The sequence below is a fragment of the Lampetra planeri genome, chromosome 44, assembly GCF_965212315.1.
Source record: "Lampetra planeri chromosome 44, kcLamPlan1.2.h2, whole genome shotgun sequence".
Taxonomy (NCBI): Eukaryota; Metazoa; Chordata; class Hyperoartia; order Petromyzontiformes; family Petromyzontidae; genus Lampetra; species Lampetra planeri.
The window spans coordinates 4,042,559-4,114,268 of record NC_136150.1 but is presented as its reverse complement, the minus strand read 5'-3'; the positions used below and the strand labels follow the sequence as shown (position 1 = coordinate 4,114,268).

General features: G+C 54.5%; 1 protein-coding gene across 2 annotated transcripts; it reads right to left on the bottom strand.

Moving 5' to 3' along the window:
- Window positions 1-17,466: 17,466 nt before the first annotated feature.
- IARS1 (isoleucyl-tRNA synthetase 1) lies at window positions 17,467-65,760 on the bottom strand. 2 transcript variants are annotated; one of them, XM_078614445.1, is made up of 34 exons: window positions 65,612-65,760; window positions 63,154-63,272; window positions 60,995-61,151; window positions 60,614-60,733; window positions 58,154-58,236; window positions 57,133-57,250; window positions 54,431-54,578; window positions 54,000-54,087; window positions 53,581-53,641; window positions 53,061-53,156; window positions 52,452-52,574; window positions 51,664-51,755; window positions 50,662-50,760; window positions 49,683-49,809; window positions 49,190-49,263; window positions 47,963-48,157; window positions 47,509-47,595; window positions 45,127-45,210; window positions 44,175-44,319; window positions 43,177-43,297; window positions 41,317-41,408; window positions 40,201-40,278; window positions 39,862-39,983; window positions 39,536-39,638; window positions 37,713-37,796; window positions 36,686-36,860; window positions 33,323-33,435; window positions 27,352-27,447; window positions 26,777-26,953; window positions 23,804-23,927; window positions 22,503-22,622; window positions 21,717-21,872; window positions 21,044-21,193; window positions 17,467-18,098 (listed from the first exon to the last, which is right to left on the bottom strand). In XM_078614445.1, the coding sequence occupies exons 2-34, from the start codon at window positions 63,270-63,272 to the stop codon at window positions 18,034-18,036; spliced, it is 3,792 nt and encodes a 1,263-aa protein (XP_078470571.1). In that variant the 5' UTR covers window positions 65,612-65,760; the 3' UTR covers window positions 17,467-18,033. The 2 variants fall into 2 exon arrangements, with proteins under 2 accessions (XP_078470571.1, XP_078470570.1); XM_078614444.1 differs by lacking the exon at window positions 65,612-65,760 and having other exon boundaries at window positions 63,154-63,284.
- Between the last annotated feature and the right edge of the window lie 5,950 nt (window positions 65,761-71,710).

Sequence of the window (71,710 nt, the reverse complement as noted above, 5' to 3'; positions counted from 1 at the left end):
GTCACCTTCGGCGGTGCTTCTAAACCGCGTGCGTTCTCTCGACCACGGGTCACCCCCTCTCTGTCTGTCTAATCCCAAGCGTGACATTATATACAATCATCATCATCAACACCAACATCACTGTCAGCATCATCAACACCACCACCATCACTATCATCACGATCAGCATCGTCATCAACCCCATCATCATCAAACGAGAAACTGAGTAAACATTGCGGCCGGGCGTGGTGCTGGCCACCGACCTGCCTAGTGTACCGTGCCGGCCTTCATAGCCGCTCGCTAACAGCACTTTCCCCAACAGTCTGTCGAGGGCTATACGGGGGATCTTTGTCTCTATTGTGTCCCAGCCCAAGTGCGATAACGACTCTCATCGCCACTCCACGTTGCACTTCGCTCTCTGACCTCGCTCCCTTAATGAGGCGACGGCCAAATACCCGAATAGCCCCCCCCCCATCCCCCAATTGCAGCAGCAGCAGTAGCAACAGCAGCAGTAGCAACAGCAGCAGCAGTAGCAGCAGCAGTAGCAACAGCAGCAGTAGCAACAGCAGCAGCAGAATTAACAGCAGCAGTAACACTAGGAGCAGCAGTGACAGCAGTAGAAGTAACAGCAGCAGCAGTAGCAACAGCGGCAGCAGCAGTAACAGCAGCAGCAGCAGTAACAGCAGCAGCAGCAGTAACAGCAGCAGCAACAGTAACAGCAGCAGCAGTAACAGCAGCAGTAACAGCAGCAGGAGCAGCAGTAACAGCAGCAGTAACAGCAGCAGCAGGAATAGCAGCAAAACACCAGCAGGAACAGCAGCAGCAGCAGTAACAGCAGAAGCAGGCGCAGTGTCGCTATCAGCAGCAGCAGGAGCATCAGTAACAGCAGTAACAGCAGCAGTGACAGCAGCAGTAACAGCAGTAACAGCAGTAACAGCAGCAGCAGTAACAGCAGCAGTAGCAGCAGCAGCAGGCGCAGTGTCGCTATCAGCAGCAGCAGTAACAGCAGCAGTAGCAGCAGCAGTAGCAGCAGGCGCAGTGTCGCTATCAGCAGCAGTAGCAGCAGCAGTAACAGCAGCAGTAGCAGCAGCAGTAGCAGCAGGCGCAGTGTCGCTATCAGCAGCAGTAGCAGCAGCAGTAACAGCAGCAGTAGCAGCAGCAGTAACAGCAGCAGTAGCAACAGCAGTAGCAGCAGCAGTAACAGCAGCAGTGACAGCAGCAGCAGTAGCAGCAGCAGCAGGCGCAGTGTCGCTATCAGCAGCAGTAACAGCAGTAGCAGCAGCAGTAACAGCAGTAGCAGCAGCAGTGGCAGCAGCAGTAACAGCAGCAGTGACAGCAGCAGCAGTAGCAGCAGCAGCAGGCGCAGTGTCGCTACCAGCAGCAGCAGGAGCAGCAGTAACAACAGCAGCAGTGACAGCAGCAGCAGTGACAGCAGCAGCAGTAGCAGCAGCAGCAGTAGCAGCAGGCGCAGTGTCGCTATCAGCAGCAGCAGGGAGCTGCGCGTGTTCACGCCCAACCCGCGGAGTCTGGAAGCCGGGGCGAGGTGGTTCGCCAAGCTCCGCGGAGGGCCTTCATCCAGAAGTGGATAAAGGCTGAACGATGGTGACGACCTCTGCTTGTTTGGGTGTGTGTCGTGTTGTGTGTGTGGGTGTGTGTCGTGTTGTGTGTGTGTGGGTGTCGTGTTGTGTGTGTGTGTCGTGTTGTGTGTGTGTGTGTGTCGTGTCGTGTGTGTGTCGTGTTGTGTGTGGGTGTGTGTCGTGTTGTGTGTGTTGGTGTGTGTCGTGTTCTGTGTGTGTGTGGGTGTGTGTCGTGTTGTGTGAGTAGGGAGCGGTGGTGTAGCGGTCAGCGCTACGCTGCGCTACGAACCTGGCGACCCGGGTTCGATTCCTGCTCACGGTCAATACCAGTGACGATTATCTGAACCGGTCCTGGGCCTCCCCTAGGTCGACTCAGCCTCAAATGAGTATCCGGTGCGATGTGTAAACATCGCCACTGGGGAGACAAAGGCGGCCGGGCGTGGTTCGTGGCCACCCCACCCCCTCGTGTGCCGTGCCGGCCTTCACAGGTGCTCGCTGACATCACTTGCCCCAACAGTCTGTGCAGGCTATACGGGGGATCTTTGTCTTTGTCATAGAGTGTAAGTGCTGCTCTTGCGAATCCCTCATTCTAACCTTAGATAGCCCGCACTGACCGGCGCGGTGAAGTATGGTCAATCAAATAACCCTCCCAAGTAATTCTACACGTCGTGGTGAAGCCCTCATACAGGAACGGATCGACAAAGGGCGTTGTTGTTGTTATTGTTGTTTTTAAAAATATATATTTTATTGGTGGAACGGTGGCGCGGTGGTTAGCGCACTGAGCTACAAACCGCGGCTCTCATCAGTGGCGAGTGAGTGATTTCTGAACCGATCACGTGGGGTCCTCAGCCACTGTCACCCTCACCAAACCACGCTAACCTGCGCGGCGAGGTCAAACAGCAACCCCCAACCCCCCCCCCCCCCCATGTCCGACACGGCGTGGGGAGGCCTTCATCCAGCAGTGGACTGAGCATGACAACGGATGCATCACAGGCGGGCTGAGTCTTTATAGAGTCAACGCCAAAACCACCTCCTGCCCACATGCGCATCGCGGTACACAGGTGTTTACCCGCTCTTTTAAAGCCCCGCAGGGGCAGTGGCGACAATTCCACATTCCTATGGCGGTGCGAGTCTCCCCACAGGGCGATAACTGCTGACCTCGCAACAAGTTGTTACTTCTTTATCGACCCTGGAAGGATGATGGGGTGAGTCAACCCCCCTATCACTGCCCCAGGCAGGTTTGGAGCTCGCTGTGCCGTTGATCCACCTGGCTCGAGGGGTCACGTGGCTCGAGGGGTCACGTGGTGCATAGATTCACCTGGCCTCATAAAGTCACGTGGCGCATCGAGTCACGAATGGTCGCTGATGTCGGCGGACGGACAGGAGATGATTGATGATTGCATTGTGGAGGGAGTTGTGAGAGCTAATTAGGACGACGCGGAGAGAGGAGGTGAGGCTGTCGGAGATCCACCACGCGTCCACCCCACTCCCATCAAGCACCACGCGGGCGAGTGATGATGCTGATGATCGTGGTGGTGACGACGACGAGAGTGGCGATGGAAATGGGGACGACGATAATGATGATGATGATGACGGTCATGTCCAGAAGATTTGTCCAATGATAATGGAACTCGCGATGATGATGATAATGATGATGATCATCATTATCACGTGAATGATCTCAATCAAGTAATCACACCGTCGGTGATGATATTAATGATTATGATCATGCATTGGATGGCAATTATAATCAAAGATAACGGAACGCTTGATGATGATGATTGCTATCGTCATTGTGATCTTAATAATCTCCAGCCAATGCTCACACCATGATGAGTGTAATGATCGTGATGATGACATTTTTTTTAAAATCATAATGGTCGTGACGATGATGATGGTGGTAAAAAAAAATGACGGTAGTGGAGGTGATTGAGACAATAGTCGTGGTGGTGATGATGATTGTGGTGGTGGTGATGACGATGACGGTGATAACAGAGGATGTCCCACGGCATTCACGGGGTCCGGGATCAAACTCGGTCGCCTCATCACTCGGGTGCAGCGGCGCGCTGTATCGCAGTGGGAGCGCTCTCCCCCCTCCCTCTCTCTCTCCCATCTCTCTCTCTCGTCTCTCCTGCAGTCTACAATGACATTAGCAACGTCGTTCTTTCTTCATCACCAATCGCCTCTTCTTCGTGTGAAACACCATCACCACCATCACCACCACCATCACCACCATCACCACCACCATCACCACCATCACCACCATCACCACAATAATCACCATCATCACCACCATCACCACCATCACCTCCATCACCACCATCACCACCATAATCACCATCACCACCACCATCACCTCCATCACCACCATCATCACCACCATCACCACCATCACCTCCATCTCCGAGTCTTCAATGACCTTAGTACGTGTACCCTCTCCTGCCACTCTCTCTCTCTCTTCATCATCATATCTCCTTCGCATAGAACACCATCATCACCATCTCTCTCTCCCATCACCATCATCACCTCTTTCTCATCATCACCTCTCTCCCATCACCACCACCACCATCACCACCTCTCTTTCTCTCATCACCACTACCTTCACTACCAATATCACCTCTCCCTCCCATCACCGCTACATCACCATCCCTCTCCTCTACTCTGCAATGACCTTAGCACGTCTCCCCCCCCTCTCTCTCGATCTCTCTCCCATCACAACTGCCACCTCCTCTCGATTGCGTAAAGCTCCATCACCACCATCATTACCATCACCATAATCACATCCGGACAAACTCACCTTCTGCGGGTGCTTCATGATGTCTCGCAGTGTCCCTTCCTCACTCTCCCCGTGTCTCTCTCGTCTCTCTCCCCGTGCGCGCTCTCTCCCCCTCTCCACTCTCCCCCCCCCTCTCCCCTCTCCCCCACGCTCCTCCCCCCACACCCCCCCCCCCCAATCTCCCGGTCGCTTTGCCCGGAGTTGATAGCACGGGTAGTGCGGACTCGACTATTATTACATGAGAGGGAGGTGAAGAAATATCTGGATACCAGTAGCAGAGAGAAATAGTGATATCAATGATAAATTTCGATATTTTTTTGGTTTAATATTTCAATTCATTTGTTTTAAATTTATATACAAATGTGAAGGTGTTTTATACCTAAGGTAGTTTCATTAAAGTTTGCCCGCCACTGCTCCTCCTCCCCGGGTAGAGTGGTATAGTCTTGGGTTCGGCTGAGCCAGTGATTTCGGATTTTTCCCCTCCCCTCTGTGAGAAGTGGACTCGTCCACGCGTGCGGAGCGAATGCCTTTGAAGGAGCTGTGTGGAGAGGTTGGGTGACACCACGCCACGCTGTGCCACACCATGGCACGCCACGGCACGCCGTGCCATGGCACGCCACGCTGTGCCGTGCCATGCCACGCTCCACCACTGTAAACATCCCAACGTGAAGAAGCGTTCTTTTTCATTATTCTTCCAATCTACCGCTGGACGGATCGAGAGGGTCGCTGCACCATACTTCACCACGCTGGTCATTGCGGGTGCGGTGCAAGAAGGGGGAGGGAGGGAGGGGGAGGGGGGGTGGTGGTGAATTAGGAGAAGCGGTTGACTGGTTCGGGTATCACTCGACATTGATACCGGCCTTGATCGGACGGTGTAATTCCTTCCCCGACCACCACCTCGGCTCTTCGGTGCAGAATCCAGAACGGTTGTAACGCCCCCGGGGTGCGAGACTCCGCGCAGGCAAAGACAAAGATCCCCCCCGCTCCCGTGTAGCCTTTGACGGGCTATTGGGGCAAGTGCCGAGTAGCGAGTGGCACCACCGAAGGCCGGCACGGCACACGAAGCGGGTTGGTGGGTTTGCTGGTACAGTACCACGCCGGGCCGCCTTTGTCTCTCCTCGTAGCGACGTTTACACATCCCGCATAGGTTACTCCTTTGAGGCCGAGTCGATCTGGGGGAGGCCCAGAACTGGTTCGGGTAATCACCGGTGCTGATGACCGTGGGGGTGGAGAGGGGGGGGGGTGATTGAACTCGGTTCGTAGCGCAGTGCGCTAACCGCTGCGCCACCGCTCCCCTCCGGCCAGAATGCATGAGTCGCTGCTGTTTGCAGCGCGGTGTACGCGGACCTCGCAGCACCACGGGACATCAGCTGTCAGGCTCCACTCATTCACACGCACGGTCAATTACAACGCTCGCACCTGCGCCTGTTACAGTCGGACTTACATAGGAGATGGACCGGCGGAGTCTCGGGATGCCTGTGCGCGTGCGTGTGTGTCTGTGCGTATGCGCAACGGTGTCGCTACCGAGGGAGACAAAGGCGGTCGGGCGTGGTGCTGGCCACCCCACCACCTCGTGTGCCGTGCCGGCCTTCATCAGTTTCAGTTATTAGGTAAAGCCCTGTGAGCCGTGCGGCTCTTGACTCGGGCGCAGCACCTTCAAAGGTGCTGCTCGCTAACAGCACTTACCCCAACAGTCGGTTAAGGCTATACGGGGGATCTTTGTCTTTGGAGCCGTGAGTGTAGCGGTTAGCGCGCTGCGCTATTAACCCGGCGACCCGAGTTCGATTCCCGCTCACGGCCACCACCGGTGACGATTATTTGAACCGGTCCTGGGCCTCCCCTAGGTCGACTCAGCCTCAAACGACTAACTGGTGGTGTGGTGTGTTAACATCGCCACTGGGGAGACAAAGGCGGCCGGGCGTGGTGCTGGCCACCCACCCCTTCGTGAGCCGTGCCTGCCCTCTTAGGTGCTACTCGCTCACAGCACTTGCCCCAACATGATTTTGAGGCTTTACGGGGGATCTTTGTCTGTTTGTGACATTGGTTTGTATAAATGCGTAGGTGTAGAGGTTATACATCGAGGATGGTTGTGTAGGCGTCTTCATGCGCTTGCTATGCGTGGGTGCGTGTCTGTGTATCTGTATTAAGGAGCGGTGACGCAGTGGTTAGCGCGATACGAAACGGGCGATTTCAAACCCGGCCGATCCAAGTTTGATTCCCACTTCAGGTGCCACCAACACTGGTGACGATTATCTGAACCGGTGCTGGGCCTCCCCTAGGTCGGCTCAGGCTCAAATGAGTCACCGCTGCGATGTGTAAACGTCGCCACTTGGGAGACAAAGGCGGCCGGGCGTGGTGCTGGCCACACCATCCCGGTCTTGATAGGTGCTGCTACTCGCTAACCGCACTTGCCCCAAAGGTCTGCTCGAGGCTACACGGGGGACCTTTGTCATTACGTGTTTGCTGGGCTCACCCAGACGTTCAGTCTCAGGGGATTGTCCAGGTGAACAATTTGATTCACGAATGAAATTAAGCCTCTCTCTCACTCTCACGCTCTCTCTCTCTCTCACACGCCGTCGCTCTCTCTCACGCTCTCCCCAACTCTCACGCCCTCGCTATCTCTCAAGCTCTCTCACTCTCTCACTCACACGCTCTCTCACTCTCTCACTCACACGCTCTCGCTATCTCTCACACTCTCCCCAACTCTCACGCCCTCACTCTCTAGCTCTCTCTCGCTCTCTCTCTCACGCTCTCACACTCTCTCTCTCGCTCTCTCTCTCTCACGCTCTCTCACACCCGAATCGGCGTGCCCACCTCAGACCTGGCGCTCATTGCCATTCAGCAGAAGTACTGTCGTAGTAGCAGCAGCAGCAGCAACAGCAGCAGCAACAAGCAGCAGTAACAGCAGCAGTAGTAGCAGCTGCAGCAACAGCAGTAGCAACAGAAGCAGCAGTAACAGTAGCAGTAGTAGCAGCAACGGTAGCAACAGCAGTAGCAACAGAAGCAGCAGTAACAGTAGCAGTAGTAGCAGCAACGGTAGCAACAGCAGTAGCAACAGAAGCAGCAGTAACAGTAGCAGTAGTAGCAGCAGCTGCAGCCACAGCAGCAGCAGCAACAGATGCAGTAGTAGCAGCAGCAGTAGCAACAGAAGCAGCAGTAACAGCAGTAACAGCAGCAGTAGTAGTACTATAGTAACAGCAGTAGTATTAGCAGCATCATCATCACTGCCGGCAAACTCGGCAGCCAACATCATCAACATCATGTTCACCATGGTGTGGTTGCCGATGGTTGAGAACATTGTAATGGTGATCGTGACGGTGATGATCGTGACGGTGATGATCGTGACGGTGATGATCGTGACGGTGATGATCGTGACGGTGATGATCGTGACGGTGATGATCGTGACGGTGATGATGGTGACGGTGATGATGGTTGTGGTGATTGGCCTCATGGTGATGTTAATGGCGGGTTTCCCCCAAGCCTCCCTCCCTCCCCAAACAGAAGACTCAGTAACGAACCACGACGCCCTCTTATCGCGTGCCCGACACCACCCCCCACAGCCCCTCCCCCCTAGCCCCCCCCCAACATCCCCTCCCCCCTAGCCCCCCCCCCTTCCCTCAAAACAGAATGGGACAGACCCGAGCCGGCACGGTGTCCCCCACATCCCCCACGGTAGATGAGGGGGGAGGGGGGCAGACGAGGCTACGGTTTGGGGGGGGGGGAGTAGGGGGGGGGGGTAGCGGAATTTGAGGTGGGGGAGGGAAGCAGCTGTTGGTGACGAGGCGAAGGGGAGCGACAGGTGTGGGGGGCTGAGGGGGGGGGGGCAGAGAAGGAAGGGGGTGGGGAGGGGGGGAGATCAGACGAAGGGAGATTGGGAGGAAGAGGAGAAGGAGTGAAGGGATGAGATGATTAGCAAGGGAGATGATTAAGAGAGATGATTAGGAAGGCAGATGATTAAGAAGGGAGATGATTAAGAAGGCAGATGATTAGCAAGGGAGATGATTAGCAAGAGAGATGATTAGCAAGGGAGATGATTAAGAAGGGAGATGATTAGCAAGTGAGATGCTTAGCAAGGCAGATGATTAGCAAGGGAGATTATTAAGAAAGCAGATGAGAAGGGGGCCTGGGCTCAAGGGGTTGGATTGAGAGGTGAGGGTCGGGAGTCAAGGTCGGGGTCATTGGTTGGGTCACGGGTCGGAGTCGAGATCGAGTTGCCGTGAGGAGGGTTGGGGTCAGGTCCAGGTGAAGGGTCGGGCTCGAGGTTGAGCAGAAGCGGTGGACATTTGCGAATAAATAAAAAATGTAGCCAATCGAAGACCTCTTCCCGTGCAGCCTCTGCAATGTATATAAGATTGTTCATCGCAAATTTAAACCGGTTATAGCAATCAGTTAACCGGAACCGGCCCATTTCGCAAACTATTGAACTGGAACCGGTTCATCCGGTTTATGGTGCGCGCCCGAACCGCACACGGATATCGAACCGATCCCGTTCCCAGGCGCTGTCCTCCTCAGCCTCGCGCGGGGGATGCTGACGGAACACCTCCCTCGACTCACCTCCTCCTCCACCCCTTCCTCTACCACCTCCACCACCTCCTCCTCCACCACCTCCTCTCTACCATCTCATCCACCTCATCTTCTCCTCCACCACTTCCTCTTTCTCCTCCACCACCACTGCCTCCACCACCTCTTTCTCCTCCTCCTCCACCACCACCTCCTCCTCCTTCAGGCAGGGTCTCTGGGGAAGTACCCAGGGCAGGCATGGCAGCTGCGTGTGCTACGGCCCTGAACCTCGCCCATTCCCCCCTCCTCCCCCGGCATCAGGAGGAGGAGAGGAGGGGGCGTGGGGGGCGCGGAGATTCCAACCCCAGCTGCAGGCGATGCTCAAATTCTCGCCCGCAACTTTCATCAGCAAGCCGAGCCCCAGGCTATTGTGGGTTTGGGTTGGGTCCTACGTGGACGCCCGCCACCAGATGGCAAGCCAATGGCGAGTGGACACATAGACTCCAAGAATGGCAGGCGCATCTTACAGATGGCAAGCCAATGGTGAGTGGACACATCGACTCCAAGAACGACAGGCGCATCTTACAGATGGCAAGCCAATGGTGAGTGGACACAGACTCCAAGAATGGCAGGCGCATCTTACAGATGGCAAGCCAATGGTGAGTGGACACAGACTCCAAGAACGACAGGCGCATCTTACAGATGGCAAGCCAATGGCGAGTGGACACATAGACTCCAAGAATGGCAGGCGCATCTTACAGATGCCAAGCCAATGGTGAGTGGACACATCGACTCCAAGAATGGCAGGCGCATCTTACAGATGGCAAGCCAATGGTGAGTGGACACAGACTCCAAGAACGACAGGCGCATCTTACAAATGGCAAGCCAATGGCGAGTGGACACATAGACTCCAAGAATGGCAGGCGCATCTTACAGATGCCAAGCCAATGGTGAGTGGACACATCGACTCCAAGAACGGCAGGCGCATCTTACAGATGGCAAGCCAATGGTGAGTGGACACAGACTCCAAGAACGGCAGGCGCATCTTACAGATGGCAAGCCAATGGCGAGTGGCCACATAGACTCCAAGAATGGCAGGCGCATCTTACAGATGGCAAGCCAATGGCGAGTGGACACATAGACTCCAAGAATGGCAGGCGCATCTTACAGATGGCAAGCCAATGGCGAGTGGACACATAGACTTCAAGAATGGCAGGCGCATCTTACAGATGGCAAGCCAATGGTGAGTGGACACAGACTCCAAGAACGACAGGCGCATCTTACAGATGGCAAGCCAATGGCGAGTGGACACATAGACTCCAAGAACGACAGGCGCATCTTACAGATGCCAAGCCAATGGTGAGTGGACACAGACTCCAAGAATGGCAGGCGCATCTTACAGATGGCAAGCCAATGGTGAGTGGACACAGACTCCAAGAACGACAGGCGCATCTTACAGATGCCAAGCCAATGGTGAGTGGACACATCGACTCCAAGAACGGCAGGCGCATCTGACAATGCTAAGCCAGTGGTGAGTGGACATAGACTCCAAGAATGGCAGGCGCGTCTTACAGATGCCAAGCCAATGGCGAGTGGACACAGACTCCAAGAATGGCAGGCGCATCATACAGATGGCAAGCCAATGGTGAGTGGACATAGACTCCAAGAACGGCAGACGCATCTGACTGCTAAGCCAATGGTGAGTGGACACAGACTCCAAGAACGACAGGCGCATCTTACAGATGGCAAGCCAATGGCGAGTGGGCACATAGACTCCAAGAATGGCAGGCGCATCTTACAGATGCCAAGCCAATGGCGAGTGGACACATCGACTCCAAGAATGGCAGGCGCATCTTACAGATGGCAAGCCAATGGCGAGTGGACACATAGACTCCAAGAATGGCAGGCGCATCTTACAGATGGCAAGCCAATGGTGAGTGGACACAGACTCCAAGAACGACAGGCGCATCTTACAAATGGCAAGCCAATGGCGAGTGGACACATAGACTCCAAGAATGGCAGGCGCATCTTACAGATGGCAAGCCAATGGCGAGTGGACACATAGACTCCAAGAATGGCAGGCGCATCTTACAGATGGCAAGCCAATGGCGAGTGGACACATAGACTCCAAGAATGGCAGGCGCATCTTACAGATGGCAAGCCAATGGCGAGTGGACACATAGACTCCAAGAACGACAGGCGCATCTTACAGATGCCAAGCCAATGGTGAGTGGACACAGACTCCAAGAATGGCAGGCGCATCTTACAGATGGCAAGCCAATGGTGAGTGGACACAGACTCCAAGAACGACAGGCGCATCTTACAGATGCCAAGCCAATGGTGAGTGGACACAGACTCCAAGAACGACAGGCGCATCTTACAGATGCCAAGCCAATGGTGAGTGGACACAGACTCCAAGAACGACAGGCGCATCTTACAGATGCCAAGCCAATGGTGAGTGGACACATCGACTCCAAGAACGGCAGGCGCATCTGACAATGCTAAGCCAATGGTGAGTGGACATAGACTCCAAGAAAGGCAGACGCATCTGACTGCTAAGCCAATGTTGAGTGGACACATCAGCTCCGCGGTTGTTCGTGATGTCGGTGACGTGGACCCGCGTTTGCCGAGCTGTCACGAGAGTTCATCAGACGGCCGAGGCTGGGTAACTCGCCAGCTCCAAACGAATTGCTGCGTGGTTGGCGCCATTGATGAAACGGCGTGCAGCCCCAATAAAGACAAAGATGTCCCGTATAGCCTTAACATACTTTTGGGGCCAAGCGCTGTCAGCAAAGCACACCGCATCATGTCGACCTCTTGCGAGGAGGTCTTTGATTGCTTCATAAATCCCTCGCCACTGCCGTCACCCGACAGCCGTGGCCGGGAATCGAACTCGGGTCGCCGGGTTCGGAGCGCGACCGCTCGCTGCGACGCTGTCGCTCCCCGCTGAGGATTACTCGCGCGCGCGCACACGGGCGCGAGTGTAAATATAGGCGGCTCGCAGAGCGAGGGCGCGGAGCGCGTGTACCAGGCCCCATTCATTCATTATATTCCTAATTTTAGGCCGCGGCTCTCAGGACCGCCCGTGGTGAGAGAGAGAGAGACGCGGTGCCACGTGCGGCAAAAGAGAACCCCGGGGCGGCGGAGGGGGGGGTCCTGGGCGCAAACGAACGACGCCACGGCGTTCGCGGTAGATTTGCCGCGCCGCTGGCTGGCTGAGTGGCTGCGTGGGTCGCTGATTGGCTGGGTGGGCCGGATGGGTGGCTAGGTGGGTGGTTGAGTGGCTGATTGGTTCGGCGGGTGGCTAGGTGGGTGGTTGGGTGGCTGATTGGCTAGGCGGGCGACTGGATGGGTGGCTAGGTGGGTGTTTGGGTGGCTGATTGGCTAGGCGGGTGGCTAGGCGGGCGACTGGATGGGTGGCTAGGTGGGTGGTTGATTGACTCGGCGAGTGGTTAGGTGGGTGGTTGAGTGGCTGATTGGTTCGGTGGGTGGCTAGGCGGGTGACTGGTTGGGTGGCTGATTGGTTTGGCGGGTGGCTAGGCAGGTGGCTGGATGGGTGGCTAGGTGGGTGGTTGGGTGGCTGATTGGTTCGGCGGGTGGCTAGGCAGGTGACTGAATGGGTGGCTAGGTGGGTGACTGGGTGGGTGGCTAGGTGGGTGGTTGAGTGGCTGATTGGTTCGGCGGGTGGCTAGGCGGGTGACTGGATGGGTGGCTAGGTGGGTGTTTGGGTGGCTGATTGGCTAGGCGGGCGACTGGGTGGGTGGCTAGGTGGGTGCCCTGGGTGGTGGCGCAGTGGTGACACTGGTGCCTCGTAGCAAGAAGCACCTGGGTTCGATTCCCAACTCGGACGCTGCTTTTTCTGTGAACTTTGAATGTTCTCTCCCTCTTGCGCATGGGTTTCCTCCTGGTTCCTTATCCCACGGCTAAACCCACACAGTGGAACCGATAATAGTCAAACCACATTCCCAAACGCTCATAAATGCACCTGCAAATTACTCAACAGGGATCACACGGCAGTAGCGGCAGCAGCAGCAGCGCTTGTCCCACAACCGCGATAACCTTGGCAAGGACCCTCCTGAAAACAGGTCTTGAGACTCGAGGCGGCTTTCCCTGGGTAAACAAGCGTCATCATAATCGCAGTGACAACTGGTTGGGAGCTGGGGAGGGGGGGCATGGTCGAGGCTAGTCGTTGAGGTCAACGTCTATTTTGATCCGCGTGGATTCGTGAGCACGTGTCCGCACTTGCCCGTAACGGGGGGGGGGGGTCAGCAGGGGAACCGTTGGCAGCGGAGGGCCGGGAGAGGTGGGGTGGGTGGGGTGGGTGGGTGGAGATTCACCACGCGTGCATCCACAACCCTCGCCACGACGGACCGCCGCCGCCGCTGATTCTACTGCTCATAGCAGCGACAGCATCGTCAACAGCATCATCATCAGCAGTAGCAGTAATAATAATAAACACGTGGTTATTTATAGGCGGGGAGGGGAGAGTTGGGATGAGTGTGTTGGGGTGGTTGCCACGCGTCTGCGAGTCGCGTCTCCAGATTGACGGATGTCCTTTAAGCTGGGGAGGAACCCTGAAGGCATGCGCGTTACATAACGAAGCTACTCAGAGAGACAGACGGAGGGAGACCAGTCTCTCTGCCTCATCCTCCAACTCCTCCTGCTGCTGCTACTGTGCATGCCTGATGTTGTTGTGGTGGGGCAGCGGGCGTGATTTTCCTTTGAGGTTGGTTGACGAGCCAGATGATTGTGTGACGAGTTGCGGAGTGGCGCATCGCTGCTGCTTCGTTCGTGTCGAGCTCCGCGGGAGAGTGTGGATCTCCGTGCGAATCTACAGATCTCGTTACGAGTCTAAGGGTCTCGATGTCTCTGATGTGAGTTTATGGATCTCTGTGCGAGTCTATTGGCCCCAGTGCGCATCTACAGATCTCTAATCTTCTTTGTACGGCCATGAGTATAGATCTGTGTCAATCTACGACTCTCCTGCTGCCCATCACACGAGCAGAAATTGGGGCATTTGTGCGCATCTGACGATTGCAGCCCTGCAGAGCCAGAGGCGGACATTCCAAAGCGTTGCTCGTTTTATCGACCACTGAGGGGGAGGTGTGATTACGATGACGACGATGGGCCGAGTCAACCTCCCCGACCAGGATGTCAACTCGCTCTCGGTGTCGGCACGTGGGGGGGGGGGGGGATCTACACGCGGGGGGGGGGGGGGTCCCCACGCGGGGTCACAATTATTCTGTATATCGTGTATTGCTAAATTTGAACCACAGTTCCGATGATCACTGCTGCATTATTTTACAACTTTATTTTGGTGATTTTGAAAACGTTTTGGTTTAGCCATGTTTGTTGTAGCACAGAGTTAGCCTGATAACTTTAATCTACATTGTCTTATGGTTGTTATTGTTTGACTTGCATCCCACTGGGATTTTTTGCACACGGCGTTAAAATACGGTGTTTTTTTCTGTAAGACTTTGCTGTTTTTTCCTGGATTTTTCTGTTGCGTGTAGTCACTTTAAGATGTTTCTTGTTCATGTTTTTGTTTGTTGCGGTTGCACCCGAGTCAAGAGCCGCATGGCTCACGGGCTTATATCTAATAAATGAAACTGAAAACTGAAACTGTGTCCGAATCCATCTATGGCCGAGGCCATCACAATCTCGCGGCGGCTTCAGAGAACGCGGCCCCAGCGGGAAGCGCATTGCGTCGAGACGACGCGATGCGAATCACAACGACCCTCCCCGACTAACGAGTGGGGGTCTGTCTGTGCGCGGACCTCGCTCGCCTTCTGCTTCGCAAGAAGCCCGTGGCGTCATCCGCAAGAGGAGGCCGTCGTGTGCCGCGCGGCGTCATGCTACCAAGTTTGGGGGTAAAAAAAAAAATGACGCCGCAAATCACTCAATTGCGGATCACACAACAAAGATCCCCCGTGTAGCCTTAACAGACTGTAGGGGCAAGTGCTGTTAGCGAGCACCTATGAAGGCCGGAACGGGACACGAAGGGGGTGAGCGGCCAGCACCACGCCCGACCGCCTTTGTCCCCCCCAGTGGCGATGTTTACACACCGCACCAGGTAATTATTTGAGGCTGAGTCGACCTAGGGGAGGCCCGGGACCGGTACAGATAATCGCCACCGGTGTTGGCCGTGAGCGGGAATCGAACCCGGGTCGCCGGGTTCGTAGAGCAGCAGCTACCATCGCTCCACAACTGCTAGCAGGCTCATGCCCGTTCGCAGACCGAGTGCCGAGTCGCATTTTCTCCGCGCAGGGACAGCTGCCACTGGAGGGGGGGGGGGTGACCTTTCAAACGCGTGGAGATGCGAGGCCCGCGCGTATATGAGGGCGCGATATCGAACTCGCATCGGCATCATTGCTTTACAAGCGGCCACATCTCCGGAAACGCAGCGGTGGCAACTCGGTGTCTCGGACACACGGCCACTATGAACGCCCCCCCTCTAGCCAGGCCCCCACCGAGCCAGCTGTCCATCTCGAAGGCAATAATACACCTCTGCGGCCTTCTCTCCGGGTTAAATAAAGGACATCGGCGAGAAGGAGCGGAGACGCGGCCCGCGAAAAGTTCCATCCTCTGGTTTCACGCTCCGGGTCGCGTTGCCTGCAATCTCGAGAGCTGAATCACCGTGCCACCGGACGTCCGCAAATCTGGGAAAGGAGAGACGTCTCCCCCCCCCCACCACGTCTCCCCCCCCCCCACCACCGTCTCCCCCCTCCCCCACCGTCTCCCCCCGCCCTCGTCTCATCTCCGTCCGTGGCCTCAGGCCAGCAGTGGAAATTCCACATTCCTGCTGCCGTGTTGTGGGGTTGGCAGTTATTTGCAGGGGGCAATAACAACCGATGGCTGCTGCCAAAAGTGCTGCTCATGGACACGACCTCGGAGAGATGGTGATTGATGGTGGTGATTGTGATTAATGGTGTCGATTGTAATTGATGGTGGTGATTGTCATTGATGGGGTCGATTATTATTAATGGTGTCGATTACGATTGGTGGTGATTATGATTAATGGTGTCAATTGACATTGATGGTGGTGATTGTCCTTGATGGGGTCGATTGTGATTGGTGTCGATTTTGATTGATGGTGTCGATTGTGATTGGTGTCGATTTTGATTGATGGTCTCAATTGACATTGATGGTGGTGATAGTATTGATGGTGTCAATTGTGATTGATGGTGGTATTGATGATAGCTATCGATCGTGTCACATCGTACAAATATTCGGACACGCACACGTGCACGCAAAGATCCCCCGTGTAGCCTTAACAGACTGTTGGGGCAAGTGCAGTTAGCGAGTAGCGCCTATGAAGGACACGGCACACGAGGGGATGCGTGGCCAGCACCACGCCCGGCCGCCTTTGTATCCTTAGTGACGACGTATATACACCACACCAGGTACTCATTTCAAGCCGAGTTGTCCTAGGGGAGGCTCAGGATCTGTTCAGATAATTCTCGTTACCGGTGTTGGCCGTGAGTGGGAAGAGAACTCGGGTCTCCACACACACACACGAGGCACTAGTTAAGAGGCCACGTGACCTACACCTTCCCTTTATTTAACCGTGCGGAGGTCCGCTGACATTCATGGTCTCGTGCAAGGCAGGCCAGGGTCACTCGTTAGTTCAGAGGGGGGGCGATCGTTATCATCGCCGCCATCACCGTCGTCGTATGTTTTTTTACAGCCGCAGGTCGTTAGTGGTTTTCTTTTCTTCCTATGGGCTGGAGCAGAGGTCGCAAACGGGTTTTTGATTCCTTACCCGTACCCCGGCCGCACCAGGGTCTCAAATGGGTACCCGTAAGCGGCCGGGTACGGGTACCCGTTCCCTACCCGTACCCTACCCGAAATGAATGACAAACGGTTACTCACCAGTGACCCAGGGCCTACCCGTACCCGGCCGCACCAGGGTCGCAAACGGGTACGCGTACCCGGCCGGGTACGGGTAGCCGGGTATCGGGTAGGGTACGGGTTTCGGGTACCCGGTTGCGACCTCTGGGCTGGAGAGAGCATTACGAGGTAAAGGCGCGGCCCTGCAACTGCTCACACACGCCCCTGCTGGCAGAAGGGGACTCCACCAGAGGAAGCTCCAGAAGGTGGTGTTTTGGATCAATGTGCCACTGTGACAAGAGGTGGACACGTGCCCACACTTTACCCCACCGCACACGCCACCTGCCGATCGACTGCCCATGGCGAGAACAGTGCGCACCGCTGCGTGGACGGATTGCTAACACCGCCGATAAAAATCACCGCAGCCCAGATATGATCCCCCTGTGAAACTCAAATCGAGGTGTCTATTGTATCGATTCTGCTGTCCATCCAACAGCCATGTTAAGAGTATCGATTCATCGAGGTTTAATCGCTGCGTCTATACATTGGCAAGGGGGGGGGGGGGTCAATCTGTTGCCCTTGTTTCGGGGGGGGGGGGACGGTGGGGGGGGGGGGAGGTGGGTGGGGGGGAAGAGAGGGGGCTGCTCGTGCATTACCCACAATCCCCTCCCCAGAGCCGGAGCGCGGTGCGTGCCGTGAACGCGATGCTCGCACTCCCTCGCGAGGTCTCCCACCCCCCGCCACCCCCCGGCCAACCACAAAGCAGTCGAGCAGCGGTTGAGATCGTGCTGGTGATGAGCAGGCGAGGGAGAGAGTGGGTGTTTATTATACCATTATTTGACACTCCCCCATTTTTTTCCCAAAGACCATTCGCTCGAAATCCGTTTTAAAATCGCATTACAGCGCCTGTTGGCACCAACCAACCACGCGCCGAGGTTCAACGCGGATCACAATGCTGGTGGACCGCTGCCCGCCGAACATCCGCGACAGAATTTCCCGAGCGACCAAAGTTGCGCGCGAGTGAATCTCCCGCAAGGCGGATGTCGCTGCAACCGGTTGCTGCTCGCAGGGGTCGATCCGTTCAGAGATTTTGTATTGCGAATCCTCGCGGGGGAGGAGCTGGCAAGAAAGGGGGCGCGTCTCTGGGGTTGTGGGGGCGTGGTCAGACACTGCAGCCACGCCCAGACACGCCCTTCGTCGCTTAACTACTCGCTCAGCCGCGGACAAAGCGGTCGCAGGAGATTTAAGTTGAGCATATTATACAGCGGATCTGGTTTGCGCAAACGATTGTTAAGGCGTGGAACCGACTGCACAGCACACGGAGATCAGGGGGGCGGGGGGGCAGGGAGGGTGGAATGTCGCTGCCTCCCATTACGAGGTCGCCAGGTACAGCGTCTTGCCACCGAGCGCCAGCAAATCAGCCGAGTCCTTGAGCTCTGCGAGAACACAGGCAGCACAGCAACAAGGTTAGGGGGGAAACCGGTACGAGGCAATGGCGCAGGCTTGCAATGGCTAGCTTAAGCCACTGCCGCGGAAAGGGGCCAGCAAACGGAGGGAGCTTTACAGCGCCCTGTCAGAGGGGGTACTTTAGCCTACTCTTCCATGCTAGCTAGACGTTTGGGACGAGCTGGGAGTACCCACACTTTACCCCACCACACACACGCCACCTGCCGATCGACCGACTGATGCAGCCTTTAATCTCCTGATGGGATAGAAGAACCTTGCACCATCTTTCCAAGGGCCGTGTCACACGGCCTTCAATCCAGCAGCGGATCGACAACACGCTGATGGTAATCACGCAATCATCATCATCATCGCCGTTATTATAACGACGATGACGATGATCACATGCTTCGCGAACGCTGCGTCTCTCGGTTACTGGAGTTACCAAGCCTGAGCTAACAGCAACACAATCTATTTGGGACAAACGGTGGCAAAATAAACAAATAAATGATCTGCGATTGAATCGCGACCCCCATGGCAATTCAATCAATAACAGATACACGTTTGGGGGGGGGGGGGGTTAATCGATTGCCAAATCATCACGCGCCTTGGGAGCAGCGGCAAGTTTTGTTCGCTCATCAGTGGCGGTTACACGGACGCACTTGGCCCCCGCCATAGTAATGTGGAACACGAAACCTCCGTGCCCGTCACGTGCCAGTGCTTAAGAAGTGCGGCGGCGGCGGCAGCGCGCGGGGGAAAACGCATCCACTCAGCGCTCCGGGACATCGATCAGAGCGGAGAGCAGAGCACTCCGATGTGGGGGGAGGGAGGTGGGTGCGTGGGAGGGGAGAGAGAGCGCTGCTCGTGCATTGCCCACAATCCCCTCCCCAGAGCCGGAGCGCGGTGCGTGCCGTCAACGCGGTGCGTGCCGTCAACGCGGTGCGTGCCGTCAACGCGGTGCGTGCCGTCAACGCGGTGCGTGCCGTCAACGCGGTGCGTGCCGTCAACGCGGTGCGTGCCGTCAACGCGGTGCGTGCCGTCAACGCGGTGCGTGCCGTCAACGCGGTGCTCGCACTCCCTCTCTAGGTCTTCCCCCCCCCCGCCCCCCGGCCAACCACAAAGCAGCAGCGGTTGATGATCGTGCTGATGATGCGCAGGCGAGGCAGAGAGTGGGTGGGCAGGTAAGTGGGTGGGTGAGCGAATGGGTGAGTGAATGAGTGAGTGGGTGCGTGGGTGAATTCATGGGCGAGAGGGTGGGTGAGCGAGTCTACGAGTGGGTAGGTGGGTGGGTAAGTAAGTGGTGGGTAAGCAAGCGAGGCGAGTGTGTGGATGAGTCGGCAAGTTGATGAGTCGGCGAGTGAATGAGCGGACGGGTAAATGGGTAGGTGAGTGAGTAGGTGAGCGAGAGGGCAAGGGAATGGACGAGCACGTGAACGGGTGAGCGTGCGAGCGGACAGGCTTTCAGATGATTGGATGAGCCAGGTGAGAAGGCGAATTGGTGTGCGTGCTTGTGTGCGGACGGGCGGGCGAATAAGTGGGTGAGCACTCAGGTGAGCACTCGGGTGAGCACTCGGGTGAGCACTCGGGTGAGCGACGCTCGCTATGGCGGAGCGTGGCCTTGGCGCCGCACTTTCCCTGCCGCCACCGCTGCCGTAGTTGCGGCGAGCGGAGCCATTAGGATGCCCGGCGTGGTCAGGATTTGTGCCGAATCGACCGGCCGGCACTGGGAGTCCCCTCCTCCTCCTCTTTCCTCTTCCGCGGCGGTCGCGGCCGTAAATTGTCGCGCCGGACCGCATTTACAAGGGATTACCGCGCGTGGGAACTGAATTCAATTAGAACTCGCTGGGGCCGCATGCGTGGCACTAGGGCTGCGCTGCTGCCTGCTGCACTGCTGCCTGCTGCCTGCTGCATGTCTTCGATTCTTCTGTGCTCCCATACGACCCTGAATCACCTGGGAATTTCAACCTCTGTAGACCCCGTCTCCTTCATCTTTATGCCTTGCCCTCTTACTCCTTAGGCCCCATCTCATCTGGCGGTGGGGGTTGTGGTGGGTGGGGGCAGTGGTGGGTGAGGGCAGTGGGGGATAGTGATGGGTCGGGGCATTGGTGGGTGGGAGCAGTGGGGGTAGTGGTGGGTGGAGGTGGTGGAGGTAGTGGTGGGTGGGGGCAGTGGGAGGAGTGGTGGGTGGAGGTGGTGGGGGTAGTGGTGGGTGGGAGTAGTGGTGGGTGGGGGCGGTGGGAGGAGTGGTGGGTGGGGGTAGTGGTGGGTGGGGGCGGTGGGGGTAGTGGTGGGTGGGGGTGGTGGGAGGAGTGGTGGGTGGAGGTGGTGGGGGTAGTGGTGGGTGTGGGTGGTGGGGGTAGTGGTGGCTGGAGACGGTGGAGGTAGTGGTGGGTGGGGGCATTGGGGGGCAGTGGTGGGTGGGGGCGGTGGGGGTTGTGATGTGTGGGGGTAGTGGGGGGTAGTGGTGGGTGGGGGTGGTGGGAGGAGTGGTGGGTGGGGCTGGAGCGGCCTCGACATTACGAGCACCACCATGACCTCTGTGACGCCGGGACGGAGCGGACGCCGAAGCGCTCTCAGGCCTAGCGGTGCGACTAGCCGACGAACGCCTCGGGCCTCACCGTGCCCCGCTCGGCCCCGACGGCCAACGTTTCGCTCCCGGAGAAGCCCACGGCTCGTCGAGCCAAACTTCGGGCGTCGCACCTCACGACTAAGCGCAGCGATACAACCCGAAACCGCGGCCAAGGGCCACGTGCGGCTGCGGCACCACCGCGAGATGGATCCCCTGCGTGGGGATCGCGAGGGGTGGCGGCGGCGGCGGCTTTGAGAGGCATTCATCCAGCAGTGGACCGAGCACGGCCGACGATCGGCTCTACGGTTATCTTCATCGTCGTCGACATGCGAGCGCGTGACGACGACACCGCGCGACTGGGAGGCTGACCGCTGGTTCGCGCGGCGTCCACGTAGAGGCGGAGGGTGCGGCCGCGCAGGGAGAAGAGCACGGCCGCCTGGTGGACGAGCGCCGGCACGGCGAGCGCCGCGTCGGCGCCGAGAGGGTTCCTCAGCAGCAGCGTGGCCACGCGCGCACTCCCTTTAAAGCACACAAACAACACGTGGGTGTGTGTGAACGCACGCATGCGGGAACATAGACACATCAGCGGCATGCGTACTCATGCGCGCACTCCTTTTGAACAGACGCGCGCGTGTGTGCGTGTGCGTCAACCCACGCACGGATGCTGATGCATGTGTCGACAAGCTTCTGTTCGCGTGAACACGCATGGAGACACACAGAACCAGGAGGGTACACCGTTGGTGTGGGGAGTGCACCAACCACTGCAATACCGCTTCCGACACAGACCCCCCACACTGACACACATACACTTACAAAGATCCCCCCGTGTAGCCTTCATCGACTGTTGGGGCAAGTGCTGTTAGCGAGCACCTATGAAGGCCGGAACTGCACACGAGAGATTGAGTGGCCAACACCACACCCGGCCACCTTGATTTCACGACTGCTGTTATTGACGACACTACCGCTCCCTCGCCACATACACTCAGGTACGCGCGCACGCACGCCCGCCCGCTCGCACGAATGCCACCGCGCTACGTCGCACCTGCATTGTCGTTGCTCAGGAGCTGCACGTTGACGTAGGGACACGCGGGCTCGTTGGCGACCTGCGGTGACTCCTGCCCCGTCGGAGCCTGCCCCTCGGCCAGCACAAGCACAGTCCCACCACTCAGCTTGCGCAGGTCCGCCTCTGCCGACAGCTCTGCTCGGGGGGCGAGGAGGGGGAGGAGGTGGGGTGCAGCGTTATGTGTCCCCTGGCCGTCGGGAGCGCTTCCGCAAAACTGGGGCAACGTCGCGGTCGGAAATTCATCGGAATGCTCGCATCGCACGAGAATGTCTCCGGTAGCCGGGAATGGTGGACAGAGACGCGTCGCTGATCATCTCTCCTCCACACGAAAGCGGAATGAGGATAAGAACGATGAGGGCTGTGCACTGGGCGTGGAGATGAAGGCTCTTGACAAGAGTGGAGGAACGAGGAGCAGGGAGGCAGAGTGCTGTCACCCCCATTGGTCACGTAACCCATGGCTCTGTCGATCGTCGGTTCTGTCGCTCGGCCAATCGGACAGCACAAATGTCTCGCCTGTTTTCCTCCCGTATGCTGCCGGACGGGAGGTTGTGTGCGGTGCTCGGTGACATCACGGGCATCGGCATCAATCATCATCGGCCGCGTCACATCGGGCGTGGCTTGCAGGGGGTTTCCCACCTTCGCCTTTACAAGGGGCCTCCCCGAGTAATAAACCGCGAAACAAAGACGCCCGTTCCGATTGCGGATAAACAGGTGTGACCGTTGCCCCGGGGGGGTGGCCGGGGCGACCACCTCCGCGCCACTCACCGGCGCCCCCGCCAAACAGGCGACAGCCACCGACCCCGGTGAGGTGCTCGGCCAAGCGTCGCAGCCCCGCGTAGTCCAGGGGGTCGACTCCACGAGGGTTCTCCAGCAGCGCCACCCCCACTGTTGGCGCAGACACACGCGCAGACAAAGATTCCCCCCCATGTGGCATCGGACAGACGGACGGGGCAAGTGTAACGATGACGAGAATTATTTGTTTTGATACGGCCGCCCCCCCCCCTCCCCCCCTAGCAGCTGTCCCCGTGGGCACAAGGTGAATCAGCACATGGGCATTCATCTGCTAGTCGGGGGCGATGATTGCTGTGTGTAATTCCCATCGAGTGATTTTCAGTGGAGTTAAGGAGCACCTATTAAATCTGGTATGGCACACGAGGGGGTGGGTGTCCAACACCACGCCTGGACGCCTTTGTGTCTCTCACGCGGCGATGTTTACACACTGCACCAGGTGCCCATTTAAGGCTGAGTCGTCCCACTGACATTGGTCACGAGCGGGAACTGAACTCGGATCGCCGAGTTCGTAGCGAACGTGCACCAACCATTACACTACCGCTTCGCATTCCCCGAACACATACACGCACGCACCTCCAATTATCACGCTTGGCTACGTACCGTCCGATAGAAGTTCAACATACACACGTACATCCACACGCACGCACGTGGCCATGCACTCACAACAACCACGCGCACTCTCTCTCACTCATCCACCCACGCTGCGCTCGCACATGAAGATCCATCTTCCCGCCCTCCCCGAGCGACGGGGGGTGGCGAGCGGTGCTAAGGAGAGCGCGCGTGCGAGCGAGCAAGCGAGCGTGTGCGGGGACGTGAAATGTATTTACGCTCAATAGCGCCTGCGAGGGGCATACGTCTCTATTACTGCGACACGCGCCCGCGGGGGAGACCACCACCGCCGCACACATGCATGGGGGGGGGAGGTGGGGGTAAGCGTTCTCCCCCTTCCACTATCGATCTCGCTGGCCGTGAGCCTTCAGCCCAGGGACGGTGGCTCGCAATACCGGGCCTTGTAGGTGTGAGGGGGGAGGGGGGATCGGTTGATGCTGTGACATCCGATCATCATAGCATCCGATTTACTTCTGTCTTCACGAGCGTCATTTCACCAACACCGCGACCGGTGCCGCAGCGCCGACGGGTGGAAGATCTGCAGGGCCCGTACAGGCTTCATCGTCCCATTCCCACGATCACCCCGTCCCGTTCCCTCGGTCCCTGTCCCGGTACACCAGCCCCCGTCCCGGCAGCCCTGATTCTCGCCGCGGAACGAAACTCACCGTCACGAGTGCCGCCCCGCACAAACTGCAGGTTGACGTACGCGCAGGCGGGGCCGATGCACGGAGCCGACAAGAGGCCCTCGCTCCCTCGCACCAGCACCAGCTGCAGGTCCGAGCCCTTGAGCTGCCGTCACCACCACCACCACCACCACGGCCGCCACCACCATCGTCGGAACAACCACAACGACAATGACAGTGATGAGCACACGAGAAGAGCGACCCATCTTTGGCGTTGTACAACCCCTAGTTTTGTTTTTTTATAATCCGGTTGCGCTGCTATCGTCGTCGCATCATCATCACGAGGCGAGAAAATCCGCGAGGAAAGCTCGCAGAGCAGCGCAGCCCTCCGTGCGTCAGAGGACGTCCCCGAGGAAGTGGCCATCACAGAGCTGCCTCCGAGGATCCTTTTTCCAGTGACTTATGGTCCACACGGTCGGGGAGAGAGGGAAGTTATTTCCCACCTGCTCCACCAAACGAAAGCAATGTTGATCCTAAGGCACGAACGTATGATTTAATTCTCACAGCTGGAACTCTTTTATCTAGCAGCTCCTTCCGCGAGAGTCCCACATCCATTCTGCATCCCGGCGCACGACCGCGACAGCACAATTGGTATGAGCGTTGAAAAAAAACAAACACAGTTTATAAACGTATAGATTTCCACGCTCGTGATGCACGGATCGAATCGTGCGTGCGAAAATCAATGACTTCCCGTTCGCGTACGATCCGTGTGATGATGATGATGATGACGACGACGGTCAGGAATCATAACGGAGCGGGCGCCCAAGCAACGGAACTTATCCGGGAGGACGTCCCCCGTGGAGATGGAGCGAGCAATGAGATCGGCTCTCGTGCAGGCAGTTGTATGGATCGTCTCATCGTAGGTCGTGAATGGTGGCAACTTGGGGTAGGAGGCCTTCATCCAGCAGTGGATTGTTCATGGCTGCTGATGACGACGCGTTATTGTGTAACGGACCCCTGCCTGCAATACCCCTGCAGCCACTAGACACGCTACATTATCCACAATGCACAGAGTTATCTCTATTTATATATATTTTTTCGAATTCTCGTGCTGGATCGTGACCCTGAGACGTGACGGTGGAGGATGGCGAGCGAGGTGGAATCTTAAGCCCCCTTCTCATCACCGCCACCGCCACCGCCGCCGCCGCCATCTGGCCTAAGGGCTCCCCGGCCGCAAACTAAATTTAACGCGGTGTTTTGTTTGGTGCAGTCAATGGTGACCGCCCAGAGACCGTTAATTCGGGGCAGCACACAGACCCGCTCAGTCGCGGGCGGGTACAAGCCCCCATTCCATCACGCGTGTCTTATCGGTCATTGGTGAATCTCCGGAGACACCCTTCCGAGTAACGATGACGATGCACTTTATTAATCCAGGAAAGGCCGAGTGGCAAGACCGCTTTTTCAGGAGGGTTCTGCCACACGGGAACGTTTGGTCAATTCCGTCATTAAAGTGCAGTGGAGTCGGTGGTCTCAGCACGGCCACCAATGACTGCACAAAAAAACAACAACTGCTATCATGTTAAATGTGGTTTTGTGCTTAACATGGCAACATTCCAGCTAACCACCACAACCACCGCCACCAGCGCCTCCGGTCACAACCACCCCCACACCATCATCGCTGCCTTCAACACCACAACCACCGCCGCCGATCGCCGCGGCGCAGAGACGGCTGCCCCCGGTCGGCAGGCGGACGACAGCTGGCCTGCGGTTCCGCCGCTGCCGACAGTCTCGCTTGTCAGGAGCGCGGCACAGACGCCCCCCTCGGGTGCCGTTTGCGCCGCCAGGATAATTATTGCCGTTAAAATGCCGCGCGGAGCGCTGCTAAATATTTTTTTTTTTGCTCCACGTCGTTTCATCGTCGCATTGTTAAAACCGTTCCGTGGTAAAATCGTCGCGAGGGCGACAGCGAGCTGTGACCTAAACCAAATGAGCGTCTCTCTCGTCTAGCGGCTCCGGGAGTTGCGTTGTTCATTTTCGGATTAATCAAATTAACTCTGAAAACTGGGCCTTGACGTGCCATGCATGTGGATCTGTTTCGGATTCATCAGAAGGTGCGAGGTCACAGGATTCTGAACTTGTGAAACACTAAGCTCACCCGATCGTGGCACTCAGCAGTAGGGCGAGTGGACCCACGATCGGAAGGTTGCAGGCTTCAAATCCCAGTTGCGGGTGGGCGGGGGGTTTAACTCGGCCAATCATCCCTCCCTCCAGAGTCGATAAAATTAGCACCACCGTAGGGGGAAGTCAACACTATGTGGATCCACCCCATTATGGGAATGTGGAAATTCCACCACCGGCTCTGCAGGGCTGCGCACAGCAGATTGAGCGACACGCTGTCTGTCCCAGCTGCTCACCCCGCCACCCTGCACCCCCCCCCCCCCCTTCGGCGAGCCTGGAGGTTGGTTTGTAACGAGAGAAGGGCAGTTCCACAAGTCAGGGGGGAGCATCGCGGCCAACTCCGCCGTCGACCCCAGCAGGGGCCCCTGGTTCGCGGAGTCTCCCCCGCCAGTGACGGTGGCCGAGCTGAAGAATTCTCCGTGTGACACTTTATTTAGTCTGCGCGTGCGTCAATGTGCACGCACGCACGTGGGGGGTGAGGGCGCAGTGGGGGAACACAGTGGGCAGCACAGTTGGCGGATCTGCCAGTCATCTCGGTCGGTTAACCCCCAAAGCCCGGATCTGTCCCGTGACCTCCTCCTGCCAGCAGCAGCGAGCCTTCCACACTCGACGGCCTCAACGTGCACCTAGCCTGCGTACGCGAGTCTCTATCTACAAAAGACAAAGATCCCCCCCGTATAGCCTTCACAGGCTTTTGGGGCAAGTTCTGTTAGCACGCACCCATGAAGGCCGGCACGGCACATGCGGGAGTAGGTGGCCAGCACTACACCTGGCCGCCTTGATCTCCGTAGTAGCAATGTTTGCACACTGCACCAGGTACTCATTTAAGTCGCTCACCTGCATGCTCTCCTCGATGATGCGCTCGGCACCGGCGCGCACAGGGAAGGGCAGCAGTGGAGCCTTGATGGTGGTGCACACAAACTCCCGGTGGCGCTCCACCACGCCCGCCAGGTAGTCCCCGCCCGGCCCAACCGCATAGTACACCGAGATCTCGTCCGACGGCACCAGGTGCGCCTGCGGTCACGTGGGGGTCACGCAGGGGTCATCCGGCAGTCCCCCGTGAGTCACTGGTCGGTCACCCTGGGGTCACCCGAGGCTCAGTGGGCAGTCCCCCAGCGCTCACACGGTAGTCACCCGGCGGTCACGTGGGGGTCACAGAGGTCACCCTGAGGTCACGCAGGGGTCACTCTGGGGCTACCCGATGTACTATCCCCTCAGGTACACCTCCCCCACAGAGACAACACAACGCTGCTCTATTCCTACATCTGCAGTGACGTCTCAGCCCCCATCCACCTCCATCCCCCCACTTGCCTGACCCCCTCATGCCCCCCCACAACCTTCATAATGTAATTTCCCCCCCCCCCCACCCGATTTGTACACTGATCACTGCTCCTGCTGTGTGGGTCACTCGCCTTCTTGCGCAGCTTCTGGATGCGGTTGATGACCTCTCTGGCAACGCCCTCGTCCAACATGACCTGGTCAGGGGTCACGTCCAGCAGGATCAGCACCTGGATTCGGGGGGGGGGGGGTGCACACACGTCGCTCGTCAGCCACGCCGCATCTACACTTCTCCCCCTCCGCGCCCCCCACCCCCAAGTTCCAACACCGAGACCTCCGCGTATTGACATTCACGATGCCAACTTGGGACGCACACCGCCACCGCACGGGGTCTGCTCCTCGCTCTCGCACAGAGAGAGGGTGACTCAAGAGGTGCCAGGAGGAGGAACCACAAGGCAGCTGGCCACTCTCCCAAAGCTCTGAGGTCCTCTACGTATTAAGGTGTGATCGGCCAATTAATTAGTGTTCACGTGCAAAGGGAACCCGGAGCACATGGGTCTATATCCTCATTTCACCACACGCCTTGTAGGTTCTGAGTCTTTGAGCCACAGCGAACCAATGATGTGGCTGTTGCTCACAATTGCACGAAACAGAACCTGGAGAAACCCTCGCGCACGAGAGGGAAACGCTCCATCACGTACAGGAGGGACGTGTGGAGTTCACATTTATGCTGTGCTCCTCCTCGACGCCCACGGTGGAGGGAAGTTTCGCAACATTAGTGCGGCGATCCACCGACCCTCGCTGCTGCCCCCCCACAGCGCTGCATATCCTCTAGTGGAGGGCTCTTCCGCTAGGCAGTGGTGTGAGTGAGCACTCGTAGGGCTGCACCTTGACCTTGCTCAGGTTATTTCAATCAGATTAATCAATCCCAACTCTACTGTTTAATAAACTCTATTTTCATTGGCCAGTCCCAACTCTGCTCCCCCCCCACCCCCCCATAAAACCACCACATCACGTTGGCACAGCCGCCCATGTAGCTGGTGATAAATTTCGATACCAGTCACGATTGCCGGTACCAGTCACCGGTGACAATTGCCTTGGCGCACCACGGCGTCCGATAATAACGATGCCTTCGACCTCGCCAAGCCCCCCCACCCCCCCCCCAACTCGTCACCTCCCATCCAGCGGCGCACGTGGGAAAAGAGAGGGGTGGTTTTTATATTTTATTTTATTTACTCGGCGACAACTGCCCCGGCGAATCGCGGCCTTAATTCCGAGCGACGGTCGTTCGGCGACTAAAGGGTCAAACACCGCCCCCAACCCCCGGCACCGGTGTACGCCGCCCCAGGGGAGCGTGACCTCCGCTAAGTATAGCCGGGGCGGGCGCAGGGAGGCACGAGGTGCAGCGAAGGAGGTAATGACATTGGGCGAGAGAATAATCACGAGCATTGACCTGTGTTCTCCCGCCGCCGCTTGCAGCCGCCGCCCGGCCGCGGCGCCCGCACCTCCGCGGCTCCGCGGGCCCAGAGGAGGAAAAAATCCATCATGCGAACACGCGCGCCACAACTCAATCGCGGACGGGCGGCGGAGTCGTTAACCCGTTCCTCGCCACCGCCGACGCCGACGCCCGCGGTTTTTTTTCACGCGCGCCGAGCGTCTACAAAATTGCTGAGCGAGGCAGCCGCACGGCCGCTCGGGAGGTCACGAGACCCGGAGCCGCCGCCGCCGCTTGAGAGCCTGGGTTCCAGTCTGGGTTGCAGCTGCTTGCCTGCGATTAAATCGGGCTCTCGTTGAATTTGATTCTGTTTTCAATTGGGCTGAATTCTAACGCCGAAGAATAAAAAAACAAAATCTGGGTGGCCGTTACGCGACGGACCTCGCTCTCGTGTGCACGGCGGGTGGGGAAGCGCTGCACTCTACGGCGTCTCTTGAAGAAGAGACATCTCAGAGGTAGCTCTGCATTATCCGCTTCCGCAAGCCGTTCTCGAAACCCGACCTTGATCTCCTCCGTCTCGTGACTCGACGCCGATGCCACCATCGGGATAACATTTGGCTTAATAAATACCAATATAGATATCGATTTGTTTATTGTAATAACTAACGAGCTGCTTAGCTACGGATCACGTTGGAGAAGGAGGGGTGGTCACGAGGTCGCCTGGGTTCACGCGGCCGTCCGTACGGATGACACCACCACCACCACGACGACGAGATGGTGGTTTACAGCCACTCTGTCAACACGCTGACGGACGAGGGCCTCCCCACCCTGCGGACCGGTTCAGTTTCCCAGTTGAGATGTCAAAACGCAAATTTGAGCCCCTCCAAAACCCCGCCCCCCCCCTCCCCAAAAATGGTGAAACATTGCCCACAGCACCCTCCTGAGTATCGGTCTTGAGATTCACCAGAACGCGTTGTGGGTTGACACGGGGGGGGGGGGGGGGGGGAGACATTTCGCCCACAATCGATTTATAACAGGCGGCTCAATCGTGCGAGATTGGTTGCGCTCGTGTCAAAAACCCTGCCCCCCCCCCCCCCACTCCGTGCACAAACAAAGACAAAGATCCCCCGTGCAGCCTTTACCAGAGCGCTGGGACAAGTACTGGTAGCGAGTTGCACCTACGAAGGCCGGCACGACACACGAGGGGGTTCGTGATCAGCGCCACTCCGCCTCGGTCTCCTCCCCAGTGGCAATGTTTACACATCGCACCAGGTACTCGTTTTTAAGGCTGAGTTGACCTAGGGGAGGCCGAGAACCGGTTCAGATGTTGACTGTGAGCGGCAATCGAACTCGTTTCGCTGGGTTCAAAGCGTAACGCGCTAACCACTACACCACTGCTCCCCCGCTGCCTGCACGCATACACACTAAAGCTATTGGTTCAATATTTTCTCTCGAGATGCTTTGCTTTGCTTGTCATTGTTCACATTCATTTCGGTTTACATTTTGTGTTTAAAAGGTTAAGGCGCAGCCCTGCAATAGCTCAATCACACGCCACTGCCGGCCCTTTGGGGCCTCCTCCACTGGCGCCAACTCTCCCGCGGTATTTGGCCGAGCTTTGCACGCTGGTCAGACGTGTTCCGAAGAGGTGTGGTCGTACCCACACTTTACCCCACCACCGTGAGCAGGTGTAGCCCCACCATAGACTAACTGTGGTTGTACCATTGGAACCTCATTTGCCAGTAAAAAATATGATAATTGTTTTTTTACCCTTTTATCTGGCAACAAAACTGACACCTTTTTTTTACAAGGAGTCATGTTTGCATAGACCACAATACCTGCAGTGCGCCTTTTGGCGTCATCTGGCCCAACATCATGTGAGACTAGGCTCTAAGGAAAGCTGTCTCGGGTGTGGACCAATCAACTTCAAGGACAGTGCATACATTATCAGAGTTATGTTTTTTGTTTGCATTATGACTGCAGGTATTGTGGTCTATGCAAACATGACTCCTTGTAAAAAAAGGTGTCAGTTTTGTTGCCAGATAAAAGGGTAAAAAAACAATTATCATAATTGTGGTTGTACCCCTTAACACTGCTGGGTGGACAGTCGGTGGTGGAGGGGAGGATTTAATCAACTTGCTCCCCCATATTTTCAATTGCCATGCCGGGAGGTGGAATCGAACCGGTGCTCCCTGGATCGCAAGTCCGGTTATCACTGCTGACCCGTTAAAGCGCCGTGGCAGCAGCCCATTATACGTTTCCCAGCTTGACTCCATTATAACGGAGCTTGCGTGTGACCCAGCAGTCAAGTGGAGGCCGTCATCCAGCAGTGGATTGAGAGAAGGGGCCGCACACACGCGGGCGTGTCCGTGTGGCCGTTAGACCGTGGGGGTCGCAGGGCTCGGGGGAGAGGGGGCCACTGTCCGATTCCTCGCTCCCATTTCGCCTGCAAATCCCGCGGAGCGGCGGGATTATTCTGCCGTTAGATTTCACTTTCTCACAATCGATCTCGCCTCCGCTGCGTTCTTAAATAAATAACCAGTGCACACCCGTACACATTTACCCGCAAATTCCTCGAATTGCTTGCCTCTATCCACTGCTGCATGAAGGCCTTCTCCCCAATCCGCCACGGCCCGGTGGCAGCGCGCTCGCCGCTCGCTGCGGAGATTCTCGGTTCCATTTCGGTGGCCGCGTGATGGTTTTAAACCATCACGCAAACTCCGGGTATCCTCGCAATCGCTTTTGGCTAACCATCGAACAAAGACGGTCACTAGATCTCGCGCTTTCAGATGCGTTTCCGCAGCCATTGGAGATATGCACTTTTAAATCATCTAGATTGAAAACTAATTTCTTTAGAACTGCTTTTTGTGCTTCCTTTGTTGTCCTTCCTCCGCACCTCCGATTAGCACGGTTGGCTACGTACGGTGTGAAAGAAGTCGAACGTTCACACATCGCTGCGGTGGCGCTCATCGTGCCAAGGCTACCGCGTGCCATCCGCTTCGCTCGCAGTGGCCGTTAAAGATGCCCGTGATGTCGTTCGCAAGAGTCTGGCCGTCACGTGCCAACGAGAGAACATGGCGCGAAGATGTCGAAGGGGACTTCGCTAGCGGATCGGCGAGCTCGCCGTGCGTGCGTGCGTCTCTCCGTCTCACCGTGGCCGGGACTCGGGTTGAGGCTCCGCCGGCACACGGGTTAAGCGCGGCAGATCGTTCGGAAATTAAGCGATCCTTGGACGAGCGTGCGCGCTGCTAATTGACTGCCTGGAAGTGGTGCTCGCCAGACGGTTAATGGGACAACGGACAATGACGGAGTGACGGGAAAAATAACACGCGCACGCGCAGAGGCTGGATGCCGCGGCAATCTGTGGCTCCGTGCTGCACGTGAGCCAGAGGGTTGAGGTTTTCCCGGCACCGGTTCGGGGCTGTAGAGGAATTTGCGCGTGAACTCCCGTGGGGGTCGGAGAGCGATGGGAAGGTGAGACGAGGTCACGACGCGGTCGGCGTGCGTGGGACAGCGCAGTTGAGAGGCGTGAGGATGGGGTGGATGGCTATATGGGTGGATGGGTGGGTGGACGAATTGGGTGGACAGAGATGCAGGCAGGTGGAGAGAGCGATTCGACTGGATATACAGACAAGTAGATGAACAGATACAGATTTGTACACAGACAGACACACAGGCAGAGAGACACGCATAGCGATGGACACCAAGACAGGCAGAAATGGACAGACAGAAAGACAAACACGCACATATACAAACATAGACTGACAAAAGACACACAGACAGACACACAAAGCCACAAATACAGAAACATATTGAACAGACACAGAGACAGACGCAGAGAGAATGAGGTGTACTGAAGGTAGATGAGGATAGAGGATAGAGGGGTAAGTAGAAGGTAAAAATAGGGTAGGTGAGGGTCGGGAAGTAGGAGAGGGGAGGGGTGAGCATTGTAAGTAGGGGTGAGTAGGGGCAGAGTTGTGGTAGGTGAGGGTAGGAGAGTAGGAGAGGGGTGAGTAGGGGTGAGTAGGGGTGAGTAGGGGTAGGTGATGGTAGGAGAGTAGGAGAGGGGTGATAAGGGGTGATAAGGGGTGAGTAGGGGTGAGTAGGGGTGAGTTGTGGTAGGTGATGGTAGGAGAGTAGGAGAGGGGTGAGTATGGGTGAGTTGTGGTAGGTGAGGGTAGGACAAGAGGGGGGTGAGCAGGGTGAGCAAGGGTAAGTAGGGGTGAGTAAGGGTGAGTAGGGGTAAGTGAGGGTAGGAAAGAAGGAGGGGGGTGAGTAGGGGTGAGTAGGAGAGGGTGAGTAGGAGAGGGGTGAGTAGGAGAGGGTGAGTATGGGTGAGAAAGGGTAAGGTCGGTCCCATGACGTCTCTCACTAGAGAAGTCAATGTGTGCCAGCGTCACCGTCAAACTTCACCAATTTTGAAGAATCATGACGCAAATCACATCAACCCAGCAACTCGTCGCGCCCTTCCCCCCCTCCTTCCAATGGCTAAAAAAACTCCGCAGGACCCTCCTGAAAATAAAGAGTCAAGAGACTCAGCGGGGCTTTCCCGGGTGAACACAAGCCCAATAATACTCACAATAGCAACAACAATGGGCGTTGTAGAGCTATGGTGTGGGGAGTGTTAGGGATGGGGGGGGGCTAGGGGGAGGGGCGGTGGTTCGACCTCTGACCTCTGAGTCCGAGTGGGTCTCGTACTGGGAGCTTGCCCCGGCCACCTGCTCGAACCTGTACATGAGCCGCAGGTCCTCTCCACGCAGCTCGTGCCCTTCCACCACGATGCTGCCTGCTCACGCTCACGCGCAAAGAAATAGTCCGCACAACTGGTGAGTTGTCGCATGCGCACGTCCGTGCCACCCTGTTTGTCACTGTACCACCCCATTCATCATCACCGTGCCACCGTGTTCATCACCGTGCCGCCCTGTTTGTCACTGTACCACCCCATTCATCATCACCGTGCCAACGTGTTCATCACCGTGCCACCCTGCTTGTCACCATTCTACCGTGTTCATCACCGTGCCGCCGTTTGTCACCATGCCACAGTGCTCATCACTGCGCAAGTCTGTTCATCGCCGCATTACCCTATTCGTCTCCGTGTCACCCTGTTAACCAGTTCCACCCTGTTCAGCACACCACCCTGTTCACTTTATACAACCCTGTTCACAACTGTGTCACCCTGTCAAAGGGTATTGCTCGTAGAGCCAGAGTGGTGAAGTATGGTCAAACAACTTCCTTGACCGAAGCAATGGGATGGCAAGGCCTTCACCCAGCAGTGGATTGACCATGGTCTATCCATTAACAAGATAAGCTCAAGCACCGTCCACAGCCCCCCACCGAGGGAGCAAATAAACAACACCTACACCCCCCATCTCCCCGTGCCCCCCCCTCCCACCACCCCACCCCCACGACGCTGAGTTTGAAGGGAGGCCCAAAGGTGGCACTGCCGGAGAAGGGAGGAGTGGCTGAGAGTTACCATTCAGCACGGCACCGCAGTGGGCACCGGAAACAGTGGGCAAGATTGTCTCTGTGCGAGCCTTCGGGTCTCTGTGCAAGTCTATGGGTCTCTTGTACGAGTCTACGAGTCTCCGTGCGACCTGCGAGTCTGAGTCTCTGTGCGAGTTTGTGGGCCTCCGTGTGAGCTGCGAGTCTCTAGATCTGTGTGCGAGCCTACACAGCACAACGTGGATATGCATCGCATCTTAATGCGACTGCATCTCAAGAGACCGTCGAGAAGCGGTGGGTGTGTTTTATTAATCGAGAGAGCGAGGCAGTCGGTCGTAAGAAAAGCCTAGAGCCCTGGGCTTGAACCGGGGCAGGGAGTCGACAGCAGGGGTGGCAGTGGGGGAGGGCGCTCCAGAGGTTAACGAGCAGAGCAACAAACGGGCCCGAAGGTGGAACAGATTCGCGGGCGGTGAGGCGTGCGCTCCGATCCACGCCGCTTCTCCTCTTCACACCCCCCACCTTCTCCCCTCTCTAAACTGCCCCCCTCCCACCTCTTCTCTTCTCTCCTCCAACCTTCTCATCCCCACCTCCTCACATCTTCTCCAATTGCTCCTCTTCTGTCCTCCTCTCCTTCTCCTTGCCCGCCCCCCCATCCTCAGCTTGCCCCCCCCCATCCTTTGGCCCTTCCTCCTCCGTCTGGCCAGCTCACAGTCACCCCCCTCCCTCCTGCCCCCCCTCTCCCCCCCATGCTTCGTTCCCCCTGTATGACCACTGCCCCCCCCTCTTCCTTCTTTCCCTCCTCTTGACAAGCCCCCTCTGCTCCCCCTCTCTTCCAATCGCCCCCCCCCCCCCCGACTGCTTTCCTCTTCCCATCACTCCCCCTCTCTCCTTCGCTCCCCCCATGCCACTGCCAGCTCCTTCCCTCCTCTGCTCTCCATCCCCTCCCCCACCCTTGCCCTGACGTGGGTACGGCAGCCCCAGGTGCCGGTGTTTGCGTAACGCAGCAGCCCTTGGATAGAAAGAGCGGCGGTGGTAGTGGTGGCGGTTGCTAAAAATTATCTGCGTGAATAAATAAATAAATAAATATACACGAAGGCAACAATGACAGCAACACCGACCAACGGAGGCGATCGAGCTCAGAGAGAATCACACTCAAGGGAAATGGCAAACTGCCCTGGGACAGAGCACATCCGCAGAGCTGGTAGTGTGTGCATGCGTGGTGCGTGTGTGTGCATGCGCGGTGCGTGTGTGTGCATGTGTGCGTGTGCGCACGCATGCATCCCCTAGGTAGACTCTGAAATGAGTACCTGGTGCGATGTGTAAATATCGCCACTGGGGAGACAAAGGCGGCTGGGGGTGGTGATGGCCACCCACTCCCTTGTGTAACACTTGGCCCAAAAGGCTGTTAAGGCTATATGGGGGATCTTTGTCTTTGTATGTTGCTTGCTAAACAATTTGCCAAATTATATTATTACGTGCAAATTATTCAGTTGGGATCACACGTAACAATGTCATCGCCACTGCCATCATCATCACTACCATCATCATCACAGCCATCATCATCAATGCTGTCAACATCACTGCCACATCAGCACTGCAGGCATCATGACCGCCATCACCGCTGCCATCATCATCACAGCCATCATTATGATCATCATCGCCCACCCCCACTGCCTCTGCAAGCCGAGCAGCTGTGCTGAGCGATGCATGCAACCTCCGAGTGGGCCTAATTGAAATATAATGCGAGTGTCTCATTTGCATAAGTGACTTGATTGAGATGTAATGGGGGCCACTCCAGTCACGGGCGGAGTGACACGAGACGCCAGCGACATTGTCGCGAGCAACGTCATCGCGAGCAACCTCACCGTTAACAACTCCATCGCCATTAGGAACATTGTCACTCGCAACATCGGCAATCGCAACATCACCATTAGCGACTTTGTCACTAGCAACATCGGCAATCGCAACATCACCATTAGCAACTTCGTCACTAGCAACATCATCGGCAATCGCAACATCACCATTAGCAACTTTGTCACTAGCAACATCGGCAATCGCAACATCACCATTAGCAACTTTGTCACTCGCAACATCGGCAATCGCAACATCACCATTAGCAACTTTGTCACTAGCAACATCGGCAATCGCAACATCACCATTAGCAACTTTGTCACTCGCAACATCGGCAATCGCAACATCACCATTAGCAACTTCGTCACTAGCAACATCATCGGCAATCGCAACATCACCATTAGCAACTTTGTCACTAGCAACATCGGCAATCGCAACATCACCATTAGCAACTTTGTCACTCGCAACATCGGCAATCGCAACATCACCATTAGCAACTTCGTCACTAGCAACATCATCGGCAATCGCAACATCACAATTAGCAACTTTGTCACTAGCAACATCGGCAATCGCAACATCACCATTAGCAACTTCGTCACTCGCAACATCACCGCCACAAGCAACATCATTACCATCACTCACTGCGAGCAACAACGTCGCATCATCACTGCGATATCACAGAGCCCAGCCACCACCAACACTCTTGCCCCCCACCTCCCCCCGGCAGTGCCGCCCCACCTCACCCTTGCTCTGGAACTCCTGCAGCTGAGCGTCGTCCAGCTTCTGAATGGCCGTCATGACGGACCTGAAGGCGCCCTTGAGCCTCTGGCCCAGCACCATGTGGTCTGGCTCGGCGCGCAGAATCACGCCATAGCGTTTCTTGTCGGTGGACGTTGTCAGAACCCGCACGTTCAGCTCCTGTTGGGAGGACACGGTGGGGAGGGGGGGGGGTGCGGGAAAGACACACGCTTTAGGCATGCATCTCGGATTAAATCTGTTTCAGATTTTCGGATTCTTCTACCCTTCCACACGGTGACAGGAGCAATATAGTTCAGGAGCTCGTTGGCAATGTGGAGGTCTGCTGGCCATGACGAGAGGGCTTCAGGAAAGAGTTCCTGTAGTTTTGCCGTTGCTCCTCCTCCATTGAAGGTGTGCAGACTACAGTGGTTTCGTGTATGGTCTCGAGTTTGGTTGCATGGCTACAATCGCACTACTTTACTGTGGCTTGTGTCCTTCGTTTTCCACTTAAGAAGAAGATGTGCACAACGGCCTGCTGTTGATCGTCTTAGAGGAGTAGGAGGAGGAAAATCAAAACCAGGAGGAGGTGCGATAATGTTTGAATGAGGTGGTGCTCCACTCCGTCCACCAGCAGCGTTCTTCCGGGTCTGGGTGGTGAGATTCTAGGACGGTGACGGCACGATGGTATCTTCGTGCGAACAGAAGCGGCATCGCCTTGTGCCGCACGACGCCACCGCGGAAGTGACGTCATAGCAGTGACGTCATATCCTGCGATTTCGCACTTTTGGATTAATCGTCAATGTTAAAAAAAAATTCACGAACACAGCAGACACGCACACGTGCAGAGTATATGCACAAAACACGCATAGCATAAGCGGCGCATACAAACAGCATACACACATACACAGCATACACACATACACAGTATACACACAGCATACACCCAGCACACACGCACGCACAGCGGACATACACGCAGTTCGTATGCAAAGCGCACTCGCTTGTGCAAACATTTGTCAATTTTTCCGTCACCTCCAAGATGTACTTCTGCAGCAACTGGATGTCCTCCAAGGCCTGCGGATCCTGATGGATGACCACCACCTCCCGCAGGGGATACTGGGCATGCACACACACACGCACACACACACACATGCACACAGAGGCATTAGCAAAAGTAGATGCACACAAACACTTGCATTTGCATACACAAAGACAAATACACCCCCCCCCCCATAATCTTTTGCACACACGCACGCACAAACATACACACACACGGGCACACGGACACACGCACAGGGCCACACGCACATGGGCACACACACATGGGCACGCGCGCACATACGCGCACAGACACACATGACCACATTAGCGCACGCACACACAAGCAAGCAGATGCACACACGTATGCGCAGGCACGTATGCACAGGCAAGTATGCACAAGAACACGCAAACAAGGTCATACACAAAGGCACGCACTCAGACATGCGCAAACGTGCGCAGAGACAAAGATGTCAGCGAGCACCTATTAAAGTCGGCGTGCCATGGGATGGTGTGGCCAGAACCGCCACACACGGTCGCCTGACGTTTACACACCACCCCATTAACGGCCGAGTCGACCTAGGGGCCGCCGGCTTCATAATGCAAACACGCATCACCGCTACAAACAAACAAAACAAGCAAAGATCCCCCGTATAGCCTTGACAGACTGTTGGGGCAAGTGCTGTTAGCAAGCACCTATTAATGCCGGCGCAGAACACGAGGAGGGTGGAAGGCCAACGCCACGCCGCCTTTGTCTCCCCAGCGCAGACGCTTACACACTGCTCCAGGTGCTCATTTATGGCTGAGTGAATCTAGGGGAGGCTCAGATATTCGTCACCAATGTTGGCTATGACATTGCACACGCTCGCACACACGCGCGCTCACACACACCACCCTCACTGTGCCGCATGAGCGTCTCTACTGCCTGATGTAGACACATCCTCTCACACGCTACATGGGTCCACCCCTCTCTCTCCTTGATCCACCAAGCACACCTCACACACACACACAGTGTGGCCCCACTCATCTATCTGTGATTCACCAACCCCTGTATCTCAGAGTGTGGTCGTACGGGGAGGGTTCGGCTTGTGGTGCAACCTTGACAGGTTGGGGTTAGGGTTGGGTTTGGGGTTAGGGTTGGATTTGGGGTTAGGTTTGGGTTTGGGGTTAGGGTTGGGTTTGGGGTTAGGGTTGGGTTTGGGGTTAGGGTTGGGTTTGGGTTTGGGGTTAGGGTTGGGGTTAGGTATGGGGTTAGGGTTAGGTTTGGGGTTGGAGTTATGTTTTGGGTTATGGTTGATGTTAGTGTTGGGTTCGAGTTCAGGGTTATGGTCAGGGTCGGGGTTAGTGTTAGGGGTGGGGTTAATGTTGGTCTTAGTGTTAGTGTTGGTGTTCATGTTGGTGTTGGTCTTAGTGTTGGTGTTCATGTTAGTGTTGGTGTTGGTCTTAGTGTTGGTGTTCATGTTAGTGTTTGTGTTGGTCTTAGTGTTGGTGTTAGTGTTGGTGTTGGTGTTCATGTTGGTGTTGGTGTTAGTGTTGGTGTTAGTGTTGGTGTTCATGTTGGTGTTAGTGTTGGTGTTAGTGTTGGTGTTCATGTTAGTGTTGGTGTTGGTGTTCATGTTAGTGTTGGTGTTGGTGTTAGTGTTAGTGTTGGTCTTAGTGTTGGTGTTCATGTTGGTGTTGGTCTTAGTGTTGGTGTTGGTGTGTTAGTGTTGGTGTTGGTCTTAGTGTTGGTGTTGGTCTTAGTGTTGGTGTTGGTCTTAGTGTTGGTGTTGGTGTTCATGTTGGTGTTGGTCTTAGTGTTGGTGTCGGGGTCCCACCTTGACGGGGAGCGTTTTGCGGTCGCGCACCACCCTGCCCAGCTCCACCACCGACTGCATCCGCGCCACGGCCTTCTCAATGCGCTCATCGATCAGAGTCTCCCTGCACACACACAAACACACCCCCCCCCCCCATACAGTTCAAACCTCCACCTCATCCACCACACTGTCCACCTGCCATCCCTCCTTCTCAAGTATGTATGACCGCGCTAATCGGAGGCCGGCTAGTGGGACCAGGGGTCGGACAGTGGGGCAAGAGATCCCTTGGCGGATTCAGCAACAAGTGAGGTCGGGGGTCGTGGTGGGGGGCGGTAAGGGGGCCGCACCTGGTGAGAGGCAGCATGAGGTAGTGGATGCTGCGTGTGTCCTTCTCGCAAGCGGAGGCCGGGTCCACCAGGTGCCGCAGGTTCTGGTACATTAACTCCGTGATGAACGGCGTAAACGGGGCCTGCGAACGAGACGCCACATGGTGCTCGCGCGACGAGCGTTTTCCACTGCGCAACCGAGCCGTGCCGGAGCTGTGCCGAGCCAGCCTGGCGTGGCTCAGGAGGTGCCGGTGTTGTTTTTCTACCGCAGAAGCAGAGCCGTGCCATGCCGCCGCCGTCACACGCAACTGTGTGTGTGTGTATTATTGCGTGTGACGCGTGGTGCGGTGAGTGCAGTACCATGAGTCGGCACATGGAGAAGAGGACACTAAAGAGCGTCTCCAGGGCTCGCTGGCAATCGCGAGCGCCACCCTCACCCTGCACACAGCGGCACAGGGAGAAGCAGGGGGGGGGGGGGCACGGTTGGGGGGAGGGGGCCACGGGGGGGGGGAACACGGGGGGGGGCACAGGGAGCAAACAAGTGTCAAAAAGAGACAATAGAGGGGTCACAGGGGGGGCACAGGGGACACACACACACACACATGCAGGGACGGGTTCAATGCAAAATCACCGGTCGGACAGAACAAAGCACAGCAGCGGCGGCCCCCCATCTCCAAGAGGCCGCTCGGGGGGCAGGGTGAGTAGGCGGGGGGTGGTGGTGCAGGAGGCATTTGAAAGGCTCTTTCAGCCCCGCCGCACGGGGCCACCTTTACACCCAGCGGGGCCTTCGTGCGTGCTCCGCAAGCACGGTATTGTAAGTACAAAGACAAAGATGCCCGTGTAGCCTGCACAGGCTGCTATGCGGGGTGGGGGCAAGTGCCGTGAGCAAACACCCGTGAAGGCCGGATTGGCGACACGGGGAGGTGGTGGCGCGATTTGCACCATGCCCGGCTACCTTTGTCTCCTACCAGTACTGATGTTTTTACACGCCGCAACAGGTACTAGTTTTTAAGGCTGGGTTGATCTATAGGAGGCCCAGGACTGTCACTTGCCACTGATGACAGCCGTGGCTAGGATTTTAATGTGGGCTTGCCGGGTTCGTAGACTAGTGGCGCTGACAACCGCGCCACCGTTCCGCGCGTTTGAGCAATGCTAGTCGCGTGGCAGTCAAATCGATGTTTTTAATTCTCATAAATGTAATTTATCCACGTAACATGCAGGTCACCGGTGATCGGGCTGAGCCCCTAAACTCACTGCACCTGTGAACCCGGCTTAATCACAGGCAGTGGCTGTAACCCGTATGTGAAAGCAGCATCTCAGCGAAGCTGGCTCAATGCTTTGACCCTCCTAGTCACCGGGCCTTCTAGCTATCTCGACTCTACGAAATAATGCGTAGGACTGTCCTGGCTGAGGGTATCCGACACGGCCATAATGAACCTCTCCCCTACCCCGACCCCTGGAGGGTGCAAGACTGACCTTGAGGCGCCGGCGGTTGGTGCGGACGTACCAATTGGTCAGAGTGTCGACAAACTTCACCAGACGTGGCACCACGGTGTAGAGCCGGTACGCTGGCAGGTGAGGCACGTGCGGTACACACACCACGCGCAGCACACATAGCACGCACACACACCGAAGGCGGCACATACACGCGGCACACACACGTGGGACACATGCAGCACGTTAGCCTGGTAGTGGTGGTGCTTTGGAAGCGAGGGTTGGTGGATCACCACCAGAAAAGCATTTGAAGCTTCCAAACCCGCTGGCATAATGGCAGTACAGAAAGAAGGTTGAACCCACCTGTGCGGCGGAGCTTTGAGTGATATCTCCCCTGTACCTCCGGTGGATTTTCTCCTGTTACTCCGGCTCCCTTCCACAAATCCAAATAAAACCCCAACGAGGCCCCAAACGAGTCGCCACCCCAGCCACTCATTCGACAAACGGGGATATGTTCTTCCCCGGGAAATATTTTAATTTCCAGAATAAATACATGTTCTCAATTGCTCAGATAACTGTGTCTGGTGGTGGAGATTTCACGACATATATTTGGACAACAACACCGAGTGCTGCCTTCAACGGCCCTTGCTCGGAGCGCATCAATAGGGAGGCCAAAGAAGCAGAGTCACATTTGTCGAGACCATGACAGGGCCTGACCTGAAACTCAATTACGCATCGCCACGTTGGCTAGTCGGGGGCCCGCTCTGCCTTGCCTTGTATCGAGCACGCGCGACCTTTGCCTTGGCTCACACGAGGTCTTGAGCCCAACTGTGCAGCAGTGGCCTTCTTGACAGGGCTGGCGGTGAATGTGTTCATATAGACAATGCCGCCGCCGGCACCCACAGACAAATAATTAAACACACGGCATCACTGCTGCTGCTGTTCCTGCTCCCGTCGCTGTTGTCGAACAGCAACGCTGCATAAGATGAAAGCAGCGCACGGTATCGGCTGGGGAGAGCACGAGGAGCACAGAACCGTGGGAGGGCGGTGGGAGGGGGGCGGTTTAAATACCGCACTTCAAAACCGTGGAACAAAAAAAAAATCCGTGGCACCATCCGTCAGGTTTCCCGCCATCGGGCCCACGCCTCCCCCGCCATTATTTATTTTGTGTAAATCTCTTCTCCGCTTTTACTTCGCCACGGCCATTCATAATTAAACACCTCCCCCGGCAGTGCCTCCGCCGAGTGGGAGCTAAGCCAGGGGCTTCTGTGGAGGAGGGCGAGGTGCGTAGGTGGCAGGTGTTGCCTCCGCCACTGCCAATACCCCCACCGCCACTGCCACCAGCCACTGGCACCGCTGCAACTTCCACTAGCACCACTGCTGCCCTCATTATCACCATCGCCACCACCGCCACTGCTGCTGCCTCCATCATCAGCATTATCCACTACCACGATCACTACCACCACCACTGCCACCACCACCGCCATCATCATCGCCATCCACGACCACCGCCGGGAGTTCACATCCGGGTCGGTGGGGTAGACAAGGCCCATCAACCCTCAGTCCGCGGTCGCCAGAATGAATTCAACTTTGTGTGGGAAGTCAACAGTGACTGTCCTATGGGTAGACTCGCCCCTGCATTAAAGAATGGGGAATTTCCACCACCGATTTAGAGCTGTAAACAAAGTGAGCACCAATGCCTCAAAGCGCACACGAGCAGCAACACTGCTCTGACATTCAACAATAAACTAGCCGACGGACAATGTGATTTTGGGCAGTTTTAACCAACCAGGTGAGGGGGCATTTAGCAGTGTAGAGGCGAGGGGGCAGTTAGGAGGGCAGAGGCAAAGGGGCAGTCAGTAGAGGCGAGGCGAGGGGGCAGTTAGTAAAGGCGAGGCTTACCGGCCATCTCGGTCTTAAAGAAAGCGATGAGCGACTGGGCGAAGGATATGATCCACTTGTCCATGATGTTGTCGCTCGGCTCGGCCGTTTGCTCGTTGTAGAGGAACGCCAGACCCTCCTCCTGCCATGGCAACAACAACGACGATAGTTTCTACTTGTAACGCTGCGCTACAGCCGCCACCTCCGCACAGCATCCGCTCATCGCTATCGTAGAGAGAGGACGACTCGGAGGCGCCAGGAGCAGGGACTACAGACGAGCGGGGAGGCAGCAGCAGCAGCCACGCGGTGAGCCGGTGCCGTCAATTGCCCAAGATTTACGGTCCTCTAAATATGAAGGTGTAATTGGCCAATTTATGAGTGTTCATAACGCCAATGATATTCTTGGTTCGTTCGGTAAAATCACGTAGAAGGGAAATAATAAAATAATATTCATATAAAACAATTGTTTTATATCAAAATTATTTTTATTATTAATTGTTATATATTAATATTATTTCATTATTTCCCTTCTACGTGACTTTACCGAAAGAACCAAGAATATTAATCCCTGCAGTCACGAAAGCTTTAAATCAACGCCAATGATGTCAACATCAACACCACCACAACGGCAGAATGCCAACACCGGGAGACGTAGATATCCAACATCAACACGAACATCAACAGCAATACCATCAACAATTGACGACAACAGTGACCACAACAAGGGTCTCCGCACCGATATTAACACGTTACCACGCTGTCGTGTTGTGATGGTACATTTCCACGGTGTTGTGTTGCCACGGCAATGTATCATCATGGTGCCGTGATGCCGTGATTCTGCGTTGCCGTGACGCCATGACACCGCATCGCAACGTTGCCATGATGTTGCGTGACGCCGTGTCCCCGCGTTGCCACAACACCGTCATGATGCCGTGTCACCACAACACCACGACGCCCCATCGCAGGGTTGCCGTGACGTCGCCACGTTGCCGTGACGCTGTTGCTAAGGCGACCCGTACCCTGTGCAGGCGGTCCACGTTCTGCACCAGGAAGCGGTAGGCATTGTACCAGGGCAGGAAGACGTCCTTGAGGACATCCCGCACACCCTCCTCCTTGAAGCGCAGGTTCTCCGCCCTCACAACGGGAGAGTTGATCAGGTATAACCTGCACAAACAGACAAAGATCCCCCGTATAGCCTTAAAAAACTGTTGGTGCAAGTGCTGTTAGAGAGTACCTACCTATGAAGGCTGGCACGGCACACGAGGGGGTGGGTGGCCAGCACCACGCCCGGCCGCCTTTGTCTCCCCAGTGCCGATGTTTTCACACACTGCAGTGCTGATGTGGCAGTGATATTGGCAGAGATGATGACAGCAGTGATGATGATGGCTGTGATGATGATGATGGTAGTAATGATGATGGCAGTGGTGATGACATGGCTGTGTGTGATCCCAACTGAATAATTTGCAAGGCAATTTTAGAATTCGGCAAATTGTTTAGCAAGCAACATACAAAGATCCCCCGTATAGCCTTAACACACTTTAGTGTTACACGAGGGGGCGGGTGGCCATCACCACCTCCATGAGCCTTTGTCTCCCCAGTGGCGATGTTTACACATCGCACCAGGTACTCATTTCAGGGGGAGACCCAGGACTGGTTCAGATAATCGTCACCGGTGTTGGCCGTGAACGGGAATCGAACTCGCGTCGCCGGGTTCGTAGCGCTAACCGCTACACTACCGTTCACAACCCGCACACACGCACAAAGATCCCCCGTGTGTAGCCCACAAAAGCTGTTGGGGCAAGTGCTGTTGGCTTGCACCGCAGGGAGAGCCTTAGCAGGACTCGGCGGCAACAAGGGATACTTCACATGGGTCAGGGTTAACCCCCTCAAAAAGAGGGAGGAGAGGGCAGGGGGGGTCAGCCAGACCCCAGTCGGGCAGGGTCAGAGGCTGCCCAGGGCAGTGGCTCGCACCTCAGGGCATCAGCGCCGTAGCGGTTCACCACCTCCACCGGATCCGGGTAATTCTTCTTCCTCTTGGACATCTTCTGCCCGTCACTACACGCAAAGACAAAGATTCCCCATGAAGCCTTTAGCAGACTCTTGTGGAAAGTGCCGTTCGCGCAGCAGCAGCACCTATGAAGGCCGGCACAGCACACGAGGGGGTAGGTGGCCAGCACGATGCCCAGCCGCCTTTGTCTCCCTAGCGGCGATATTTACACACCACACCAGGTATTTTATTGAGGCCTAGTCGACCTAGGGCGCCCAAGACCGGTTCACATATTCGTCACTGTTTTTGTCTGAAAGCAGGATTCGAACTCGAGTGGCCGGGTTCGTAGTGCAACGCGCTAACCACTACACTGCTGCTCCTCAAAGCTCCACAACACACACACACATGTACATACATACGTGCATGTGTATATGTTTGCATATGTATGTATACATATATGTGCAATGCATGTCATTCATGCAGACTCTTATGGAATAGGAAAACTCATGCCGTCAGGAGCATCATCATCATGAGCAGCAGCAGTACGAGTAGCATCGTCATCAGAATAATCATCATGACCCCCAACAGCAGTTTCAACAGGAAGATGGTCATCATCAGCGGCAGCATCTGCACAACTATCATCTCTGTCGGCAGCTTCATCATCATCGGCATTAACATCAGCAGCCAAGTCACCATGATCATCATCGTTATCAGCATCGTCTGTATTATCATCAGCACCACCCAATCCTCCACACCCACGAGCACTTGCAGGCACCGCGGCTCCGAGCGAGCGGAGCGTGGACGCCGAGTCTCGGTGCCGCGTGCCGTCCGCGTTCGTTTCGGCAATGGACTCTCGCGCGAACGCTTCGTTTTCCAGCGTTCGCGTCCTAATCTCTCGTCACCCCGCGTCTCCCGCACACGCAGCTACCTGGCGTCTCCAAGGCGCTCACCCAGTTACATACCAAGTTAACGTTCCCGCACACAAATTTCCACCACTACTGCTGCTGCTGCTGCCTCGGTTCCTGCCCCCGTGAAATTCACTCACTGAAACCTCCTCCCATATTGAGGACTCGGGCCTGCACCAGACACTGACTGTTGCGTCTCATCCATCGCCACACCGTGTTCAACCACCACGCTACAAGCCACAACAACTCACTCACTTGTTCACCTCGCCGACCCACTCATTCACCCACTCAACAACAATTGCCATTCGCTACTAAGAAGTGGTGACGTCACCACGGCGCTTGTTCCAGGCTATGTGCACTTCGAGGCCACGTGAAGTGTCGAAGGCTTGCTCCCCCCTCCTCTCCATCCCCGCCGTGTGTATATTTGTTCTGTGGCAGAGTTCGCAGTCACACTGGAGACCTGGCTTGAGACATCAACTCGCTACATTTCAGACCCCGGTGTGGTTCGCCGGCTGAACCTGGACTCAAATTCAGGATCTCAGTGGTACTGACCCCACGGCCTCCCTCTACCCCTCTCACCCCCACTCCGTGCCGCGTGTATTTTTTTCTGTGGCAGACTTTGCAGAGACGAGCGCCACTGATCGAGAGCGCCCATCCGGATTTCATCTGCCTCGTGGCGTTTGCTGTGGCACCTCCTCTCACCGGCCACGGCACAAGCGAGCCGAGCGCCGGATGGTGGAGCAGGTGCAGTTTCACCGACAACTCCAGCCCCAACCCCGACTTCAGTCCCAACCCCGACTCCAGGCCCGACTCTAGCCCTAACCCTGACTCCAAGCTCACATGCCATCAACAGGGCTGGTGGAATCACCACGGCAGCAGGACTACAAAACGCACCCCCAACTTGTGCTTCATAACACAATGGGTGAGGTGGGAGGGGTAGCGTGGTGGAAGTGCGCCAAACAATCCGGAGACCGGGGCAGCACGTGGGCATTTTTCATTATCGCTCGCTCACACCTGACTGTTGACCCCATGCGCTAATGGGACCGCCGTGAGATCTCTCCGGCGCCGTGCGGCGTGCGCTGCCCCCCTCCCACGCTCGTGTCATCGCCGGCAGATTTAGCGCCCGATCGTTTCGCGCCCGGCTCGCGGGTGGGCGAGGTGGGTGTGTGTGTGCGCGCGTGCCAATTATTCCCCGTCGTCTGGTTCCAAAGCGGGGCCTGGGAGCTCGTCAGAAAGACCGGCATCGCTCCAATCATCGGGGCCGTCGTCACAACCAGCGTGGTGGTGGGGAACTCCATCATCATCACCACCACCAGCATCATCACCAATACTGGAGTTGTCATCATTGCATTCACTACTATCATTGTTGTTGTCAATACAGTCACCCCAATCACCACCATCACCACAACCACGAACAGCACCATCATCGCCACCGGGGCAGCAGCGGCGTGGGTCACGGACCTGGCGAGCACCAGACCATTGACGATGACGTTCCTGAAGGGTGGCTTCCCGAACAGCGCCGTGGAGAGCACGAGCAGCGTGTAAAACCTGACATGGGGGAGGGGGGTGGTGGTGGGCATATGGGAGGGGTGGGGGCATCGGGAACGAGTGTGGGAAAGATTTGTGTCAGACAAAGAATTCCGGCACATGTCAAATCTGCTGGATGTTGACAGCATGAGCACACAAGAGATAAGCACGTGGGTAGGTGGATTGATGAGTGGATAGGTGAATGGATGGGTCGGTGGGCAGATTGATGAGCGAGCAGGTGAGTGAACAGGCGAGTGAGAGAGCAGGTGCGTGAGCGGGAGCGTGAATGAGCGAGCGAGCGGGTTAAGCGAGTGAGCGGCGAGCAGGCGGGCGAGCTAGAAAGCGAGTGACTGGACGAGCGAGCGAGCGAGCGGGCGGGCGACCTCACCAGCCGCGTGTCTGGTCGATGCCCTCGGCGATGAAGTCGGCGGGGAACGAGTCCTCGAACTGCCGGCGGTTCTCAAAGGGGTAGTGCACCTGGGCGTAGGGCATGCTGCCGCTCTCAAACCAGCAGTCGAACACCTCGGACACGCGGCGCAGCACGCCCCTGCCCGTGCGCGACGGAATCGTCAGGTTGTCCACGCTGTGACGTGCAACACAAACACGCCTCTTTAGTCGCCCGGCGGTGGAGAAAAATAATAAAAATAATAACGTCAAACTGTCGCGCGCCGCTACGCATCGCTCTCGTACAGAGAGAGGGGGGAAAGCAGCAGCCAGGCGGTGAGGAGCCGGCGCTACTTGCAATTGACCAAGCTCTGCGGTCCTCAATATGTAAATGTGTCATCGGCCAATGAATGAGTGGAAGGAAATCAGAGCACGTGGCCCAGCGGTGCCGTGTTCGCCGCATGTTGCAAAAGGTTCGCGGCGGTTCCGCCGGCTGTCCTGGTTAATACTGCGGAGTGTGCTAACCGGGAAAAGATCTACGAGCTCTCTGCTTCACTCACGGTGGATGTTAAAGATGCCAGTGACCTCATTCGCAAGAGTAGGCCATTGTGTGTCGGCGTCATGGTTCACACTTTGCCAAATTTGTAAAATTCACACTGCAAGGTTACTCGAATGGAAATACTCAGAGGCTCTCCCGGGGAAACAAGCCAAAGACTAACAAGCAACTTTACCCACACGGCTGGCACGGCACACGAGGGGGTGGCGTGACCAGCACCACACCAGGCCGTCTTTGTCTCCCCATCGTACACTGCACCAGGGACCCGTTTAATGCTGAGTCGACCTGGGGGAGAACTAGGAGTGATTGGGTTGGTGGCGTGGTGTGCCAAATGCTGCACCATCACTCAATAACCCAACAACACCGATGATGGCTCTGTTGCCGACAATCATGATAACGATCATGATGCCGAGGTTAATGACAATTATGATACTGCCTATCATCGAAACATTTTAACGATGACGATAACGATGATGATAATCCTGCCACTGCCGATAACACCGGATAGTACTGCCGACGATGCTGATGACGACGACAATGACGAAAACTGCCCCCAACGTCGTCACCAGACGTCGACCCCCACCGCCGGCGCACGTGGGGACAACCTTGCACCTCCATTACTGGGGAGCGCCCTCGCCCTGCTCCAAATCAGACCGCAGCGCGGGCGCCGTTCACCTCTCACGGTGCAGATCGGTGACCTTGGTGCCCGTCAGCGCCTCCAGCTCCTCGATGGATCCCACGCACACGACCTGCCGGAGAAGGGGGTCACGGGGGTCACGAGAGGTGTCAGCATGAGCTGCTCGCGCAGAACGACACCGACGCGCCGCATGTTAGCGGCAGTGGCTACGCACGTGGCCTGTGATCCAGCACTGTGAAAGCAGCTAGGGTCGGTGGATCATTGCACAAATGGTGTGAAACTCTTGTCCCGTGGGTGTCGGACAACACGAGATCACCCCCCCCCCCCCCAGCCCCCCAGCCCCCCATTACACAACTGCCCCCTAACACCGCAAGCCAACCCTATGCTACGGAGCCAGCCATTAGATTATCTTTCTCTCTCTCGGTCATCACCGACGGGGAACTGCAGTGTCACAATGCCTCGCTCAGTTTGGTTGACACATAAAAGGTAACGGTTGGGCTCGGGGGGGGGGGGGCGATCGTGGGTCGGTACCTCCTTCATGTCGTCGCTGACCCACAGCGGGATGGGCGTGCCCCAGTAGCGGTTTCGGGAGATGGCCCAGTCGTGCGCGCCCTTGAGCCAGTTGGCAAATCGCTTGTCTCCCACAAACTCGGGCACCCTGCCGGCGCGGACAGGTCGGTGGCGAGCGCACCGGGACACACCACCGGGGCAAACAGGAACACACCGGAACACACCGCGGGACGGCGTCAGGGCAACCGTCGCCGGCAACGCGGCTGCGGCAACTCGGCACGGCGACGGCGCAGAACGACGGGGGTTCGCGTCTGGCCGATGGAAGCTGAGTGTCTTTTGAGAGGGAATGTTAAGGAACGACTCGGATGTTGCTGAGCGCACCACCTCGGGCGGTCATGTGCACCCCGCCAACAATGAGACCGAGCGGCGGGGCGTCAGCGTGTTACCACGAGAGGAGACTGCACAGCGACCATCGCCTGCGAGCAGCTGTGCCGACTCGGTACGTCGGTAGCAGGGATCACAGATTGGGAAAACGACTCGATTAGGATTACACATCAAAGCGGCAATCATCGTGCTCCCCGCTGGAAGAGTGATGCCCGTTTATAGGCCAGGTGCTGAATCACGTTGTGCCCACAGGGACAGCTGCCACTGAGGGTGCCCCTTTCAGATGTGTTGAGGTGAGATGTGAAGCGCCCTGCTGCGTATAGGGGGGCGGCTCTACCCAATCAGTATCCTTGTCAAGAGGGTCATAGGAACATCAGGGGGGTCGTAGGTGTGGGTCGTCAGAAAGGTCATAGGAGCAACACATGGATCGTAGAGGGGCGGGAGACGGTGTGTAGAAGGCCTGGGGTAGAGGGCGTGGTGCGGAGGGCGTGGTGTCGAGGGCGTGGGGTAGGGGGGCGTGGTGTAGGGGGGCGTGGTGTCGAGGGCGTGGTGTAGAGGGCGTGGTGTAGGGAGGCGTGGTGTCGAAAGTGTACGTGTGTGTGCTCGCGCACCGCACCACAGGCACTGGCTGTTGCACTCGACCAGCTTGTCCACCATGTGCTCCACGCGGACGAACCAGCTGGGCACCGCCTTGTAGATGAGCGGCGTGTCTGACCTGCGGGCACAGGGAAAAGGAGACGTTACCAATCGCGGTCGTTGGCACCCTCCGCTTCCAGCCACCCCCAGGGCAGCGCAACAGCCTTCGTGTTAGGAAAGGCCGTGGAAGCGGATATCATGGAGCTACCGCTGAGACCCCTTCACGGAAGACCTAAAGGCAGATGGTAGAGGGAGACTGTCAGGGCAGATCTTGGAGGTCGCCGCATGTGCCGAAGCTCTGGGATCTGGCGGAGGAGGGTAGGGAGCCTTCGTAGCGATGAGGTTACATCAACCTCTGAGATGTCTTCACGTAAGGGGACAGCACCCCCACACGCCCTGCTACAGGCAGTAAGGCTCGTCGCGTGACAGTCTTACCGGTACTTTGCAATGTCATAGATAGAATTTAGCCAAATTAAGGGCAGAAACAAATTTTACTTGACGGGTATTTTTTTTTGCGCAGTCACACTGGAGACCTGGCTTGAGACATCAACTCGCTACATTTCAGATCCCGGTGCGGTTCGCCGGCTGAACCTGGATTCAAATTCAGGATCTAAGTGGTGCTAACCCCACGGCCTCCCTCTACCCCTCTCACCCCCCCTCCGTGCCGCGTGTATTTTTTCTGTGGCAGACTTTGCAGAGACGAGCGCCACTGATCGAGAGCGCCCATCCGGATTTCATCTGCCTCGTGGCGTTTGCTGTGGCACCTCCTCTCACCGGCCACGGCACAAGCGAGCCGTGCACCGTATGGTGGAGCGGGTGCAGTTTCACCTACAACTCCGGATCCAACCACGACTACAGCCCCAACCATGTCGAATGGGCAATGACGATGCATGATGCCCTCTAGGGTTTCCCCAGCGATCGAGTGACAGGGCCGACACACACACGTCGCATCGCTAGCAAGGGGCGATGGCCCCGTCAGCACCTCCAGCAGAAGGGGTAGTTGTGCTTGAAGGAGCTGGTGTGCACCAGTCGCCCGCGTTCCTTCAGCATCTTCATGATGGCCTTGTCCGTATCCTGGACAGACAAACGCACGCGCGCATGCGGCAATGTGCACACACACACACGCAGGGGTGGGCGGGGGGAGGCGGGAGCAACACGCACTCACGGAGCGTCGGGTTACCAAAGTTCGATACCGAACCACGGCTAACATCAGTGTTGAGTGCGCAGTTGTGCGTGTAGCTTTTGCGGTTGTATGCATGTGTGCTGGCCACACTGCTCCCTCGTGTTCCGACCTTCATAGGTGCTCGCGAACAGGACTTGCTCCAACATCTTACGTAGGCTACAAGGGCGATCTTTGTCTTTGTAAGTGCGAGTGTGGTCACATGTGTATATGCGGTTGTATGCGTGCTCACAACAATGAGCGGAGCACCGGGCGGCTAAAACGCATCAATTGGGCCTGTCCCGTGACCTCCTGACAGCGAGCTTTCAGCACTTTCGGCCCTTCACATGGCCTCAAAGTGCACCTAGTCCAGCACAAGCGCCGTGGTGACCTCACCGCAACTTCGTGGCCAATGGCGGCTGTAGTTGTTGTTGTGCGCATGCGTCTGTGTGTACATGTGTACGGTTGTTCGGAAATTTGTTTGAATGATCAGTCATGGATCTCCATTCAAACGAATATGATTCGACTAACGATCCTTAAGGCCCGGTGGGAGGGCTCAAAAAGTGGAGGGGGAGTGAGGTGGGGGGGATGGGGGGGGGGGGTTGTCGCACCTTGACGTACTGCCCGGCGAAGTCCGACACATCGGCGGTGAAGCAGCCGGTGGCGTCGACTGGGCAGATGGGCACCGCGTCGCTCAGCACCACTCGGTTATCCAGGCATACGCGGAAATCGTCCTGGGGGGGGTTGTGGCGTGGCGGGAGGGGGAGGAAGTGGGGGGTCAAACGCAGGATGTGAGACAGCGAAGGGATACAGAGAGGAGTTGATTTAATTTTAATTGTCTGGCTAGTGATGGAAAGGTGAGAGAGTGCGTGAGTGTGGGTTGGTGGGTGGCTGGGAGGGTGGGTTCGTGGGTGGCTCGGTAACTGGGTGGGTAGTTGAGAGGGTGGGCGGACAGGGCAGGTGGGCAGACAGGTGAGTGGGCGAGTGGGTGGGTGGTTGGCGAGCGGGCGGGTGGGTGGGAAGGTGAATGAGTAGGTTGGTGGGTGAGTAGGTGGGCGAGGAGGTGGATAAGCTGGCGTGCACGGGGAATGTCAGCTGCATTAGGTGGGTGGGTGGGTCCATGAATAGCGAGCCGAGTAAGCGTGTCAATGGCTGAAAGTGCGAGCGGCCGAGTAGGTGGGTGACCCTCCCGGGTGCTGGAGGGCCGGCGGGCGACTCACGACACCGAAGTAGGGAGCCTGGTGGACGACCCCCGTGCCGCTCTCGCTCGTCACGTAGCCGTCGCACAGCACGCGGAATGCGCCCGGCTCTGCACGCTGCACAAGAAAAAAAGACATAAGTGGACAACCATGAGGAAGGACCACGTACATGCACGTACCCCGTAACGCACCGCAGCATGCGCCCGTCCTGGTCAGCGTTCAGTCGGCGGCAACGACGCAACCTTCCAGCGACGGCGCCACGCACGACACCGCCGCCATGGCCGGCAAAAGCCCAACACTTTTAGCGCTGTTTTTTGAATCGCCGCGTTTTGGGCATGAACCCTTTTTCGCCAAATGTGGCCGGGTGTCCCCCAGGGTAAGGCCCGAAGAGCAACACAACCCCGCAGCGGAGTTCCGCTTCACATTGCATCGTCTTCAACGATGACGGTCGCAGGCAAATGATTGGCCAGCACCTGATCACGCGCCGAATGGGAGACGAACCCATGGGCTAACGAGCCGGAGTCGGCACGCCGACGCTCACCTTCACGAAGTAATCGAACAGGGGCCGGTACCGCTTGTCCTTGAGGGTAATACCCTTAAACCTGCGTACACACGCGCGCACGCACACACGCGCACAAACTTATCATCCCGACGGTGCCGAGGACATAACGAAGGTGAACACGCAATACCAACGGCCGTCAACTATGCACATGAACGCGCCGTAGCAGAGCACGGTGGATACCAAAGCGAATGCGGTGGTGCTTGTGTGATGGTGGTAGCGGTGGTTCCGTGGTGGTTGCGATATCATGGCAATACAGTGGTGGGTGGTAGCGATGTGGTGGTGGAGGTGACACTGTAACATTGGTGGCAATGTGGTGATGGTGGTGTGGTTGGTGGTGGTGATTGGCAGCATGGTGGTGGTGGTGACATGGTGGTGGCATGGCAGTGGGCACCACTCACTTGTCGATCACGATGTACTCGTCCTCCCGCTTGTACAGCGCCTGCAGCCGCACCTCCATCAGGATGTACAGGCTCCCCGTCGCGACATCTACAGGCCACCGGCGGCACCATCGTGAACTGCCGCTCACAACCGCCAACTCCCGTGAACGACCGCTCACAACCATGAACCACCCATGCCCATCTGCCCACTAACACTTACAACTGTGAACTACCACTTACAACTGTGGACAACCGATCACAGCCGTGAGTTTAACGTGCTCACAGGGTAGATTCTGTAAAACTGTCTTTGCTCCATGAGGCTGCTGGCCACAGAACCGGGGAGCGTAACGCGGGCTGCGCCACCGCCCGGCGCATTTCACCGTGAGCGCGCCAACCGACCGGGCATGACGCAACGGGGGCGGGGGGTGGGGAAGGGCAGGAGGGCCACTGACCTTTGACCCGGACGTAGATGAGTTCCGGGTTGACGCACACGGAGAGGTTGCTAGGCAAGGTCCACGGTGTGGTCGTCCACGCGATGAGTGACACCGACTCGTCCTCCAGCAGCGGGAAGCTCACAATAACCGCAGGGTCGGTCACGTCCTGTGGGCCCCACCACCACCATCGTCAGGACCTCGTCACTACCACCACTACCACCACAACCGTCAGAACCTCACCACAAACCACAACCGTCAGGACCTCATCACTATTCCTAGACTCATCATAAATGCACTATCACCACACCCGTCAGAATCTCACCACAACCGCCACAACCACAACCATCAGGACCTCATCACTACCACCAGTCTCCTCAGAAATGCACCACCACCACATCCGTTAGAAACTTGGCACAACCGCTACGCCAGTCACAACCACCCTGCCACCACCAAGCCCGAGATTCAGTGAAGCTAAGGAGTCAATTAACAACCATAATTCATAACCCTTCGTCGATGTACTGTTGGGTGCAGGCCTACCCACGCCGTGTGGATCATGGGGGTTATTTGACCGTACATCAACGGCCAGGGAAAGGAGGGAGCAGCCAGGAACCAGTTCAGCAGCCAGGAACCGGTTCAATCAGGTTAGCCGAGGCCAAGATTAGAACTCGCGCCTAACCACTGCGCCACCGCTTCACGCCGGCAAGGTGCAGCCTGCAACTGCTCGCCTCTTGCCACCGCTGGTGGAAGCGCCCCCACCAGAAGGAGCTCTCGAGAGCCCCTCGAGAGGGTGTTTGGCCTACTCTTCCACACATCTCGGAAGGGTTGCGAGTACCAACACTATATACCTCACCACACATGACCTGCCAATCAAAAACAAGTGTCCACTACTAATACCGACATTTCAATGGAAGGCAATGCCATTAATAGTAAAAATCAGCCATGGACAACAACGCAACTCGCCACAGGTTGCCCGTCCATGTGGTGGCCGGTGATGCCCTCTGGTGGAGACCCTCTGCTACTGCGTGCGGTGATTGAGAGCAGACCTGGTCGTCATCATACCCCTCCCGGCAACTCGCGATTTAGAGTCGCAATGGAGGATCGATCAATCACTGGTGACTGGTCTGAGACCCCCCCAACTCGCTACGCTTGAGAACCTGGTTTAATCACTGTGGTCACGTGACTGAAACCCAGATTCGAACCCAGGATCTCAGCGGTGCCGATTCAGGATCTCTGACCCCTGACCCCACGGGCTCCTCCCCCCCCCCTCGCCGCGTGTATATTTATTCTGTAGCAGAGTTCGCAGAGACGAGCGCCACTGATCGAGAGCGCCCGTCCGGATTTCGTCTGCCACGTGGCGTTTGCTGTGGCACCTCCTCTCACCGGCCCACGGCACAAGCGAGCCAAGCGCCGGATGGTGGAGCTGGTGCAGTTTCACCGACAACTCCCGCCACCAACCCCGCCCCAGCCCCAACCCTGACTCCGGCCCCAACCCCAACTCCAACCTCAATTCTAGCCCCAGACAAAACCTTGACCGCCAAACCCGATTCTAACCCCAGCCACAACACTGACCCCAACCCTGATTCCAACCCCAGCCACTCGTGATGAGAGATGCCCATTGACTTGAGCGTGCTGAAATTATCAACGCAGTGTTGCTGTCTGGAAAGACAAAATACTCCTGCACCTCTTGTACCCGATAAGCGTGACCCGGACACTCGCAGTGACTAGGGTGGATATCGCAGCAGGTGTTGTAATGGTGGAAGTCATGCAGCAGGTGGATTTTGTAACCACCCGCCCATAAACCGCAAAAAGTCAACAATGGTAAAACCTACAAACTCTGTTTATACAACCTTACAGGCAGCTATTTTAATGTGTTTGTTTATTATACAGCTTGCTTGCCTTGGAAAGCCTCACTGAGTCTCAGGACTCTTTTTTAGGATGGTCCTGCCAAGTTATCGCAGGGGAGGGTGGCAATGATCGCTAGGTGTATTACAATTGAGTGATTTGCGCTGTAATTGTTTTTGGAACTCGCTAAACTTGAGCCGTGACGCCGGCACACAACGGCCAAACTCTTGTGAACGACGTCACGGGCATCTTTAAACGTCGACCGCGAGCAAAGCGGACGGCGCGCGGTAGTGTTGTCACGGCGTGCGCCACCGCGGCGATAACCAGGGCGGCCGCCGGATTCGAACCGCGGACCTCGACGCCGGGCGGCGTCACGGTCCCAGCCGATGTCGCCGCGTGGGGTCCCGCGACGGCGGCGCTGCCGCGTGCGGCTCTCGGCCACGGCTCTGGGTCGCACCGCTGCGCGTCGTCGGGTGCGACATCCGAAGTTTCGCTCGTCAACGATGACCCATTTAAGGCCGAGTCGACCGAGCAGAGCTCCAGGGCGGGGTTGGATATTCGCCACCGCACTTGGCCACGGGCAGGAATCGAGCTCGGGTCGCCGGGTTCGTAGCGCAGCGCTAACCGCTGCGCCACTGACACACACAACACCACCTGCAATGCGCCACTAAGTGGCGGTGATGACACCACGCCGCCTGTGCCAGGCCAGGTGCACTTTGAGGTCACGTGAGATATCGAAGGCTCGCAGACAGGAGGTCACGGGACAGACCCAGGTGCCAAGGGTTAACCGACTGAGATGACTGTCAGATGCACCAGCTGTGCCCCTGCCGTGCTAACCGACATACACACACTCACACACATGCTCGCGCACGCTTCACCTTGTAGTTCTGGTTGGCCTCAAAGTTGGAGAGGGGAGTGGTGCAGGCCGTGGAGTAGGGCATCACCTTCACTCCGCTGTAGACGAACCCCTTGTCGAACAGCTGCCGGAACACCCACCTGGCCCCGGCACACACGTCCCCCCCTCCCGTTAACCATGTTACCCAGCGGGTAACATGGTTAACGCCACGTACACGCACGCCGCGTCACCCGCACGTGGGCACGCGGGGCGCTGGCCCAAACGTATGGTGCCGGCGCCGAGCCGGCTCGCTTCTCACCGGCCATGAGCATACGGCATCGTTAAGGTTGCCAAACGTCCCGGTGCGTTCATAATGGCCGTGGACCGAGTCTCCCCCCCATCCCCTGAAGGTATGGTGAAGATCTATATTTTGTCCAAGATTTAAAATGTTCAGTCGGTGTTCGCCGCTGAGGGCGTGAAGGGTTTCGTTTTTCATTCCTGTTGCTCTATGCCCCCGTACCGTTCCCGTACTGCTGTAGGGTGCACCGATGCCTATTTTATTGAGGGCGATATTGGCACGTAAAATAATGATTGATTGCTTGATTGATGGCCTGGTGGTCAACTCCTTACACGGGCAAAGGACAGGGCCACTCCAGTAGTGGGTGGGGCAGCCCGAGTAGTGGGTGGGTCTCACTGAGCAGTGGGCAGAGGTAAACGAGCAATGGGCATGGCTACCTGGACAATGGGTGGGGCTACCCGTGCAGTGGACGGAGCTTCTTCACGAGCGGGCAGAGCTACCCAAGCAGCGCGTGGGGCTACCTGGGCAGTGAGCGGAGCTACCCTGATCAACCACTGGACATCAGGGAAAACAGCTTCATACCTCGTCGAATTTGTCCAGGCTAAATAATGATTCTGACACCCAAGTAGTGGGGGCGGCATTAGGTGCCGAGTGTGCGTGGCTGTGTGTAAGTAGGTGGGGCTGGCAGAGGGAGGAGCAGACAACTCGCCCATGCGTCCTGGTCAAGCCTTCCACAAATGTGGTAGCCACAGGCACCGCTACTCACCAGACGGTCTCCATGAAGGACGGATAAAGCGTCTTGTAGTCGTTCTTGAAGTCGATCCATCGGCCCAGGCGGACGACGGTCGTCTACCGGAAACAGATACGCAAGCGACAGTCCTCGCCTTCACCATGGTACAATTTGGTGAGCCAACAAGGTGATAACCCGCGATTGATTGAAAATGTTAATATTGCTCAAGTTCCCCAACATTGTATCCTGATTGTGCTGTCGACATCACGTCACGAGGCGAATAACCCACTCAGAGCTCTCGCACAGCAGTCCAAACCCCGCTGTGATAGAGGACGGCCCCCGCTGCAGCGGATATCACAGAGCTACCACTGAAATCCCTTCAAGTGATCTTTGGTCCACACGGTAGTAGGCACTTCTTTCTCACCCACCGATGTTATTTAGAGTACTGTTCATAGCATTGCAGTCAGAGATGGAATTTAGGCTAATTAAGTGCAGAACCAAATTTTAGGCATTTGGGTTTTTTGTGCAGTCATTGGTGACCAGGCCGAGACCATCAACTCCGGTGTGGTCGCTGTGGTCGCTGTGGTCACGTGGCTGAAACCTGGATTTAAACCCAGGATCTCAGCGGTGGCGACTCTACGTCTCAGACCCCTGACCCCACAGCCTCCTCCTCCCCCGCCTTGCCGCGTGTATTTCTGTTCTGTGGCAGAGTTTGCAGAGACGAGCGCCACTCATCGACGGGCGCCCGTCCGGATTTCGTCTGCCTCGTGGTATTTGCTGTGGCACCTCATCTCACCGGCGATGGCACAAGTAAGCCGAGCACCGAATAACGGAGCGTGTGCAGTTTTTCCAACAACGCCAGCCACAACTCTGACTCTGGCCCCAACTCTGACTTTGGGCCCCACCACCCTGACTGCAGCCCCAAGACGGACTCCGGCACAAACTCAAGCCCTAAACCTGCTATAAATTTCCATATAAAGCCACTTGGTTGAGCTATCATTTGTGGCCAGGTCGTTTCTGAAAAAATAACTAATATTATAATAAAAATAAAACATAATAAAATACAACGCAAGCAGCCGTCCTCAGGTGAAGAACAGGTCTGTCGGAAAGACAGCGTCTGATATTTTTATTATTTTATTATTTCCCTTCTACGTGACTTTACCGAAAGAACCAAGAAGATGAATCCCTGCAGTCACGAAAGCTTTAAATCGAAAAATAACTAATAGCTCAGTGGGCTTTACCTGGTATAATAAAATGTTTAGTTTAATTATAATTTTTTGTGATTTGTTTACCTTTCCTATAATTTGCACTCCTATCGTGTTTTTATTATTTATTGTTGTAACTTTCTGACCCTCCCCTACTGGATATCTGTGAAAAAGAGCTTCATAGCTCATCGGATTTCTCCAGGATAAAAAAAGATTCTGAAAAATCAAAAGCACACAGGGATGGTAAAAAATACGCGCTTACATTGTTGACATTTGAGGGAGAAGAGGTTAAGAATTTTTGAGTGGGTGGCTTGAGCGGAGGAGGAAGTGAGTGACCGATTACTTTCATTGTTGCATCACGTCCACATCACTTTGAACGCATTTGACCTTGCTGGACCTCGCAAGCTAAGAAAGTCTTAGCCGGATTCAGTACTTGCATGGGAGATGGCGGCTTGGGTAGAACAGGCGTTTGTTGAAGGCTTGGGTCAGGGTTAGGGTTGGCGACAATGATGATGATGATGGTGGTGATGATGACCTAGATATCACTGCGTGGGTTTTCACGTGTTTTCGGATCATAATGCCACGTTCGGCACCATGTCCGACGTTTCGCTGCACGTGCTGCAAACTTCTTCTGGAACTCCCAGCACGTGTGGCGGAACGTCAGACATTGTACCGAACCACACATCGGAGCACTATGCTGATGGCGCTGATTATGATTACGACAACGATGATGATGACGGTTGACCATGATAATGATGATCAGTGGTTCAGATGTTTGAGCCTTTGAGAATGTTACCCTCCAATGTTAGCACCATGAGAGTGAAATATATTCTCATAGGGTAAAATACAACACCTGACACGTGTTTATCCAGGAAAGCATCAGTGAGTCTCAAGACTTTTTCAGGAGGGTCCTGCCAAGTTTTCGCAATAAGAGGTGAGGTTATTGCTATGTGATCCCAATCGAATAATATTCAGGTAATTTTTCAGTGTTGCGATGTTTTAGTCAACATCGTTTACATTGCTATGGGAGTAACCAGGGACGCTGGAAGAAACCCATGCAGAACAGGGGAAGAACATACAAACTCCACACATTAGGCACCCGAGTCCAGAATTAAACCCAGGGACTTCTTGCTGCGAGGCGTGTCACCACTGCGATGCCACCCCGTTAACCTGATAACGACAAATCTTTTGTCAGCACAGGTGGCATCGATGTTGGATTTTGTCTCTCGCCTGCCGACAAGCGGTACGCCCTTTGACCCGAAAATTCGTCGGCAGGTGCCAGAGGCCCTACCTCCCACTCCTTGGCGTATCGCATTACGATGCTCCGGCACTGATTGTTGTACTCCGCGATTCCCATCTTGGCCACGTCCTCAGGGCCCTTGATGTTCAGCATCTTGTCGATCTCATACTCCTGCAGGGAGGAGACACATCAGCGGAGAGACAGCAGGAGAGAGACACCATCGTTAAGTGACGGTCGCAAAACCATCTCAGCACCCGTGACCCTCTGGTAAAAATCCGCGCCACATGCTTCCCACCATCGTCAGCTGAGTCGGCTACAAGACCTCCTGCCTTCACTGCCTCCCACCGTCGAGTCGGCACAAGGTAGGGAGAGTGAATTCACAACGGAGGACGTGACGTGACCGTCGTGCCTCCGAGAGTAGCGTAAACTCACGACAGGCAAGCCATGGCAATCCCAGCCGAAGCGGCGATCCACGTGGAAGCCGCTCTGGTGTGCGAAGCGCGTCACCACGTCCTTGATGGTGCCCGCCAGGATGTGGCCGTAGTGCGGCAAGCCGGTGGCGAAGGGTGGACCATCGTAGAACGTGTACCTGCATGCGGCACGCACGCCAAGGGACACCTTTCGAGTGCGACGGCGCCAGTGGGTCATCGACCGTGCGACGGCACGAGCCGACAATCCGAGTACAGTCGTCACGCAATAATCTTTCACGGTGCGATATAAAGCGTCACAATGCAACGATTATAATCGTGATGTCAGTTTTCCAGTAACCTTGCAACTGAATTCGCCCCCTATGCCCCCTTGCAGGCCGGTGTCTCATTCACCTTTTGCCGCATAGGGTCAGCTGCCATTGGGGGATTCCCTAGGGCAGGATACGAGGCTAGACTACAGCAGGGCAGTGTAATAGTGGAGACTAGCAGGAAGTACCCGGCTTTGCTCGGGGGAAAAATATATTTCAAAACTTGTCTTCTCTTAAAAAACATAACATATACATACACAAATACTAAGCTATTGTGAAAGCCCGACGTTCCGTTTGTCTGTTCATTTGTCCGTCAACAAAAATTATAAAGAGCCTTTCAGAAGTCCTGAATCAAAAAGTTAAAGAAAGTGGGGGGTAAATAGTTTATCTGAAAGATTTCCAAAAATTGTCGCCTCCCCCCTCCAAAAATCTTTTTACCACCCCCCCCCCACTTTGATTTTGTAGGCATATATTCCTACACCCTACATACAATTAAGTCAGTAGTATTTAGTGACTCTATAGTAGTATCTACTGACTCTATAGTAGTATCTATTGAGTCTGCAGTAGTATCTATTAACGAAAGTAGTATCTAATAACTCTATAGTGGTATCTACTGACTATAGTAGTAACTGCACACATAGGGGTGGGGGGGAGGACATCACACTGTGCTTGATTTTTTTCTTTTTGGTATTTTAAACACGAAGGAGAACCTCCCTCCCATCGCCGCTCATCAAGCTTCTTTGCGATGCTAGGGGCAACCGCAAATCGGCATTTCCAAGCATGCTTTGGCGTGCCGTGATCAGCATACATTGTTACAAAGTGTGATTTTATTAGTTTACATTGGACCAAGGGTGAGCGAGTTTTCTTCTGGGGGCTTAGTTTGTTGTATCTGTGTACCCAACAGTTTGTCAGTTAAAAGCGTTACACGGATAGACATAAGAAGAGTGAGACAGACAAAAAAATATGTTTATAGGTACGATGAGATGTGTGATGTACGGCGCCCTTACTCGCAAAACCTTATCCTAGCGAGAAGGGTTGGTGGATCGCACATGTGCCACGACGCATCAGTTAGTCGATTACAATCAAGTCTTCCGCCGATGACAGATACACGTTGCGGCACGTCCACACCTGAGCCATCAGTTCCGTGCAACTCGGTTGCATGAAACTAAATCTCTTACAAGTGAATGTCTCTGCAACCGATTGCTGCTCGCGGTAGAAACAGACTGTGATCTCAAGCGTCGTGCTGCACGTTGACGAGCTATGACTGATCGGTTGGAATGATCACGAATCGTTTGTTGTTTAACTTTCCTTGATTATGCAACTACTATTCTTAGGTTTTTTTGGTAAAGTCACGTAGGTAAAAAATTGAAATTAATACAAGTAAAATAAGAATAAAATATTATTTGATTTTTATTTTACTTTTATTAGAACTGCCGAGATCGGGTGAATTCTAGGTGCCTTGGGTTCTAGTTTGATGGAATGAGGATGCGACGGGTATTTGTAACTAAGAACAGAAAGAGGTTAGTTCGGTGCAGAGGCTGTCCTTCTTCTCTCAAAAAATAAAAATTAATAAAAGTAAAATAAAAATAAAATATTATTTTATTAAAATTAATAAAAGTAAAATTAAAATAAAAAATTATTTTATTTTTATTTTACTTTTATTTATTTTAATTTTTTACCTACGTGACTTTACCCAAAAAACCTAAGAATATGAATCCTTGCAGTCACGAAAGCTTCAAATCTAGAATATGCAACTACTTGCTCAGATGTAGACAAAGTAGTTGCAGGCGATTTGCAAGCACAACTATTCGCTGACTGTAGACCAGCGTATGTGCGGTGAGAATGTGGCTCGCACTGCGGGCGTGACTTGGACTGCTTGAGGCTCTCCTGGAACGCATCCAGCTCCGTCCACAGCACCAGTATTCGTTCCTCCTCCTCCGCGAAGTTGATCTTCTCGGGCACCGGCTGCACCATCTGTTCTTGCATCAAGCCGGGGTGGGGGGCACGGGGGGGGGGGGGCGAGATGTCAGGGTGCGATCGTACGTTAGCGTGATGTAGGAGACAGAACAGCGGCCAAAGGCGCGAACGTAGCAGGGAGGATGTTCCAAAGGTGACGGCCACCACGTAGATGGAGCAAAGGGGGTCGATCTAAAAGCACGTGTGGTGATGAAACCTTAAAGAATTTGTCTAGGTTAAAGCCTGTTTGGCTTCTTAGAACTGCCGAGATCTGATGAATTCTAGGTGCCTTGGGTTCTAATTTGATGGAATGAGGTTGCGACGGGTATTTTTAACTAAGAACAAAAAGAGGCTAGTTCGGTGCAGAGGCTGTCCTTCTACTCTCATGTTTCCTTCGTATGTGTAGAGGTGGCTAGCAATGTCCCTGTGATAGTGTCGAGGTTGCGGACAGAGACAGAGACCATAAACGTATATAAAGACCCACACACACACAGAAAAAGATCCCCCATATAGCCTTTTTCAGGCTGTAGGAGGACAGCGACATCCAACGATGTCACTGTGTATGTCATAATGTCACTACACTTGTACAGGGAGATTGAGTTTTCAGGCCCAAGCCGCATACAGCCGCTTCAATGCGGGCAAAAAAATGTGTTTTGTCTCTTTGTTTGCATTTCTCCCTTGTAATGGGGACTTTGTAGGATAAACGTTGAATTCTAGATTTGAAGCTTTCGTGACTGCAAGGATTCATACTCTTAGTTCTTTCGGTAAAGTCACGTAGGTAAAAAATTAAATTAAAATTAATAAAAAAATAAAATGTATAAAAAATAAAACAATAACATCACGACGTTTCGGAGGCAACACAAGTCTCCGTCATCAGGTGGGACCGTCACAGCCAGATTTGCTGCATTTTTATTAATTTTAATTTAATTTTTTACCTACGTGACTTTACCGAAAGAACTAAGAGTATAAATGTTGAAATGTATAAGGGGCACGGCGGTGACCAATACGGTCTGAATTGGTCTCTCATCAGGTAGGCGCTGATCAGGGGTTGACAGGTATGTGATTGAAACTTGCTCATCATGGCCGGCCATGGTCTATCCACTGCTGGACGACGCGACAACTTGCGCCCATCATCTTCGCCAGGGTGGGATACACATTTGTTTTCCTTACCAACAAATTAAATGGCAAAAGACGGCGATTAAAGTCACGGACCCTTTCGACCCCGACGCGACCCACGGTCATACAGCCGCCATATAAATATCCACTGCTGGATGACGACCCTCCGACTCGCCTTCACCGAGCGTCCTGGAAGTTAGGGGCCGTCCATAAATGACGTCACGCGATTTTGAACGATTTTTGACCCCCCCCCCCCTCGTCACACGGCATCACAAAAAGTCAGACCCCCCCTCAAATATGACGTCACAAAGCCCCCCAAATTAAATATGCTTCAAATCGCTTTAAACTATTGTCATTGTAGTGCGTATTTAATGTGGCGCTGCACGCTGATGTTGTAGTGTTGTTATAACAATTATATATTTAAAGTTGCGTATTTTGAGGTGACGTCACATTTCTCCCCCCCCCCCTCGTCACAAATATCTGACCCCCCCCCCCCCAAGGTGCGTGACGTCATTTATGGACGGTCCCTTAAGCACCCACCCACTCCCTGGCGAAGTCAAGTTCATGTATTAGGTATAGCCCTGTGAGCCATTCGGCTCTTGAATCGGGTGCAACCGCAACAAACAAAAAACATGAACAAGAGAACATCTTAAAGTGAATATGTGACTAAGTGCAAACAGAAAATCCAAGAAAAGACAGCAAAATGTTGCAGAAAAAAAGCACCGTACACCAACGCTGTGTGCAAAAATCCCAGTGGGATGCAAGTCAAACAACAACAACAACCACAAGACAACTTAGATTAAGGCCATCAGTCTAACTCTGTACTACAACAAACAAACATGGCTAAACCAATACACTTTTCGAAATCACCAAAATAAAGCCATGAAACCAATGAAACAGTGATCATAGGAACTGTGACGGAATTTTCACAATAAATGGCATAAACAACATGTACTACCAAAACCCTGCAGCCATAGCTGGCTGCATGAGTCACTCCACAACAGCAGGAGCAAGTCACCGGCGGCACGAGCGACGCTTAATCACGGGGCCCCACCGCCACCCATCATCACTGCGGCCCGGGTGGCCGCTAAAGCGGGCACGGTTAACCGGTACCCAACGTCGTGACGCGTGGACAGACAGTTGTCAAATTGGATGGATGGGTGATGGTGGGGGGGTCCGTATGGGGGCCCCGTCCATAGCACCGTGGAATTTCCCCATCGTTAACCAATCGACCAATTCACCTTGAGTCTTCCGCAGTCTCCGACTTGCTCTGGTCAAGCACGAAACGTCGCCGCTCCCGATGGGTCGAGAAGAAGTTCTCCGAGTCTCCGACACACCGCTGATGAAACCACGAGGAAGCGAATCGATTCCCCTCGACTTACCGCGGCTCGCGATTCGCGCGTTGAAACGCATGCGGGTAGGAATCGATTATTACCGATTATCTTTCGGTTCTGCATACGCAACAGATTCTAAGGAATCGAGTTCCGAATCGAGCGCATGTTGGAATCTACAACGCGGCGATTAATTTAAATGTTGGGGGGGTGGGGCTTGAAGTCATATTTTATTTCCCAACACGCATAAGTAAAGCTCTCCTCTCCGTTCATTGGCTCGTTGCGCCCACGTGATCTGTGCTAAATTTATCACCAATCAGGCAGCGCGCGCCTGCTTATCCGTTGTATTAATTCCAATCAGAAGGCGTCACGACCACGTGTGCATTCGTCGAGCGAAACTATTTAACTGAAAAGTTGAAACAAAAATACCTTAAAATATGTATAGTTCTTTATTCGAATGCATATTGTATTTCATTGACGTTTATTTCGTCCTGTTATTAACCAACCTTACAAATTATTAGGCCGTGTCGAGTGGTGGCGGGTTTAACGACACATTTAAGATATTTACGCGATCTAACCGAAAACACTGACCATCTCACAACAACTCCTCTAGATTTGAAGCTTTCGTGACTGCAAGGAATCATCTTCTTAGGTTTTTTCGGTAAAGTCACGTAGGTCAAAATTAATGAAAATAAAATAAAAAACAAAAATCACGACGTTTCGGAGGCAACACAAGTCTCCGTCATCAGGTGGGACCGTCACAGCCAGATTAGCTGCCACTTGATGCAGATAATCTGGCTGTGACGGTCCCACCTGATGACGGAGACTTGTGTTGCCTCCGAAACGTCGTGATTTTTGTTTTTTATTTTATTTTCATTAATTTTGACCTACGTGACTTTACCGAAAAAACCTAAGAAGAACAACTCCTCTCCCGCGGCCCATCCTTGCTCCTCCCCCCTCAACCAGTATATATAAGGTCGGGTCTCTTGGGACTTCTCTTTACTTGATATAGCAATTGTGCTGTGACGGTTTCACCTGAAGACGGAAGCTTGTGTTGCCTCCAAAACGTCGTGATTTATTTTATTAGTTTTCTTTTAACCTACGTGACTTTACCGAAAAAAACAAAGAGTATATATCTAAATTTCATATTTAAAGCTTTCGTGATTGCAGGGATTCATCCTCTTGGTTCTTTCGGTAAAGTCACGTAGAAGGGAAATAATAAAATAATAAAAATTTCACATTATAAAATACAATTCTCACGACGTTTCGGCCACCTCTGAGGACGGCTGCTTGCGTTGTGGCCGAAACGTCGTGAGAATTATTTTATTATCTTTTATTATTTCCCTTCTACGTGACTTTACCGAAAGAACCAATACGTATATATCTACCCCTACAAATTGTTTATCGTTTCCTTTTGACGGAGTATCGATCTCTCGTCACACGTACGTTTAACCTCCATGCAGATTCAAAATAAACATGAGTTTTCAAGACCACATTCCAAACTCGTGACCACGGCTGCTCAATTCGCTTTCAGTTTTTTTCTTCTTGGTTCTTTCGGTAAAGTCACGTAGAAGGGAAGTAATAAAATAATAAAAATAAAACAATAAAATTTCGATTAAAAGCTTTCGTGACTGCAGGGATTCATCTTCTTGGTTCTTTCGGTAAAGTCACGTAGAAGGGAAGTAATAAAATAATAAAAATAAAACATAATAAAATAATTCTCACGTTTCGGCTACAACGCAAGCAGCCGTCTTCAGGTGAAGAATGAAACACTGCCAAGCTTGGAGCGTATAGGCCAGGGGTCGGCAACCAAAATAACAAGAAGAGTCATTTCTTTCCAATTCGGTACAAAATTCAGTATTTCAAGAGCCGCAATGTACTCACGTACATATCGTCAAGAAGCAGCCCGTAAAGAGCCGCATGCGGCTCCGGAGCCGTAGGTTGCCGACCCCTGGTATAGGCAGTCATATTGTCTACATGTTCCCAATCCGATGTGAACATTGTTTCAGTCAAAGATAAGTGTGATTTGTAGAGTGTCTTGTCTAACTGATCTAGTTCGGTGCGCGTTAGTCTGCTTTTCTCTGAGATAAGAGCTAAGCTAGTTCCAGACAGAATTCGCTTTCAGTTGTGTTTGTTTTTGTTTGAGCCGGAGAGAACCCCACACTCGTGCGACGAGCCAACACGCAGAGCTCCGGGCATTACACACATTTTATTATCAACCACTTCGTTGAGCTGGGATAATGCGCGTGAAATACTTTTAGAAAAAAATGTTTATCAAGTCTAATTATTCACTCTATGGGCTATGGAGAAGGTACATTTCCCAAAACGTTGTCTGTTATACTCGACAGTACTATCGATTGTTTAGCGTTTAAGATCCAGAAGAACGCTGGTGAACAGAGTGGAACAACGCGAACGTCCAGAATAAACACCTAATTCGAAAATCAAGCAACGTCGCACCGCCTGGCTTTGACATTCCTCCTCGTAGACACTGGTGATGTAACCATCAAACGCATCAGACCATCAACAGCAGACCGATGCGTACATCGCTTACATATTCTAGATTTGAAGCTTTCGTGACTGCAAGGATTCATATTCTTAGGTTTTTTTCGGTAAAGTCACGTAGGTAAAAAATTTAAATTAATAAAAGTAAAATAAAAATTAAATAAAAATCACGACGTTTCGGAGGCAACACAAGCTTCCGTCTTCAGGTGGAAGCTTGTGTTGCCTCCGAAACGTCATGATTTTTATTTTATTTTACTTTTATTAATTTAAATGTTTTACCTACGTGACTTTACCGAAAAAACCTAAGAATATCGCTTACATAAATAGAAACATTTCAAGACAAGCCACAGTAGTGCGATTGTGGCCAGGCAACCCAAACTGTGGACCAAATATCAAAACCCACTCCCTATTGATCAACCTTCTACGTGGTTGTAATGTGCACCGATGCCTACTTTACTGAGGGTGATATCGGCACATAAAATAAACATTGATTGATGGTGGTACACACACACACAGTGCTGCTGGCTGCTGACATTCTACGCGAGAATTGAACAGTCGATGTGCAGTGTTAGTCTGTGGGTAATGTTGGTCTTTGGGTAGTCTTAGTCTATGGGTCGTAAAGTAAACCAACTTCAGTCTGAGCTTCTTCAGCGGGAGATGAACGGCAAAAACTACACGACCTCTCTCTCTCTCTCTCCTGAAGCCTTCGTCTCGTCGTGCCCAGCAGCAGCAGACCTCGACATTGGCATCACACTCCTCAAGGACGTATTGCTGTTGTTTGACTTGCATCCCATTGGGATTTTTGCACACAGCGTTGGTGTACGGTGTTTTTTTCTGCAATATTTTGCTGTCTTTTCTTGGATTTTATGTTTGCACTTAGTCACATATTCACTTTAAGATGTTTTTTTGTTCATGTTTTTGTTTGTTGCGGTTGCACCCGATTCAAGAGCCGAATGGCTCACAGGGCTATACCTAATACATGAACTTGAACTTGAACGCTCAAGAGGACAGCGTGGTCCAGATGTCTTGTGACACCCTCAATTCGTTTACCCCTAACATTCCCCTCCCCCCTCTTTGCATGTTAATTCATGTTTCAAATAGGCATTACTTGAAAAAAAATGTTTTAGAGAATGAAATGGGGGGGGGGGGGGGTCACAAGACATTTGGAGCACCCTGTAGCTTGGGATGGGTAAGTGCTGCCCTCTACTGCGCGAACGCCCGCGGTGCCCGCGAACGAGGTCCCATTCGCAGTCGACTGCGCAGCATCCTAAGGCGGGGTCGAAGTACCCGAGACGAATTGCGCTCAAATTCTACAAACGTTCGAAGCTGAACATTGTCAAGTAAAAATAAAATAAGAAACAAAGCGCAATCCCTTCAGCCTATTCACGCGTATTTATTGAGCGCACACACACTACACCGATTAGCACGGTTGGCTGGGTACGGTGCGAAAGAAGTTTGACGTACAAATGCGAAGTACACCAAACACATTTTTTTCCTTAAACATCTCCCATATACCGATGAAGTGGGGAGCAGGCCTTCATAATCCAGCAGTGAATAGATCACGGTTAAATTATATAATCAATGCCATCACTATCATGAGTAAATATTGGCTGATCACGGATCGCTGTTGCGATGGGACAGATTGATTCGTATCGGGTAATGAGCTATTTGCCATGACGCCCCTACATAGACAGGCAATATATTACAGTATAACAAATATAATTATCAACATATTCGACAACAAACACTGTGGTCTTAAAAGGCAAAGTATATAACAAGCGACATTTCGAGCAATGGCCCTTCATCACAGTGCACAGAGAGGCCAAGAGGACAATTGCCCGAAATGTCGCATATTCCTTTTAAGGCTACTTACACACAGTGCCGGAGTTAGGGCAGGGCCTGTAGCATATGTTGTAAAGGGGCCCTAAATAAATAAAAACACATTAATATAAAAACACAATTTTTTTACTTGCATAATAAAGTTATTGTATGTTTTCTTTTGCTATACGGCCGGATAATACGACAAATCGCTAACCTTAAACACGCGGTCGTTCGTAAAAGTTGAAGGCGGTATAATACTATAGTAATAGAGCGAGTGCAGAATGACTGAACCGGAATTGGTAGCTGAAACGCATTGTCCTGAAATCTTGACCTAAAGCTTTCGTGGCTGCAAGAGTTCATATTCTTTGGGTCTTTCGGTAAAGTAACGTAGAACAAACATTAAAAAAAACATTTTTACCGAAAGACCCAAACACTATAGTATTGTCCTGATAGTGCGTTGTTTTTGTGCTGTTCGCCTTTTGGCGTCCTCTGTTAGACTAGGCTTGAAAGAAAGCTGTCTCTGCTGTGGACCAATCAGTTTCAAAGACAATGCACATACAGTCAGAACAAACTCTTTGGTTCTTTCGCTAAAGTCACGTAGGTATAAAATAAAATAAATCACGACGTTTCGGTCGCAACACAAGCGTCCGTCATCAGGTGAGAGAGCATGGTCTGCTGCCGAGGCAGGTTTGAAATGGGTGTAGCCCAAGGGTCATAAAGAAGTGGGCGGGGCTAGTGATGTTAATGTGAGAAAGGAGAGCGGCCTTCTCAACGAGGGCACGGAAGTGGCTATGTTAATGTGAGAGATGAGCATGTTAATGTAAGATCGAAGAGTGGCCTCCACGAGGCAAGAGCGTCAACGCAAGGGAACCACCGCAACAGTGGCCATGCCAGAACATGTTTTTTTTGTATGCATGTTCACCACAAGTATATGTGGTCAATGCAGATGAATGCAGGTTAATGCAAACATCTGAAATACTGGCAAAGAAGGTCTCATGAAGCTTGAATGCATTTAGCGCGGGGCCCTTGAAAGTGCGGGGCCCGTAGCTACGTATGTAGCTCCTTATTCTTTGGGTCTTTCGGTAAAGTCACGTAGGTATAAGAAAAAATAATAATAATAAAATAATAATAATAATATAAATTAAGTGAATACAAAAATAATAAAAAGAGGATAAACCGGCACTACACACACGGGCGCGGTGTCTCCGTATCGCTACTGGAAGTGTTGAGTCAAGTTGTGTGCAACAGCAGCAGCGACGACGCTAGTCGTTGACAATTGACTAATCTTCTCCATATACAGGTAGTCCCCGAGTTTCGATGGTCCGACTTACGATATTTCGATCTTACGATGGCGATAGCGATACGACAAAATGCCATCAACAACCTAACATCGTTCAAGTATGCAGACGACGGACAGAATCTTGGTGAGTGCAGCACAATATGATACGTTACGATACGTTCAATGCATGTATGATACGTAGCTTTAGCGATTTCATTTTAAGGTTACCACAATACGATACGTTCAATGCATGTTAAAAGTTTTTTTTCATAGCAGATAGGATTGTTTCCTGAAAAAACTTTCTTTTAAATTGCAGTTCATATAGGTAGGCTAACAATTTACCTTGTTTTTTTACTATACATTTTACTGTGTAATACAGTATTGTAATTAATAAATACATACAGTAT

Excerpts from the sequence above, each read along its gene's own strand:
- IARS1 (XM_078614444.1), bottom strand. The coding sequence starts at position 63,284 with ATGCAAGAACAGATGGTGCAGCCGGTGCCCGAGAAGATCAACTTCGCG. Across the intron at positions 57,251-58,153 it reads TCCTTCATGGAGACCGTCTG|GTGGGTGTTCCGGCAGCTGT; the intron begins GTGAGTAGCGGT and ends TGCCGGGGCCAG. Across the intron at positions 44,320-45,126 it reads TACGGCGCTGATGCCCTGAG|GTTATACCTGATCAACTCTC; the intron begins GTGCGAGCCACT and ends CTGTTTGTGCAG.